General features: G+C 39.7%; 1 pseudogene; it reads right to left on the bottom strand.

Moving 5' to 3' along the window:
* Positions 1 to 8017: 8017 nt before the first annotated feature.
* On the bottom strand, positions 8018 to 24169 carry LOC107179278 (annotated as a pseudogene).
* Positions 24170 to 72089: the final 47920 nt, after the last annotated feature.

Raw genomic sequence — 72089 nt, forward strand, 5'->3', positions numbered from 1 at the left:
AGAGTCTCTTATGGTTTGCCTCCTTCTCTGTTTTCTCCACATCTTTGATTTGAGCTTCATTTCTACAAACCCAAATGCCTGTCACACGCTTCTACCTGTATATTACATTTGCACTTCAAACTCAGAAGTCCAGTATTAAATCTATCCCTACCCCACTTTCAACTCTGCTCACTTTTGAGTTTCATTTTTGTCTTTTTGTTTGTTAATGGCAGCAAAAATCAAACTAAGAAATTAGGGAGATAGCCTAAACTTCTAGATCAGTCCTCTAATTCATCTTTGCATTGACCATCTCCGTTCATATCCGACCTGTCAAATACTCATATCTATTCTAGTAAATATCTTTGAAATCTACCCCCAATGTTTCATTTCCCTAATAACCATGCCATTTTAGTCACTCGTCATCATGAGTGCAACAGGCTCAAAAATGGTCTTCAAGTACCCATATTCTTACAATCTATTCTCTACACTGCCATCAGTAATCTTTTTTTGAAATACAAATCTGATTTTACTCTCCTACATAACACTTATTGTCCAAAGTGATGATAAAGACTATTTCTGTCCCCTGAGAAGAAGTCCAAATTACTTAGCATATTGTCCAAAGCCTCTCCATGTCTTGCCTCAGCCTCATTCTCCGGCTTTGAGCTCCTTCCACTTTGTTCTCCAGCATCCTTAACACACAGAATGCAGGTGGTACTTTTCCTTTCTACCACCACTGTCCTTGGTCCACGCTGCCACCACATTTGTTGATAGTGCACATCATAAGATATTTATGCACCTCGGGGCACCGGGGTGGCTCAGTCGGTTAAGCCTCCGACTACGGCTCAGGTCACGATCTCGCGGTCTGTGAGTTCGAACCCCGCATCGGGCTCTGTGCGGACAGCTCGGAGCCTGGAGCCTGTTTTGGATTCTGTGTCTCCCTCTCTCTCTCCCCTCCCCTGCTCACCCTCTGTCTCTCTCTGTCTCTCAAAAATAAATAAACATTGAAAAAAGACGTTTATGCATCTGCACACCAGACTTCTCCATTAAACTAATAAGTCATAGGAGCTTAAGAACTGTGACTTTATTATCCAAATTTGCTACCTCAACACCCGACACATCGTAGGCATTGAAAAGCACTGAGTTCGTTATAACAGACACCGCTTTCCTACACCTGCCTTATTGGTTTGCTGAAGTTGTATAATCTCAGCTAATACTTTGAGGTCTCATATGTCTAAAATGACGTCCTTGTGCTTACCTGACAACATGCCTTTCCTAAAATCTATTATTAATTCTTTTGGGCAGCTTTTCCTTAATCATCATAAGATCACAAATGAGGATTAGAGAACGCTAGACACTATTTTGTGCCTTGTCATGCAGTGACTCTGGAAGCATCCTTTTCTCACATATTCTAATCATTACCCATTCTCCCTTTATATTATGGGATTATGAAGCAAGTATGAAGATTATCTTATATTCATTAAATAAAGGGATACTACAATGTATAATAAGTTTTAAAATCTCATTAAGATTATCATAAAGTGAATGTAATAATGAATTATTTTGATTTCTACTGGCACTTGGTTTGAATTCTTTTTCTTCCACTGATATGAGTGATTCATCTTTTAATTTTTACCTAGTTTATCTTAATTTCTTTGAAATTATAAATTAAGTGAGGAAAACACAAATTTGCTGAATTTTAGAAATACACAGAAGAAAATTTGAAATTTCTTCTTCTAAACTGTTCCCCAATCTTACTCTCCTCACTATAGGTAAACTTAAGCATTGCTAACTCTTCTTATTTTTGTAAATTTTTTAACGTTTATTTTTTATTTTTGGCAGAAAGAGAGAGAGAGAGAGCAGGGGAGGGGCAGAGAGAGAGGGACACACAGAATCCAAAGCAGGCTCCAGGCTCTGAGCTCTCAGCAGAGTGCCCGACAAGGGGCTCGAACCCACGAACTGCCGAGATCGTGACCTGAGTCCAAGTCGGATGCTTAACCGACTGAGCCACCCAGGCGCCCCACCTCTTTTTAATACCCCTAGCACGATTTTGTAGTTTCACCTTTTCTTTGTTCACCCCATGATTGATGAATAGATCAATTGGTTCAACAGTTATCTACTGAGTACCTAATTAGTGCCACGCACCAATCTGGGGACACAGGATGAATCAGAACAAATAAGGTCTTCATGGAGCTCATGGTGTAATGGGAGGGCAATGAGTACACAAGTTATCCATCATCTCTGGTTACATTAACACTCTGAAGAAAATAAACAAAAAGAGGAAATACTGACTGAAGGAAGCCGCGTTAGATAACGGTGTTAGTCTTGCTCCACTGAGACACCGACACCAAGATGAGTTGAGAAGTACCAGAGGTTTATTGGTTATTGGGCCAAATGCCTGTGATAGAAAATGTAAATCAAGTCCCCGAGAGGCTGAGAGACGCCCAATGGTAAGGACACAGAAGGTGGTAGATTGGACTACGGTGGGAACAGTGGTGTTGCAGAAGGACTTAAGGTCTTTCCTTTCATAATTATATTTATTAGCCTATACATCCTATGCTCTGATCTTTTTCCAATAAAAGTATGCATGATATAAAGCATTCCATGTCAGTTATATAAATCGATTGCTTTCTTTTTTAACCAGCACTTAATATGCTAAACCAGATTTGATTTACCTATTTTCCATTCTGGGACATATAAGTGAATATATCTTTTCCTTTTCCTCAATACTGCAATGAATTCTTGTGCCTCGCAGTGAAGAGTGAAAATATTATTCAGAATAGACTTAGAGGTAGAATTGCTGTGCAGGCTTTGTTTTTTTATTTAAATTTTTTTTAATGTTTATTTATTTTTGAGAGAGACGGGCGGGGGAGAGGGGCAGAGAGAGAGGAAGGCACAGAATCCGAAGCAGGCTCCAGGCTCTGAGCTGTCAGGACAGAGCCCGATGCGGGGCTCAAACTCGGGAACCCTGAGACCGTGACTTGAGCTGAGATCATGACTTGAGCTAAAGTTGGATGCTTAACTGACTGAGCCACTCAGGCGCCCCCCTGTGTAAGCTTTAAAATTAAATAGGCATTGGGCACCTGAGTGGCTCAGTCGGGACTCTTGATTTCAGCTCAGGTCATTGTCTCACAGTTCCTGACCTCGAACCCCAAGTCAGGCTCTACTCTGTCAGTGCCGAGCCTGCCTGGGATTCTCTCTCTCTTTCTCTCTCTCTCTCTCTCTCTCTCTCTCTCTCTGTCCCCCTGCCCAGCTTGTGTACATGCTCTCTCTCTCAAAATAAATAAATAAACTTAAAAAAAATTGAATAGTCATTGACAATTATTCTAAAAGACTGTACTAATAAGAGTGTACTCTTCTAATGAGGAGTGTATGAGATGGAACTTTGACTCATATTTTGCTAATACTGGATATTATCAATCTTTATTTTTTTTTTTCAAACTGAGGGGAAACAATTGTTTTTAGATGGGTGGTATTGAGGAAAGCAGAAACCAATTGTGTTGCATTTAAGGACCATCAGAGCACCTGCCCATCCTTTCTATTGGCCAGATTAGATAAGCAAATATTAGTGTATTCATTTCCTAGGACCGTCGTCACAAATGGCCACAGACTTGGTAGCTTAAAACAACAGAAATCAAAAATCAATTATCTCCCAGTTCTGGAAACCAGAAATCTAAAGTCATGGTGTCGGAAGAGCCATAGTCCCTCTGGCTCTAAGGGAGAATCCATTCCATGTCTCTTCTGGGATCTGGTGACCGTCAGCATTGCTTGGTATTTCTTGGCTTGTTGATTGCACGAGCCTAATTTCGGATTCCGTGTTCGCATTGCTTTTTTCTCTCTGCGTGTGTCGAAAGTCCCTCTACCCCTCTCTTATAAGGACACCTGTGACTGCACTTAGGGTCCATCCCAATAATCCAAGATAAACTTCTCTTCTCAAGACATTTAAATCAACCCGATATTTTCCCATGTAAGGTAATATTGAAAGGTTTTGGGGATTAGGATATTGGCGTATCTTTTGGAAGGCATACAATTCAGCTCACTGTAACTAATGAACTCACATTTCCTCTCCTGTTATGATCACTACATGAAAGGCAGTAGTAGAGGGAGTAGAATTCAGGATTGACCAGATTCCCTGATTGCTAATAAAGTCTGAGTACTGACTTTGGTCATTTCTATTTTCTTTTTTTTATTATTATTATTTATTTATTTGTTTGTTTATTTATTTATTTATTTATTTATTTTTTTTTTGAGAGAGAGAGAGAGAGAGAGAGAGACAGCACAAGCAAATGGGGTGGAGAGGCAGAGGGCGAGAGAGAGAGAATCTTTTTTTTCATGTTTATTTTTATTTCTGAGTGGAGGAAAGGGCAGCGAGAGAGGAGGGCAGAGGATTAGAAGCTGTCTCTGTGCTGACAGCAACGAGCCCAAAGCGGGGCTCGAACTCACCAACCAGCTCACCAACCGTGAGATCACGAGCTGAGCCGAAGTCGGACCCTGAACCGACTGAGCCACCCAGGCGCCCCTCTATTTTCTTTTATATAAAATATCTGTTTAAAGCCTCTGCCCCTTATTCTCCTGAGATGTTAGTCTGCTTTTCACTTTTGTTTATTGGCAAGTTCTATAATTTTTTTATACTGTTTGTTTTTTGAGTTGTATGAGTTCTTTATGTATTTTGGATATTAACCTTTTATCCGATATGTGATTTATAAATATTTCTTCCCATTCCTTAGGTGGCCTTTTCATTTTGTTGATAGTTTTCGTGACTGTGCAGAAGCTTTTTACTTTGCCAAGACTGATGTCAAAGACATTACCCACTATGTTTTCTCTTCTCTAGGAGGTTTATGGCTTTTGATCCTACGTTTTAGTCCTTAATCCATTTTGAGTTGATTTTTGTGTATGGTGTGAGATAGGGCTCCAGTTTCATTCTTTTGAATATGGCTGTCCAGTTTTCCCAACAATTATTGAAGTGGCTGTCCTTTCCCTATTATGTATTTTTGGCTCTGTTGCCATAAATTAACCGACCGTACATCCATGGGTTTGTTTCTGGGCCGTCTATTCTATTCCATTGATCTGATGGAATTAAAAGATAGCTGAACACATTCACCTAAAACATATGCTTTTGGGGCACCTGGGTGGTTCAGTCGGTGAAGCCTCCGACTTCGGCTCAGGTTACGATCTCACGGTTTGTGAGTTTGAGCCCCGCGTCGGGCTCTGTGCTGACAGCTCGGAGCCTGGAGCCTGCTTCGGATTCTGTGTCTCCCTCTCTCTCTGCCCCTCCCCCGTTCATGTTCTGTCTCTGTCTCTGTCTCCTTCTCTCTCTCTCTCTTTCTCAAAAATTCTTTCTCAAGATTGCTTTTGCTATTTGGGTTTTTTTTAATGTGTGTGTGGTTCCATACAAATTTTAAGATTTTTTTATTCTATGTCTGTGAAAATTGCCATTGGAATTTGGGTAGGGATTGCAACTGAATCTGTAGAATGCTTTGAGTAGTATGGACATTTTAACACTATGAATTCCTCCAATCCCTGAGCATGGAATATCTTTCCAATTTTTGTGGAAACCTCTTCAGTTTCTTTCATCAATTTCTTACAGTTTTCAGCATAAGATCCTTCACCTTCTTGGTGGTTTATTTTTCCTAGGTATCTTATTATTTTGGTGCAATTATAAGTGTGATTCTTAATTTTACTCTCTGATAGTTCATTATTAGTGTATAAAATGCAGCTGACTTTTGTATATTGATTTTGTATCCTGTGACTCAACTGAAGTTATTTGTTTATTCCAGCCGTGTTTTGGCGGAGTCTTTAATGTTTTCTATGTATAATATTATGCCATCTGCAAATAGAGACAGATTTAATTCTTCCATTCGTATTTGGGTGCCTTGTATTTCTGTTTTCTTACCAAATTGTTCTGACTAGGACTTCCAGCACTATATGAATGAAAGTGGTAAGAGTGGACATACTTACTTGTCCCTGATCTTAGAAGAAAAGCTTTCAGCTTTTCACCATTGAGTCTGATGTTAGCTGTGGGTTTGTCATACACGGGCTTTATTATGTTGAAGTACATTCCCTCCATATCCACTTTGTTGAGAGCTTTTATCGTGAATGGATGTTGAATTTTGTTGCATACATTTTCTGCATCTATTAAGACAGTCATATGATATTTATCCTTCATTTGATTAATGTAGTGTATCACATGATTTGCAGATGTCGAACCATCTTGCATTTCTGGAATAAATCCCATTTAATTATGGCGAATTATCCTTTTAATCTATTATTGAACTCAGTTTGCTAATATTTTGTTGAGGATTTTTGCATCCATGTTCTTTAGGTATATTGGCCTGTAGTTTCCTTTTCTTGTAGTGTCCTTGTCTGAGTTTTAATATCAGGGTAATGCTTGCCTCATAAGATGAATATAGAAGTGTTCCCTTATGCTTCATTAAGTATTCAATCATTAAAACTTTTTAAAGAAGTATGAAAATCGTCCCTTTTTTTATGCATAAAATGGAACTTAGGGCAATTTAATAGCTTACCTAAGATCAAACCCAAGCATGGGTCTCTTTATAGACTCTATTCTGTTCCACTGAATATTTTCATTTTAAATATTCTGTCCCTTAAAATATTATTTTCCAAATCACTGAAATTTAGGAACAAAGAAAATCTCTTAAATAATAAAAATAGACCATGCAAAGCATTTACTCCAATGGTAAAGGAAAACAGTGAGCTATATTTAAATACAAATATAATATAGCCAGGGGTGCCTTGGTGGCTCAGTCGGTTAAGCGTCCGACTTCAGCTCAGGTCATGATCTCATGGTCTGTGAGTTTGAGCCCCGCGTCGGGCCCTGCGCTGACAGCTCAGAGCTTGGAGCCTGTTTCAGATTCTGTGTCTCCCTCTCTCTCTGACCCTCCCCCATTCATGCTCTGTCTCTCTCTGTCTCAAAAATAAATAAACATTAAAAAAATTTAAAAAAACAAATATAATATAGACAATACATCTAGGGATGAAAGTAGGGTTTGGGTATGAGGCTTGAGGGAGGTACAGGATAGTACACTGTTAAGCACATAAGAAGCCGAACAGAAGACTCATAATGTTAATCGCATCTTTCTAATTAAGCTCATGTATAGCCCTGTAAATGTCCTATTAGGCACGCTTTCACATAGAGGAAAAAATAAAACAGCAAAAATTATTTCCTACATAGAACGTGTACAACGCAAAACCACCTGCACAAACAGACGTACACATTTAAACCCACACACCTAAACAAAGAAAATTGGGTTTTTTTCAGATGGTGTATTCAAATGAAAACAGCTCGTCAGGCCCAGTCATATATTATGATACCTCAAGCAATAATCAGGTAAACAGAAGTACATAATTCATGATAAAAGATAATGGTCACATCAATCTGATTTTAGTTAGGAGGGGGATGGCTTTGTTTTTGTCTGCTTTCATCTTTTTGGTGGGGGGACTGAAAAAAATGGATGTTGCAGTAGACATTTGAATGTCAGAATCCACAGCCATCCTGTATGATATAAGCAACACAGTATGAGACCATCTGGGCTTACTGCAAACTGGCTAGGCATGAGCAAGCCTCTGAAGCCTACTTCCAATGCACCCTGGTTGGCCTGTTTCAAAGTGCTTCGTTTGCCAATATTTTGGAGCAGGTGCAAAGCCATTCTGGAGTTTCCTGCTGAGGTTTATGCAAATGGCTGGCTTAACTGGACTGTGGGCTCAGATTTCCTACTGCCTGAGTACTGAGACCTAGGCATGATTTGGCATATATTTCCCCCTCGACTAAATTCATTCTCTTTCTACAGTTTCTTTCAGCTCCTTTGTCCAAACGATCCCCTGTTATTATCTAGTGCAGTGTTTCGCAAATGAAAGAAGTGGGAGTATGATCACAGTTAACAGTGGACGGTCGATTGAAAGACTGTACGGACCAAGGCGTAAGGAGTCACAGTTGTGTGAAAGAATTGTTTTGTGAGCGACTGTTTATTTTCCGTCATCGTTATTTCCATTTTGTTTGCCCTTGTGGGAGAGCCGCTTAAGACTACTCAGCGGTTGTTCGTACCCATTCAGTGGCCTGAACAGTGGAAGCTGCAGACCAGCCTTCGGCGGCAGGCCGAGGGCTCCAGTCTTCAGTCGGGATCTGCTGAATAAGCACAGAGGGCACCCGCACACCCTCAGACCCGTCTGTGACTTCAGGTTGGGTAGCGATGAATTCAGGAGTTGGAGCCATCCATTCACCCTGAAATTCTTCCTCGGTCACAGCCTTTTCAGCAGCAGCCTTCTCTTCCTTTTTCCGTCCCCTCAGGATCTTTCTAGAAGTCGAGATCAGGCATGACCTCCCCTGCGGGCTCACGGGAAACGGTGTCACGCACGCACAGAACTTCCCAGGCCAGCAGCCACCACGTCGGACGCACTGAACGAGCTCCCTTGCTGTTGCAATGGATGGCAATGGTGGAGTGTTGGTGGGCAGCTTACCATAAGATGCCTCTGTGGGAGCCTGGTGGTCAACCCCCAGACCAGCAACCTCCAGAGGTTTCGGCTCCCAGAAGGCTGCCTGGATCTGGTTTAGCGAAGGTTCCAGGAGCGAAGTTACCAGCAGTAGTAGAGGCTCCAATCGTAGCAGCAAACTTCAGCACACCTTGCTGGCCAGTATTCCTGGATGATAGGACACTGACATCAGCTGGGTTTTCAATGACAACAGTGGCTCGAGGTGCTGGCAGAAGCTTCTCCCAGGTTCTCTTCAGATTTATGATGCAGATACCATCACTTCTCTTTTGTAGATGTATTGTGCCAATTTGAAGTCAAGGTTGGCACCACCTGCATGGGTTGCTGCTGCAAGGAATTTGAGGACATCGTCCTCCTTCATTTGCAGGACGTCAAGGGCTCTGGCCATTGTGAAAGTTCCCCTTTAACTTACGACGGGAACGCAAAACAATGCCATACGGACCCCTCCCTGGGTAGCATGGAAAGGTAAAATGGTTTTTGATCCAAGAGTCACTTGGATGATTCTAGGTAGATCACTTGACCTCTCTGGGCTCTTCTGCCTACCTTGTGGATCTTGCATAAGAATCAACTGAGGCACCATATGAGAACCCACTAAGATACACAAAACATTCTGCCACTCTATTAGGTGAGCAGGAGAGAGAATGTGAGCAAGATTATTAGAAGGGGAAGTGTCCCCCACCTTGAGTTTCCCCTTCCTACCTCAGTTAACTTGTTTGGGTGATGAAATAAAGGATATGAAAATGGGCTTTTGGCAGACAGTGTTGGTTTCTTGCCCAGTCATTTCCTTCCACATCCCAGGCAAAAGAAGCAGAAAGTGTAAAGACTCTAAAGTAGAACACAGTGAATGGCAGTATAGATGGGTGAAGGGAGTAGATGAGGACAGAAGAATAGGGATGGGCCATACCATATAGGATCTTATGGGCTGTGCTTTAGCACAGCAGACACTGTAGGTTGCCTGCCCCAAATCCACCCTCACTTCCTTTCTTTATTGTCAATAGGGTTCCAACTTTTATACCCTGATGACATGACCTATTTCTCTCCCCAGCCCCAACAATTAAAGTTTCATTAGTCCAAGATAATCACAGTCATTGCCCCATGGCAAAAAAAAATTTGATAAAGTTGACCGATTCAAAATTAAGGATTTCTAGATCCTATATACAAAATCAAAAGATAGCTGAACACAGTCACCTAAAACATGTGCTTTTGGGGCACCTGGGTGGCTCAGTCGGTTAAGCGTCCGACTTCGGCTCAGGTCATGAGCTCACGGTTTGTGAGTTTGAGCCCTACGTCGGGCTCTGTGCTGACAGTTCAGAGCCTGGAGCCTGCTTCGGATTCTGTGTCTCCCTCTCTCTCTGCCCCTCCCCAACTGTGCTCTGTCTCTCTTTCAAAAATAAACATTAAAAAATTGAAATCTCAGTTATTGAATAACGGTTTTACTTTCTAATGTTTTTCAGAAAAGGATATCATGTGACAGAAATGGAGAGACACAGTCCTAGGAGTGTTACCCCTGCTACTCACTGCTATGACTTTTGCCTTGTAGCCTCCCTTCCCTAGGTCTGTTTCATCATATTGAACAGAAAGAGTTTGTACTAAAGCAGGAGTATCTTCCCCCAAACCTCTCCCTCCACCTTGGCCAAAGTTAATCCTAACACCAAGGATGAGGATAGGCACGTATATTTCTTTTTTTTTTTAATTTTTTTAATGTTTATTTATTTTTGAGACAGAGAGAGACAGAGCATGAATGGGGGAGGGTCAGAGAGAGAGGGAGACACAGAATCCGAAGCAGGCTCCGACCTTTCAGCATAGAGCCCGATGCTGGGCTCGAACTCACGAACCTCGAGATCATGACCGGAACCGAAGTCGGACGCTCAACCGACTGAGCCACCCAGGCGCCCCTAGGCATGTATATTTCTTAAAGATCCTCAGATAAGATTGATGTGCAGTGGGGTCCTGGAGCCATTACATAAGAGGATCCACGCTGAACAATATTCAACCTTCCAAAATGCTCTGAAATGTGTCATTCTATCTTTCCTGGTGTCCGTGTGTTATACAGCAGTTCACGGGTGGTGGAAGGAATGTGGGAAAATCTTCAAATGAAACCACAGCCTATTGTACAGTCCAGTCAGGAAGCTTAAAGATTTATTTGAGCAACAGTGTATTTAAAGATCAGCAAAATGCCTAAAGCACTCTCAGTCACTTGAACCCGCGAAATTGCTGCCTCTTTATTCCCCTCTTTTACTTGGCCTGTGTGTGCCGTGAAGGACAGATTAGCAATCAACCTCCATAAATTATACTATCTCCATTAAATGTGAGAACATGCCGGGGGCCCTGGGTGGCTCAGTCGGTTGAGCTGCCGACTCGGCTCAGGTCATGATCTCACTGTCTGTGAGTTCGAGCCCCACATCGAGCTGTGCTGACAGCTCAGAGCCTGGAGCCTGCTTCGGATTCTGTGTCTCCCTCTCTCTCTGCCCCTCCCCCACTCGTGCTCTGTCTCTCTTGCTCTCCAAAATAAACATAAAAATTTTTTTTTAATGTGAGAACGTGTCGTATAGGATATCTAAGGTTATATTTTTGTGTAGTTATCACGTTAATTACATTGTGACAGCGTACATAATTACACAACATTACCTTAATCATTTTGCAGACACTTCTTTTTCGGGACCAAATTAAGCAGTTTATTCAGGGGACACAAAGAATTACAAGAATCACATTTCAGAAGCGCGCAGTAGATCATAAGGTTGACAGCGATAACTTGGTCCCAAAGAAATAAGTAGAGTTGCAGAAACCCTGTTTGTTTTTTTCGAGTCAGAAAGCAATTCCAAAGAACTCCTAGACTGTGTTTGGTTATTATTCAAACTTCATAGGTAATGTAATTTAGCTTGGATAATGTCAATTACTGGGAATAATAGCGGTCTCCGTGTTGGCTCTATTTGTGAATTTCCTGTGCAGCATGAAGTAAATCACATTGTCAGTTCTCACCCTGATTCTTTTCCCAAAGCAAAAAACAAACAGCAGTATGTAAGGAGCATTTTACAGTAATTTGGTATTAGGTGATATTAGGATAGGAGAGAGATAAAGACTTCAGAATATTAAAAATAAACTTTATCCCTTGAATGACAACAGTTTGCAAAAAAAAAAAAAAAAGCTACAGCTATTTGATGGTACATATGATAAATTTATCAATTGTTTTTTATTTGTCAGCTAAGGTACAGGCATACCTCAGAATTATTGCGGGTTCAGTTCCAGACCACTGCAATCATACAAATATTGCAATAAAGCAAGTCAAATGACTTTTTTGTCTCCTAGTGCATATAAAAGTTATGTTTAAGCTATACTATAGTCTATTAAGTATGCAATAGCATTGAGTCTAAAAACCAATGCACATATGTTAATTTTAAAAATACTTTGTTGCTAAAAAATGCTAACCGTCATCTGAGCTTTAAGCAAGTCGTGATGACTGGTCACAGATCACCATAACAAATACAATACTAATGAAAAAATTTGAAATATTATGAGAATTACCGAAATGTGACAGAGACACAGCGAGCAAATGCTGTTGGAAAAATGATGCCGATAGACTTTATATGTGGGGTGGGGTTCCCACGATAATGTGGGGTTCCCACGAACCTTCAATATGTTGAAAACACAGTATCTGCAAAGCGCAGTAAAATGAGGTATGCCTGCATTTACAAAGTAGAAGCAGCCAACGGTCGAAGAAAATAGGACATATTGTTTCTAAAAGGAACAGGCTTCTTAGTCATACTTTGCCCAGAACTTATTCTTTTCTTTTTTATTTTAGAGAGAGAGCACACGCAATTGGGGGAAAGGGGCAGAGAGGGAGAGAGAGATGGGGGTTGAAAAGAGAAAATCGCAAGCCCGATGTGGGGCTCCATTCCACAACCCTGGAATCATGACCTCAGCTGAAATCAAGAGTTGGACGCTCACCCGATTGAGCCACTCAGATGCCCCTAGAAGTTATTATTTTCTAATAAAAAAAAATCATGGCGAGAAAATTGCGAGAGAAAAAAATTATTTATATAAGATAAAATTGTTATTTACAATACTTTGTGATCTGATGAGTAAAGGAGATCTTAAGGAAGTTCCTTAGGTTGCCAAGCAGAATGATGACTGTGAAAATGTAAGATAAGGGAAGCTGAGCAAAATCTAAATGGCTAGGCGTAACAAGAGGATAACAAATAAATTACTAATAAAACACGGTGTTAAATATGACTGTTCCCAAGGGCTCAGAGTTTCAGCAAAGGCTTGAAAGTTAAGAGAACAAGTAAATAGGGGCTAAGTTAGCCTCACATGCTCAAGTTAGATGGTACACCAAAACACGCTAAGATATGGTGAAATGGTTATATCACTAAAATCGGCCTGCCAACAGAAAGCACCCATTGCCAAGTTATATAAGGGAGGGCCAAATAACCATCGTTGAAAAAGACGGAGGGCACGTAAGGTTTGACTTAATAAGCCTGTGGTACAGAGCAGGGAGAGACATGGGGAAAGTAAACAGAGAGCTGCAGCTCCACCAGTGATGGGGCAAAGGTACACATTTACCATAAGACAGTTATGGGTCTTGTGGGAGTAAACAAAGCTGAGTCGTCTTGAAATGGATTCTGCTCAAGAGGATTGCCAGCTTGGTTGGTGACCCAAAAATAGATATTGCATCAGACGCTAGGGTCCGGACGAAACACAGTCATAAAGAACCAGGGAGGAAATGTATCGTCCATAACTTGAAACCATCATAAGAGCACCTCAGTGGAGCAATCCACCAAGAACCAACGAATGTGGCTCAACGCAAGAAAGAATTAACACTTGAAAGGTAGGCACATACAAGGGGTACCCACAGAGTACAAAGGCACTGGGTCATGTCATATAGGACTGACACTACCATCAGGAACAAATATGAGCTCTGGAATATGAACACTTAATGACCAAAAGGACATTAAATGAGATCTACTTTTTTTCTGCTTCAAGTTTTCTTATTGAGGCAAAATACACGTAACGAAATTAGCCATATACACCATGTAAGAAGAACATTTCAGTGACAGTTAGCAAATGCACAATGTTGTGCAACCATAACCACTAGATAGTGGTTCCAGAACATTTTCATCACCCCAAAAGGAAGCCCCTTACCCATTAAGTAGTCGTTCTCCACTTCCCAATCCCTCCCAATCCCTTGGCTACTACAAATCTCTTTTCTTTTTCTTTCTTTTTTTTTTTTTTTTAAGAATTTGCCTTTACTGGGTATTTCATATAAATGGGTTCCTATGCCGCCTTTGTGTCTAGCTTCTTTTACTCACACAGTATGTTCATGGTTCTTCTATGTTATAACATGTATCAGAATTTTATTCCTTATTCCTTTTATGATATTCTATTTTATGAACATACTATGTTTTATTCTTCCATTCATCAGTTGTTGGACATTTAGGTTGTTTCCACCTTTTACCTATTACAAATAGTGTAACTAACATTTTGTGCAAATATTAATTTGAGCATCTGCTCTCAATTCTACTGAGTATATACTTAGGAGTGTGTAATGGGCCATATGATAATTTTGTTAGATTTTTAAGGAACCACCAAACTTTTTCACAGTAACTATGCCATTTTGTATTTCTACCACCAATATATGATGGTCAATTGCTCTAGCTCCTCATCAATACTTGTTATTTTCTGTGGTTTTGATTATACCTATTCTAGTGGGTATGAAATGGTATATCACTGTGGTTTTGATTTGCATTTCCCTAATGACTAATAATGTTGAGCATTTTTTCATATGCTTGTTATCCATTGTATATCTTCTTTGGGGGAATATCTATTCATGTCCTTTGCTCGTTTTAAATTGCCTTTTTGTTGTCAAGTTGCTTATATATGTATTACTACTATATATGTAGTAATATATATACTTATACATTTACTATGTAAATGTAATATATATATATATACACACACACATACATTTACTCTCTTGAACGTGTCATTTGATGCATAAAAGGTTTAATTTTGATGTAGTCTAATTCATCTATTTTTTTTTTTCTTTTGTTGCTTGTCGTTTTGGAATCACATCTAAGGAAACATTGTCAAATCCAAGGTCAAGAAGATTTATCCCTGTTTTCTTGCCAGAAGTATACAGTTTTAATGCTCACATTTAGATATTTGATCCACGTTCAGTTAGTTCTGTATAAGATGTGAAGTAAGTTTTAAAAGTCTTTCGAATGTGTGTCCCTCTGGCTGTTCCAGCACTGTTTGTTGAAGGGACCATTCTTCCCCCCTTGAATGGTCTTGGCACCCTCATTGAAAGTCAATTGCTTATGGATGTATGGATTTATTTGGGGATTTTCAATTCTATTTCATTGGTCGATAGGTCTGTCCTTATGCCAGTACCACACTGGTTTAATTACTGTAGCTTTGTTGTGTATTTTGAAATCAGGACATGTGAGTCATCCAACTTTGTTCTTTTCAAGATTAATTTAGCTAGCTGGGGTCCCTTGTAATTCCATATGAATTTCAGGATCAGGCTATCTATTTCTGTAAAACATTATCTGCATTTCGTAGGGATTACAATGACTCTATAAGTTACTTGGGGAAGAATTGTCATCATAACAGCATTTAGTTTGCTAACCCATGAACATGGAATGTCTTCTCATTTATTTAGATCTTTAAATTTTTTCCAGCAATGTTTTATGGTTTTAAGTGAACATGTCTTTCACTTCCATGGTTAAATTTAATTTTAGGCATTTTAATCTTTTGGATTCTATTACCAATAGGATGATTTCTTAATTGTTTTCAGATTGCTTACTGCTACTGTATAAAAATGTAAGTGATTTTTGTATATCTTGGGTCCTGAAATTTTGTTGACTTCAATTATTGGTTCTAATAGTTTATTGTGGATTCTTTTTTAAATTTACTTATTCAAATTAAATTTGTTTAACATACAGTGTAGTACTGGTTTCAGGAATAGATTTTAGTGATTCATCACTTACATATAACACCCAGTGCTCATCCCAACAGGTGCCCTCCTTAAAACCCATCACCCACTTAGCCCATCCCCCTACCTATCTCCCCTCCGGCAACCCTCAGTTTGTTCTCTGTATTTAAGAGTTTCTTTGGGTTTCTTCCCTCTCTGATTCTTTAAGATTTTCTATACATAAGATAATGTCGTCTGCAAATAGAGATAGTTTTACTTCTTCCTTTCCATTTTGGGTGCCTTTTATTTGTTTTCGTTGTCTCATTCTTTAGTCTAGAACTTCAGTACAGTATTGAATAGAACTGATGAAAGTGACATTTTTGTTTTGTTCCTGATCTCAGGGGGAAGGCATTCCGTCTTTCACCATTGAGTATGATGTTAGACATGGGTTTTTTACATATACTGCCTTTATTACATTGAGAAAGTTTATTTTTATTCCTAGATTGCTGATCATTTTTATTGAGAGAGGGTGTTGGGCTTTGTCAAATGTTTTCTCTGAGTTAATCAAGATAATTATGTATTTTTTTCCCATCATTGTGTTAACGCAGTGTATTACATTTGATCAGTTTTCATATATTCAGCCACCTCTGCATTCCTGGCAGAAATTCCCCACTTGGTCATTAGGAATAATCTTTGGACTATGTTCTAGATTCAGTTTGCTGCTATTTTGTTGAGGATTTTTGCATCTACCTTCATAAAGAATGTGCTCTGTGGTTTTCTTATCATGTCTCTGCCTGGCTTTGTTATCAGAGTCACGGCGGCCTCAACATGTTATAAATTGTTGCCCCCTCTTCTATATTTTGGAAGACTTCGAGAACGATCAGTTCTTCTCTTTTTCCCGCAGCTTTATACACATCTAATTAACAAGTAAAAATGGTTTATATTTGAAGTGTGCAATGCGATGTTTTGATATATGTATATATTGTGAAATGATGACTACAACCAAGCTAATTAATATTTCCCTCATCTCACATAGTTATCTGTGTGTGTGTGTGTGTGTGTGGTGAGAATATGTAAAATCTATCCTCTTAGCAAAGTTCAAGTGTGCAATATAGTATTGTTAGTCATAGTCACGATGATGTGCACTAGATCTCCATCACCCTTCTGCTTCTCTAAATGTTTGGTAGAATCCTCCAGGGCCTCTCTCTGCTCTTGGACTTTCCCCGGTCGTGAGATTTTTTTTTTATTTCTCATATGAGCCCTTTACTTGTGATAGGTCTATTCAGATTTTTCTTTCTTCTTGATTGGTCTGGTAGTTTGTGTGTTGCTAGAAATGTGTCCATTTCATTTACGTGATCTCATTTTCTGGCATACCGTTGTTCACAGTATTCGCGTATAATCCTTTTTTTTAAATTTCAGTAAGTTTCGGTATTAATGCCCCCACATTCATTTCTGATTTTAGTAATTTGAGGCTTTTTCTTTTTTTTTCCTTAGTCTAACTAAAGTTTTGTCAACTTTGTTGCATTTTTCGAAGAACAAACATTTAATTGCATTAATCCTACTGCTTTTCTGCTTTCTATTTATTCTGTTTATCTCTGTTCCAGTGTTTAATATTTCCTAGGTGAAATATACTTCATTGAAAATGAGGGATATAATTCCAGCAGAGGGCAACAACGTTGCTAATTGAAGTTTCCAGACAGCCTGAAAATTGATTGGAAGAATTCTGGGATGGAAGGACCCACAGATGGAGGTGACCCAAAATTTACATACAAATTATCTTTATATACTCTGCCGACACTGTCTGCATAAGGTGAGACTCCAAGAAGTCCTTAGAAAAGTCCTTAGAAAAGTCCTTCTGGAAAGGTCTGAAGAACTGAGTAGATATTTTTGCATTTTCCAATAGTTGGAGAAACATAGTAATGAGTTCAAGTTTTGCTAAGTCAGGGGAGTTTGATGAACACCCAGGGTTTCCATTAGAAACTCAGAAGGTTTACACTTTAGAACTAAGTGCCATATCCCAGGACTACATACTGTGCCTAACAAATAAAGGCAAAACTAAAGTAGGCCTGCCCTAAAAAGCCTAAAACCAAGCATTCAGATGATAGCCATGATTCGCTAGTAATTTTACTGCCTCCTGGGACAAAATTTAATACTCTTTGGGGAAAAAGAACAGAATCTAGAGTCAATATAACAAATACGCTGCAATGCTCAGTAAATACGCAAAATATCTAGGCATGTCAAGAAGCAGGGAAATGTGACCCCCTAAACAAGAAATGGGCAATAAAATCAGATCCACAAATAACCCAGATGTTGAAATCTGCAGACAAGGACATTAAAATAGCTACTATAAACATGCTAATATATTTATAAGAAAATGTAAACATAGAGGACAGTAAGATGGTTGGGTGCCTGGGTGGCTCAGTCAGTCAAGCATCTGACGTGTGATTTCGGCTCAGGTCATGATCTCACGATTCGTGAGTTCAAGCCCTGCACCGGGCTCTGTGCTCACAGTGCAGAACCTGCTTGGGATTCTCTCTCTCTCTCCCTCTCTCTCTCTCTCTTTCTCTCTCTGCCCCTCCTGGGTGCTCTCTCTGTCTCTCAAAATAAATAAATAAATAAACTTTTAAAGAAGAAGAAGAAGGAGAAGAAGAAGAAGAAGAAGAAGAAGAAGGTGAATTGCAAAGTGATATGAAGTCTTCAAATAGAAGCAAATGAAATCTGAGAACTGAAAACCATAAACTCAGAAATAAAAAATTCATTAGATGTCGTTAATAGTAGATTTGACAATGCAGAAGAAAGGATCAGGGAAGTTGAGGGCAGTAAAATAAATGATTCCATCTGAAGCACTGAGAGAGGAAGAAAATGAATGGAGCCTCAATAATTTGTGGGCCAGTATTATATGGTCTATCGTACAATGAGGAAAAGAAAGAAGAGGGGGGAAAGGTGTTTGAAAAAAAATGACAGCTGAAAAACTCAATGAAAAGAAACATCACCCCCAAATCCAAAAAGCTGAGCAAATGCTAGGCAAAATAAACGCAAACCATGCTGCATTAAGCAAATCATAATGAAACTGCTGTGATATAAACATAAAGGAAAAATGTTTCCCAGCTAGGATGAAAAAAGACACTCTACGTAGGGAGGAACAGCGATAAGAAGAGTTTCTGACTTTTCTTTATTGACCACAGAGGACAAGAGACATCTTTAATGTGAAAAAAAAAAAAAAGTTAACCTGTGTCTTAATTTCCTATTGCCATTGTAACACATATCACAAATTTGGTGGCTAAGACAACATAAATTTGTTATCACCCAGCTCTGGAAGTCAAGAGCCTGAAATGGGTTTCAGTGGACTAAAAGGAAGGTGTCACCTATGCTGCACGGCTTCTGGAAGGTCTGAGACAGTGTTTATTCCCTTGCCTTTTCCAGCTCTTAAAAGCTTCCTGCATACGTTGTTTCAGGGTCCTTTTCTCTAACTTCAAAACCAGCAGTAGAAGCATCTTCCACTCTCTTTCTGACTCTGATCCTCCCACCCTCTTATAAAGTCTCTTATAATTACATTTGGCCCACCCAGATCATCCAGTATAATCTCCCAGCAAGGTCCTTAACTTAATCATATCTGAAAAGTCTTTTTTACTATGTCAGGTAATTATTCACAAGTTTCAAGCGCTAGGTTATAGACGTCCTTGGGAGGGCATTGTTTTGCCTATACCAAAAACTGAAACTCCAGTGAAAGATACTCTTTAAAGAAATAAATAAATAAAGATAAAGAGCCTAAAAGAAGGGACTGTAGCTGGGAATAAGGCAAATATGTGGGGAAATATACTAGTTTATTTTCTGTACTATTTGTACAAGAAAATAAAGACAAGGATACTTCCAGTAATGGCAGGATAAGCCGTCATATGAATCCCCGTGCAGATAGTAGCTATAACAACGGGACAGAAATTATTTTAAGGCGAACGATTTGAAAATACTGGGGAAAGACCACAAGCAGGTTGAAACTAGCTAAGGGTTTACTCTGGAATAACTGCTACTTAAAGAACTGCAGGTTTGTGTATTCTTTTCCTGCAAGTGCTTTCAACTCCCAAACCCTGGTAGCAGTCCGAAACCCTAGTAGTGGAAAAACTCAGCCCCTGGCTCAAGGTGGCAGATTATAGAACGGCCAGCAGCAGAGCAGGGAGAAATTTAAGGTGGAAACTTTGAAGGGGAGAGAGCTATAAAAAGGCTGGTTGGTGCCAGGGGCCCTGGGTGGCTCAGTCAGTTAAGCGTCCGACTTCGGCTCAGGCCATGATCTCACGGTTCGGTAGTTCAAACCCCGCGACGGGCTCTATGCCGACAGCTCAGAGCCTGGAGCCTGCTTCGGATTCTGTCTTCATCTCTCTCTGCCCCTCCCTCGCTGATGCGCGTGCAGGTTCTCTCTCTCTCTCTCTCTCTCTCTCAAATATAAAACATCAAAAAAAATTATTAAATAAAAAGGCTGATGGCCAAACTGTGAATACAATATTTGCCCAAATTTCTAGACCGGTCTTAAAACTAGGCATGTAGACATGTAGATAACCCAAGGGAATCTTTTGAAAAATCAAATAGAATCTAGAAGGCGGGAACTTACCTTGATACACAGAACTCTTCATGATCAGATTTGGGACTTTGCTGTGATTTTGACATAATACATTCTCCAACACACACACATGCACGCACACACACAGCTTAAATGATGTAAACTAGAGACCTTACTGGCTTGAGATGAGAACTCAAGCCTGGAATAACAAGGGAAAATTTAGGAAGAAAACTCTAGAAGCAAAGGAACATAGAGTGAGCAAAAGTCTTGGACTAAATCTGCCCAATTTTTAAATCTTGTTAAATGTTTATCTATTTTTGAGACAGAGGGCGTGTGAACAGGGGAGGAGCAGATAGACGGGGAGACCCAGAATCCGAGGCAGGTTCCAGGCTCTGAGCACAGAGGCCGACGTGGGGCTCGAACCCACAAACCGCGAGATCATGACCTGAGCCGAAGTCGGGCGCTTAACCGACTGAGCCACCCAGGCGCCCCGCTTCCAGCATCACTGGGAGAAAGACTGTGAATCTCGAGTCCATGCAAGTTCAGTGCTTGGTACAGTAAATGAGCAGTAATCTTCAGATGAACAGGTTCCCGTGTCACTGCAATGTGTAATCTACGATGGCCAGTTTTTAATAATAATAAAAAAAAATTACTTGACGTGCGAAGAAAGAGGAAGTGCGGCCCAAAGCCAGAAAATGAAGTAGTCAACAGATTAGCAGACAAAGCTCAGGGGCAGAGCAACATCATATATACCACGGTGGTCGTGGATACGTGACTCTGTTCATTGGCAAAATTCATACAACCATTCACCGCAAAGAGGACACTTCGTTGTACGCAGACCTAAAAAAGAAAAACGAAATCAACCAGAATGTCAGAGGGAAACCAGGAGGGAGCGCAGATTTGGACGAATGAGTCTACCTGTATTACAAACGTATAATATAACTTCACCGAGAAGAGTGGGAAAAAGGAGCTGACCTGAGTGTCTTTGTAACATAGTGTTTTGGCTGAATAGTGTAAATCTAAATTTAAAAAAAAAAAACTGTATATAAACCTTGTCCTTTAGTTGGTAAAGTTGTTTTCTCAGAGGGCATGGGTGGGCAATTATGGAACTAGATTTGAATCCGTAAGTAAAGAGATTGTAGACAGTGAAGGCTGAATTTCTCACTGTCAGCTGAAGAATCGACAAATAGCAAGCAGGAAAAGCTAGAGTGCGTATGGGGTGGCATATTAGAGCCAGAGATATCAGTGGAACCCATGTGTATTTTGTTATAGATAGAAATACATACATACATGCAGGGACTGAAAAGACCTTAGGAATACAGTGAAGCTGCAAGACTATGCCAAACACACATCTTAGTTTCTAAATACCATTTGCCAATAAAACCTCAACCACAGCAACCAAAGAACAGGTCTCCTTGGAGAAATGGCTGATTCAAGGGCTAAAGTAACAAAATTTCAACATGAGCCAGAAGCATCTCAGAGTTCCAGGGAGTAAGGAAGTGTTCAGAACACAAAGGATGGGGGCATGTCAAAAGAATACAGGAACCAAAGGGACACAGCTCTGAGGGAGCTCCTAAATAGAATGATTTGAGCAACAAAATGAATATTGAGAGTATCAGTTTATAACCCTTAGAGGCAACGAAACAAATGCACATGAAATCAGACTCCTATGAATAAATTATTGCATAAATAAAAAAAGAAGGTATAAATCATTTTTATAGAATAATTCCAAGTAATAAATGCAGAAGAAATGCAGGAAGTAGAAAATCACCATTAGGAAGGCATAGTAATAATTGCTGAAAGGAAGATCCACAGGGAAATGCTAAAACGAAGGGGTGAGATGTAAAAGGGAAACAGAATATTTACATAGCCTCCAACTGTCTCACTCAAGAATGCTTTTGCAAGCCATGGAATTTAGGGATCAGTAAACTACGGCCCACGGGCCAGCTTATTTTTACATAACTAAACTTTTATTAGAACACAGTCATGCCCTTTTGTTAAAGTATGGTCTATGGCTGCTTTCACAATACATGGCAGAGGTGAGCTGTTGAAGCGGGATCCGTATGGCTGACAGAGCCAAAAATACGGTAAAACCTTGGATTGCGAGTAACTTGTTCTGCGAGTGTTCCGCAAGACGAGCAAACATTTCTAAGAAATTTTAACGCGATGAACGATGTACGAGTAGGACATGAGGCCAGGGGTCACATGATCACAACTGAGCCAATGGTCCTTGAAATTTGTTTGGATTTGCAAGTGCTGTGGATTGCAAGCATGTTTCCAGAACGAATGATACTCCCAAACCAAGGTTTTACTGTATTTATTCTCTGACCTTTTACAGAAAACATCTGCTAAGCCCTGATAAAACAACTAAAAAAGTCTTACGTCCAGAATATATAAAGAATAATTCAGCTAAATAAGAAGAAATACAGCCATTAAAAACGGGCAAATTAGGGGCACCCGGGTGGCTCAGTCAGTTAAGCGTCCGACTTCAGCTCTGGTCATGATCTCGCGGTTGGTGAGTTCGAGCTCCTCATCAGGCTCTGTGCTGACAGCTCGGAGCCTGGAGCCTCCTTTGGATTCAGTGTCTCCCTCTCTCTCTGCCCTCCCTGCTCCTGTCCTGTCTCTCTCTCTCAAATAAATAAACATTTCAAACCAAATCTTTAAAAATTGGCAAATTATTTGAATAGGCATCTCAGTATCACTAAAAAAGATATACAAACTACTCTGTAAGTACATGGAAAGATACCCATAATCACTCAGGAAGTGCAAATTAACACCACAATTAGATATCGCTACAAACCCACTAAAACTTACCCTATAATAACAAAGACTGGAAGTACCAACTGTTGTCAATGATGTCAAGAAACTGGAACCTTAATACCTTGATAGTAAGAATGTAAAATGTACAGCCACTTTTGATAAGAATTTGGCAGTTACTTAAAAGTCACATACACTAACCATAGGACCCAGAAATTCCAGTAGATGTCTAACCAAATTCAATGGAAATCAAATCTTATGCAAATGTTCAAAGCAGATTTTCTTTTCTCTTGGTGGTTAAAAACTGGAACCTAACTACCGAGCAACTGACTAAAATAGATTACCTGAGGCCACATAGCTGATACGTGGGCGTGCTGAGTTTCGAACCTAGGAAGTTTCATTGTGGGATCCAAGCGCTTAACCGCTCTACTGTCTCTCACATCTGACAGTGATATCTGTGTTAAGGGTCTAAAGTTCTCTCCATTATAAAGAAGAGGAACAGCTACAGGGGTAAACATTAATCAGAAGGTACACTGAAACCCGAAAATCAAAGCACACCGAAGTGACGTGATCAGCTAGCATGATCATGTTATTTCACCATTCCAGGTATGAAGCAAAAGGAGCAGTTAAAACACAAAAAGGTTACTACTGAAGTCAATAACCAGGAGAACTTAGATCTCTCCTTTGGAAGAAACTAAGAGAAAGTACACTTCGAGAAGAAGGCCCAAAACCATTGTAGGATGTATTTAAAAATATAGGTCAGGGCCCAATTATCAGGACATTCAGCATGAGTTTAAGATGATTTACTTAGTAGTTTAGAGCATAACAATTAGTTCTCGTCTTTATATTCCAAATCCTCTTTAAAATTTTTTTAACATTTATTTATTTCTGAGAGAGAGAGAGAGAGAGAGAGAGGCCAAGCAGGGAAAGGGCAGAGAGAGAGGGAGACACAGAACCCGAAGCAGGCTCCAGGCTCTGAGCTGTCCACCCAGGCACCCCCCAAATCCTCTTTAAATAGGTAAAGTCTTTAATATTCAAAGAATACCGAAGGGATCTAGAAAGCAACATGGGTCAGAGAAAGAGGGAAAGTACATGGCAACTGCCTACTTTTTATAGATTTAGAAATTGCCCAAGTTGTTGATTAGAGCTGAAAAGATGCCTGTTGTCAGAAGGGAGGGGGCTACATCTGAAAAGCATTTGTCTTCCTTTCCATTTCTCTTCAAAGATTTGACTGGCCTTTCATTTTTCTGGCTCAGTAAACGACTCAAAAGGTCAGAGCGATTGCCATGCAAACTGAGAGACAGAACATACAGATTACAGAAAATTCACGATGATATGCTGCATGCTTGCAAAGTGTCTTCCTCCATCTGGGATAGCATTACTGACTTAAGACCGATGCCTCTGAACTTGGACTCACCTGCTTGCACTGCCCCACCTTGCTGAGTGGCTAAGGTTTTGGCTGACACCATCTATGCCAAGTCCCCGATACTAGCATCTTTTGAGAGCTATTTTTGGCTCTCTTCACTTTCCTCTGGCTTTTAATAAATTGAAAAGTAGTTTGGACCACTTTAAAACAATTCCGTTTTCACACTGTGATTTTAGACAACCTCATTTTTCTCTTGTCAAACAGAATGATGTTTCTTTTAGGCAATTTTATTTATGCCCCAACTTTCATTAATATCTTAACTTTACTTAGCCCTACTTAGCTGTTTGGTGTGAATAAATTTTTGGTTTTGATTGCCTGCTTAAAATAAATGATTGATCTTAGCAGTCCATCAGAAATCTAAGCTATTTGGTCAGGCATTGGAAGCTACAAAAGCCATTATCTTTTGGCGACAGGATACTTGATGGTGTTTCAATAAGTGATTTAGAGAGAGCAGCATTTCTGATTTCCATCAATCAATTTGTACAGTATATATACTCTATGCCTTTGAGAATACAGGAATAGGACAGAGCCAGCTGAATAGACATGACATAAACAATGATTCAATGTATTAAAATACTATCAAAAAAGCACCATTTTTTTTTATTAGCCACATGCCAACCATCCAAGTGGTTGGTTTAAAGAAAAACTTTTAGGGAAACCTGGTGAATTATTGATATGAAATATCTCTTCCAATATCAAGTCTCAGATGGGTTTTGAAGTGTGTCTGCAGAGTTGATTTTAGTCTGTTTCCATCGTTTATTGTTTATGCTGATTTTCATTCATGTAGCCTTTTCTTCTTTTGTATCTGATTATTCTTTATTTTTCCCTGGCCATTGTATTTGAACAATTGTTGGAAGAAACAGTCTTTCACCAGGAGGGATTTGCGTCTCCTTTTGCTGGGTGCCTATTGACAGTAGCAATTTGAGATCACCTCCATCGAATTTTAGAAGTAAGATGTCCTGCCTACCCATCAAGTGGGTGCTGGACTTTAAACCTTACCTCCCTACCCCTGAAAGGTATTTCAAAGTTCTACTCAGCCTTTCAGACTCTCAGTTGCCTCCTCTAGAATCACCCAATACCCTAATGATCAATTAGTAAGTATTTTAAGTTCTGTAGGCCATAAGGTCCCTGTTATACCCACTTAACATTGCTATCGTAGCATGAAAGTAACCACAGATAATATATAAATAAATGGGCGAGTCTACGTTCTAATAAAACTTTAAATACAAAAATAGGAGCTAGGCAAGAGATGGCCTGTTGGTCACAAATTACCAATCCCGCCATAAAAGTAAAATGGTTCTATATGTCCAACCACCTCCAAAATTTCCATACTATCCCAAATTTTAGCACAGTAATTTTATGCTATCTTGTTAGCTCCCAAATAGATCTGAGCAGATGATTTTTATATTTTAATCAGCTATCCTAGTTGTTTTAAGTGGGAGAATTAGTCCAAAGTACCTGCCCCACCATTACTTGAAATACAAGTACCCTTTATTGGATTTTTGGATCAGGAAAAGTCCATGAAAAGAAAAGTCATTAATTGTAAGAAAATTTATAACTTCTACCGGTTATAATTAACTATCTGTACTTTGTCAGAAGAAGTATGTTTTTATTAAAATCTCTAAGGGCTCAAAGCATCCCCATTAAGATCAGGAACAAGGCAAGGATGTTCCCTCTCACCAATCCTTTTCAACATCATACTAAAAGTACTGACTAATGCAACAAGACAAGAAAAAGAAATGCAAAAGGTATACAGATTGGGAAGGAAGACATAAAACCATCTTTATTCACAGAAGACATGATTGTCTATGTAGAAAATCTAAAAGATCAGCAATGACAAAAATCCTGAAACTAAAAAGTGATTATAGCAAGGATGCAGGATATACGAGATGAATATACAAAAGTCAAACACTTTCCTATGTACGAGCAATGAATATGTAGAATTTGAAATTAAAAATACAATATCATACATTAGCATCCCCAAAATGAAATACTTAAGTATATATCTAACAAAATATGTACAAGATCTATATGGGGAAAAAATTTTAAACTCTGATAAATTAAATCAAAGAATGAATAAATGGAGATTTACCCATGCTCGTAGATAGAAAAACTCAGTATCATCAAGATGTCAGTTCTTCCCAACCTGATTTATAGAGTAAACGCAATCACAGTCAAAATCTCAGCAAGTTATTTTGTGGATATAGACAAACTGGTTCTAAAGTTCGTATGGAGAGACAAAGACCCAGACCAGCCAACACAATATTGAAAAAGAACAAACTTGGGGGACTGACACTGCCCAACTTCAAAACCTATTACAAAGCTATAGTAAGCAAGACCATATGACATGGCTAAAAGAACAGACAAAAGATAAATGGAACAGAATCGAGAGTCCAGAAATATACCCAAATAAATCAATTAACCTTTGACAAAGAAGCAAAGACAATACAATGGAGGAAAAATAGTCTGTTCCACAAATGGTGCCGGAATAATTGGACATCCACATGCAAAAAAAAATCTAGACGTGACCTTACACACTTCACAGAAATTAACTTCGAATGGACACAGACCTAAATGTAAAATATAAAAGTATAAAATTCCAAGAAGATAACATAGGGGAAGACCTAGATGACCTTGGGCATGACAATGACTTTTTAGGTGCAACACCAAACGCATGATCCATGAAAGAAATAGTTGGTAAGTTGGACTTGATTAAAATTAAAAGCTTCTGCTGAGTGAGAGACAATGTCAAGAGAAAGACAAGCCAAGCCAGATGGGGATAAAATATTTGCAAAAGACCCCTGATAAAAAACTGTTATCCAAAAAATACAAGAACTCTTTTTTTTTTAACTTGTTTCTACATTTATTTATTTATTTATTTATTTTTGAGGGAGTGAGACACAGCACGAGCAGGGGAGGGGCAGAGAGAGAAGGACACACAGCATCTGAGGCAGGCTCCAGACTCTGAGCAAGTGTTCAGCACAGAGCCTGAGGAGGGGCTCAACCCCACGAACCGTGAGATCGTGACCTGAGCCGAAGTAGGACACTCAACCGACTGAGCCACCCAGGCACCCCCAAGAACTCTTAAAACTCAAAAACATTTAAAAATGTGCCAGACATTAATAGATACCTCACCAAAGAAAATATACAGGTGGAAAATAAGTACATGAAAAGATGCTCCACGTCATACATTATCAGGGAATTGCAATTTAAAACAATGATGTATCACTACGCACCTTTTAAAAATGGCCCCAATCTATTATTCTGACGACACCAAGTGCTGGTAAGGATGTGAAGCAACAGGAATTCTCATTTATTTCTTACGGAAATGCAAAATGGTACAGTCACTTTGGAAGACAGTTTGCTGAATTTTTGCGAAACTCATCATACTCTTTCCATACCGTCCAGCAACCATACTCCTTGGCATTTACCAAAAGGAGTTAAAGTTTAGGTCTATACAAAAACCTGCACACGGCTGTTGATAGCAGCTTTATTTATAATCCCCCAAACTGGAAGCAACCAAGATTCTCTTCTGTAAGTGAATGGTTAAATAAATTGTGGTACATTCGGAAAATCGGATATTATTCAGCATGAAAAAGGAATGAGCTCTCAAGCCATGAGAACATGTGGGGGAAAGTTAAACGCACATTACTAAGTGAAGAAGCCAATCTGAAAGGCTATGTGCTGTATGATTCCAACTGTATGACATTCTAAGAAGGCAGAACTATGAAGAGGGTAAAAAGATCTGTGGTTTCCAGGGGTTATTTGGGGTAGGGAGAATGAATAGGCAGAGCACAGAGGATTTCTGGGGCAGCGAAAACATCAGGTGTGATAGTATAACGATGGATACATTTCTCTAGACCCATGGATTATACAACACCTAGAGTGAATCCCAATGTAAACTACAGACTTTGGGCGATTATGATGTTTATCAGTTGTAACAAACGTACCTGTCTTGCGGCAGGTATTGATAATTGGGAGGGTATGCAAGCGTAGGGGCCGGAGGTATAGAGGAAATCTCTTCATCTTCCTCTTAATTTTGCCATGAACCTAAAAGGGTTCGAAAATGTCTTTGAAGGGGAGGGTTCCGGAAGATGGCGGCGTAGGAGGACGCGGGGCTCACAGCGCGTCCTGCCGATCACTTAGATTCCACCTACACCTGCCTAAAGAACCCAGAAAACCGCCAGAGGATTAGCAGAAGGGAGTCTCCGGAGTCAAGCGCAGACGAGAGGCCCACGGAAGAGGGTAGGAAGGGCGGCGAGGCGGTGCGCGCTCCACGGACTGGCGGGAGGGAGCCGGGGCGGAGGGGCGGCTCGCCGGCCAAGCAGAGCCCCCGAGTCTGGCTGGCAAAAGCGGAGGGGCCTGACGGACTGTGTTCCGACAGCAAGCGCGACTTAGCGTCTGGGAGGTCAGAAGTTAACAGCTCTGCTCGGAAAGCGGGAAGGCTGGAGGACAAAGGGAGGGAGAGCTGCTGAGCCCCCTGACGACAGAGCTCAGTTTGGTGGGGAACAAAGGCGCTCGCCAGCGCCATCTCCCCCGCCCATCCCCCAGCCAAAATACCAAAGGGAACCAGTTCCTGCCAGGGAACTTGCTCGCTCCGCGCAAACACCCAACTCTGTGCTTCTGCGGAGCCAAACCTCCGGCAGCGGATCTGACTCCCTCCCGCTGCCACAGGGCTCCTCCTGAAGTCGATCACCTAAGGAGAAGCGAGCTAAGCCTGCCCCTCCACCCCCCGTGCACCTTGCCTACCCACCCCAGCTAATACGCCAGATCCCCAGCAACACAAGCCTGGCAGTGTGCAAGTAGCCCAGACGGGACACGCCACCCCACAGTGAATCCCGCCCCTAGGAGAGGGGAAGAAAAGGCACACACCAGTCTGACTGTGGCCCCAGCAGTGGGCTGGGGGCAGACATCGGGTCGGACTGCGGCCCCGCCCACTAACTCCAGTTATACACCACAGCACAGGGGAAGTGCACTGCGGGTCCTCACCACGCAAGGGACTCTCCAAAATGACCAAACGGAAGAATTCCCCTCAGAAGAATCTCCAGGAAATAACAACAGCTAATGAACTGATCAAAAAGGATTTAAATAATATAACAGAAAGTGAATTTAGAATAATAGTCATAAAATTAATCGCTGGGCTTGAAAACAGTATACAGGACAGCAGAGAATCTCTTGCCACAAAGATCGAGGGACTAAGGAACAGTCACGAGGAGTTGAAAAACGCTTTAAACGAAATGCAAAACAAAATGGAAACCACGATGGCTCGGCTTGAAGAGGCAGAGGAGAGAATAGGTGAACTAGAAGATAAAGTTATGGAGAAAGAGGAAGCTGAAAGAAAGAGAGATAAAAAAATCCAGGAGTATGAGGGGAAAATTAGAGAACTAAGCGATACACTAAAAAAAAATAATCTACGCATAATTGGTATCCCAGAGGAGGAAGAGAGAGGGAAAGGTGCTGAAGGGGTACTTGAACAAATTATAGCTGAGAACTTCCCTGAACTGGGGAAGGAAAAAGGCATTGAAATCCAAGAGGCACAGAGAACTCCCTTCAGACGTAACTTGAATCGATCTTCTGCACGACATATCATAGTGAAACTGGCAAAATACAAGGATAAAGAGAGAATTCTGAAAGCAGCAAGGGATAAACGTGCCCTCACATATAAAGGGAGACCTATAAGACTCGTGACTGATCTCTCCTTTGAAACTTGGCAGGCCAGAAAGGCTTGGCACGATATCTACAGTGTGCTAAACAGAAAAAATATGCAGCCGAGAATCCTTTATCCAGCAAGTCTGTCATTTAGAATAGAAGGAGAGATAAAGGTCTTCCCAAACAAACAAAAACTGAAGGAATTTGTCACCACGAGACCAGCCCTACAAGAGATCCTAAGGGGGATCCTGTGAGACAAAGTACCAGAGACATCACTACAAGCATAAAACATACAGACATCACAATGACTCTAAACCCATATCTTTCTATAATAACACTGAATGTAAATGGATTAAATGCGCCAACTAAAAGACATAGGGTATCAGAATGGATAAAAAAACAAGACCCATCTATTTGCTGTCTACAAGAGACTCATTTTAGATCTGAGGACACCTTTAGATTGAGAGTGAGGGGATGGAGAACTATTTATCATGCTCCTGGAAGCCAAAAGAAAGCTGGAGTAGCCATACTTATATCAGACAAACTAGACTTTCAATTAAAGGCTGTAACAAGAGATGAAGAAGGGCATTATATAATAATCACAGGGTCTATCCACCAGGAAGAGCTAACTATTATAAATGTCTATGCGCCAAATACCCGAGCCCCCAGATATATAAAACAATTACTCATAAACATAAGCAACCTTATTGATAAGAATGTGGTCATTGCAGGGGACTTTAACACCCCACTTACAGAAATGGATAGATCATCTAGACACACAGTCAATAAAGAAACAAGGGCCCTGAATGATACATTGGATCAGATGGACTTGACAGATATATTTAGAACTCTGCATCCCAAAGCAACAGAATATACTTTCTTCTCGAGTGCACATGGAACATTCTCCAAGATAGATCATATACTGGGTCACAAAACAGCCCTTCATAAGTTTACAAGAATTGAAATTATACCATGCATACTTTCAGACCACAATGCTATGAAGCTTGAAATCAACCACAGGAAAAAGTCTGGAAAACCTCCAAAAGCATGGAGGTTAAAGAACACCCTACTAACGAATGAGTGGGTCAACCAGGCAATTAGAGAAGAAATTAAAACATATATGGAAACAAACGAAAATGAAAATACAACAATCCAAACGCTTTGGGATGCAGCGAAGGCAGTCCTGAGAGGAAAATACATTGCAATCCAGGCCTATCTCAAGAAACAAGAAAAATCCCAAATACAAAATCTAACAGCACACCTAAAGGAAATAGAAGCAGAACAGCAAAGGCAGCCTAAACCCAGCAGAAGAAGAGAAATAATAAAGATCAGAGCAGAAATAAACAATACAGAATCTAAAAAAACTGTAGAGCAGATCAACGAAACCAAGAGTTGGTTTTTTGAAAAAATAAACAAAATTGACAAACCTCTAGCCAGGCTTCTCAAAAAGAAAAGGGAGATGACCCAAATAGATAAAATCATGAATGAAAATGGAATGATTACAACCAATCCCTCAGAGATACAAACAATTATCAGGGAATACTATGAAAAATTATATGCCAGCAAATTGGACAACCTGGAAGAAATGGACAAATTTCTAAACACCCACACTCTTCCAAAACTCAAGCAGGAGGAAATAGAAAGCTTGAACAGACCCATAACCAGCGAAGAAATTGAATCGGTTATCAAAAATCTCCCAACAAATAAGAGTCCAGGACCAGATGGCTTCCCAGGGGAGTTCTACCAGACATTTAAAGCAGAGATAATACCTATCCTTCTCAAGCTATTCCAAGAAATAGAAAGGGAAGGAAAACTTCCAGACTCATTCTATGAAGCCAGTATTACTTTGATTCCTAAACCAGACAGAGACCCAGTAAAAAAAGAGAACTACAGGCCAATATCCCTGATGAATATGGATGCAAAAATTCTTAATAAGATACTAGCAAATCGAATTCAACAGCATATAAAAAGAATTATTCACCATGATCAAGTGGGATTCATTCCTGGGATGCAGGGCTGGTTCAACATTCGCAAATCGATCAACGTGATACATCACATTAACAAAAAAAAAGAGAAGAACCATATGATCCTGTCAATCGATGCAGAAAAGGCCTTTGACAAAATCCAGCACCCTTTCTTAATAAAAACCCTTGAGAAAGTCGGGATAGAAGGAACATACTTAAAGATCATAAAGGCCATTTATGAAAAGCCCACAGCTAACATCATCCTCAACGGGGAAAAACTGAGAGCTTTTTCCCTGAGATCAGGAACACGACAGGGATGCCCACTGTCACCGCTGTTGTTTAATATAGTGCTGGAAGTTCTAGCATCAGCAATCAGACAACAAAAGGAAATCAAAGGCATCAAAATTGGCAAAGACGAAGTCAAGCTTTCGCTTTTTGCAGATGACATGATATTATACATGGAAAATCCGATAGACTCCACCAAAAGTCTGCTAGAACTGATACATGAATTCAGCAAAGTTGCAGGATACAAAATCAACGTACAGAAATCAGTTGCATTCTTATACACGAACAATGAAGCAACAGAAAGACAAATGAAGAAACTGATCCCATTCACAATTGCACCAAGAAGCATAAAATACCTAGGAATAAATCTAACCAAAGATGTAAAAGATCTGTATGCTGAAAACTATAGAAAGCTTATGCAGGTAATTGAAGAAGATATAAAGAAATGGAAAGACATTCCCTGCTCATGGATTGGAAGAATAAATATTGTCAAAATGTCAATACTACCCAAAGCTATCTACACATTCAATGCAATCCCAATCAAAATTGCACCAGCATTCTTCTCGAAACTAGAACAAGCAATCCTAAAATTCATATGGAACCACAAAAGGCCCCGAATAGCCAAAGTAAGTTTGAAGAAGAAGACCAAAGCAGGAGGCATCACAATCCCAGACTTTAGCCTCTACTACAAAGCTGTCATCATCAAGACAGCATGGTATTGGCATAAAAACAGACACATAGACCAATGGAATAGAATAGAAACCCCAGAACTAGACCCACAAACGTATGGCCAACTCATCTTTGACAAAGCAGGAAAGAACATCCAATGGAAAAAAGACAGTCTCTTTAACAAATGGTGCTGGGAGAACTGGACAGCAACATGCAGAAGGTTGAAACTAGACCACTTTCTCACACCACTCACAAAAATAAACTCAAAATGGATAAAGGACCTGAATGTGAGACAGGAAACCATCAAAACCTTAGAGGAGAAAGCAGGAAAAGACCTCTCTGACCTCAGCCGTAGCAATCTCTTACTCGGCACATCCCCAAAGGCAAGGGAATTAAAAGCAAAAGTGAATTACTGGGACCTTATGAAGATAAAAAGCTTCTGCACAGCAAAGGAAACAACCAACAAAACTAAAAGGCAACCAACAGAATGGGAAAAGATATTTGCAAATGACATATCGGACAAAGGGCTTGTATCCAAAATCTATAAAGAGCTCACCAAACTCCACACCCGAAAAACAAATAACCCAGTGAAGAAATGGGCAGAAAACATGAATAGACACTTCTCTAAAGAAGACATCCGGATGGCCAACAGGCACATGAAAAGATGTTCAACGTCGCTCCTTATCAGGGAAATACAAATCAAAACCACACTCAGATATCACCTCACGCCAGTCAGAGTGGCCAAAATGAAGAAATCAGGAGACTATAGATGCTGGAGAGGATGTGGAGAAACAGGAACCCTCTTGCACTGTTGGTGGGAATGCAAATTGGTGCAGCCGCTCTGGAAAGCAGTGTGGAGGTTCCTCAGAAAATTAAAAATAGACCTACCCTATGACCCAGCAATAGCACTGCTAGGAATTTATCCAAGGGATACAGGAGTACCGATGCATAGGGGCACCTGTACCCCAATGTTTATAGCGGCACTCTCAACAATAGCCAAATTATGGAAAGAGCCTAAATGTCCATCAACTGATGAATGGATAAAGAAATTGTGGTTTATATACACAATGGAATACTACGTGGCAATGAGAAAAAATGAAATATGGCCTTTTGTAGCAACGTGGATGGAACTGGAGAGTGTGATGCTAAGTGAAATAAGCCATACAGAGAAAGACAGATGCCATATGGTTTCACTCTTATGTGGATCCTGAGAAACATAACAGAAACCCATGGGGGAGGGAAAAAAAAAAAAAAAGAGGTTAGAGTGGGAGAGAGCCAAAGCATAAGAGACTGTTAAAAACGGAGAACAAACTGAGGGTTGATGGGGGGTGGGAGGGAGGGCAGGGTGGGTGGTGGGTATTGAGGAGGGCACCTTTTGGGATGAGCACTGGGTGTTGTATGGAAACCAATTTGACAGTAAATTTCATATATTAAAAAAAAAAAAAAAAAAAAGAAAATGTCTTTGAAGAGATAAAACTAAATAAAAACAAAAAAAATTCTTTGGGAAAGAAACAACATTTAAGGGACTATCCCCCCCCCCCGCCCCGGGGTTAATTATCAAATGCCTAGAAGTTGTCTTTTATGTCCGTGTCTATGAAATTTTTTAATAGTCACTGAGCAATTTTATGTGCTTTCCATTTAATTAACCGCCAAAACTACAATCCTGAAATATTTTCATTTCAGTATCCAAAGCGAGACATGATGGGGATGATCCTGATCTCTGGGAAAGGCCTCCCAACGCATTTGTCTTCGCACTACCGAATTTGCCATATGTGAATGGCAATGCGTGTCATTCGGACTCCTGAAGGGCTGAACAGCTTTCTTAACGAGCTTAAATAGCTGGGGATTCAAGGTTCCTTTTAAATCTTTTTTTTTTTTAATGTTTATTTATTTTTGAGAGAGAGAGTGAGAGAGACAGAGCATGAGCAGGGGGAGGGGTAGAGAGAAGGGGACACAGAATCCAAAGCAGTCTCCAGGCTCCCAGCGGTCAGCACAGAGCCCGACACGGGGCTCGAACTCACGAACTGTGAGATCACGACCTGAACCCAAGTCAGACGCTTAGCCGACGGAGCCGCCCAGGCGCCCCGTGGGTTCCTTTTAAATCGTAATAATCACAGTGGCATGCTCCAATTAGCAATATAATTTCCTCAAAAACTTAATAGTCTTCTTATCCATTATAGTCCATTTCGTGTGCCAAAAACCTCAACAGCAGTTCTGTTCAAGACATATTTTCTAGAAAGATTTTATTTATTGGATCTAATGCTTCCCTGTTTCCATGTCAAATCAATGGCCAGTTATTTAAGCCAAGGGGTTCAGAATGAGAGCCTCTCTTTTAGATGTTTTTCTTTGAGTCATTACTTCCACTGTAAAAGATTTATTGACCATAACACTCTTAATTTGACCTTTGTTTGGAAACACCTATATCCATTTGTAGAGTTTAACAAGCGAGGAGTTTTATCCTCCATTGGCCTCTGCTTCGAGGGTCAGTTTTACTTAACCTGAGTTTTTCAAAGTCTCTCTTCATTTTATCCTTTACTGTTTATCCTCCAAGAAGCAGTTGCCTTTTCCAACACTGTATTGTTCCTGATCTCTAACTCTCTTTTCTTTTCTGAACTCATTTTTTCTTATGATCAAACGTTGCCAAAAGCAAGTAACTCCTGCTACTAACATTCTGCTTCCCAATCTCTTCTGAAGTTGCAAGTTCATTAGGTACATAAGCTACATTCCAAAATATAACAGAAGACCTATTGGGCAAATGTTTTGTCAATATATCCTCATCTTTTCAGCCTCAGGTGGTCGTTTCCTCTTCCAAACATTACTGGACTTCAAAGCTAATATCATTTATCACAGGGTTTTTTGTTTTGTTTTGTTTTGGTTTTTTTTTTTTTTTTTGGTTATGATGTTCTACTTCTGGTACCAACATTTGTGTCGGTCGGGAAAGGCTAGATTATGCTATAAAGAACGCACAACTCCTAACTCTCAGCGGCTTCAAAAGAACAAGGTGTATTTCTCATCTCACCACTTGCCCATTTCATGTTCACAGGCCTCTCTGCTTCATGTTATTTCCACTCAAGAGCACAAGGGTGATGGAGCCTCCACCATCATCAATGTTCACGTAGCTGCAGCAGGAAAAGGCAAAACGGAGAATTGTTCACTCTGTCTTCAATGCTTCCACCCAGAAATGACCCATCTCATGTGTACCCACGTTTCATTGGCCAAAGCAAATGACTGACTTTAGGAAAGTAGGGAAGTGTGGGCCCCAGAGGGCAGGAGAAGCAAACATATAGTGAGCATCACTAGTGTCTGCCATAGAGGAAAGGTCCTTAGAGATCTACTTGGATTTCATCATTTGATACTTGAAACATCTGAGACCCATAAAAGAGGAATTGCTTTTTCACATAGATAATACTGGCTTAAATCCTGGACTAGAACAGTCTCCTGAATCCTATTCCCATCTTTCAACTATGCGGTTTTATTTCAGCTGATTCTTATCAGTCTCTCATATGATGCTATAACTTTTAGGATGTTGTACTCCAGTTTTCATGTGCAACCAACATATGGAAATGACTTAAAATTAACCATGTAGCACATATAAGTTTACAAGTATATCCATCACTAACAAAATTGAATTATGTGACTCTATATCAATGGCATTAAATTAGAGTCATGTAACATAATAGTGGTTGAAAGATTATTTTTTATCAATAGCCAATGATAAACCCCAAATAAAAAAAAATCTTTGTAAAACAGAGCACACCTTATTACATTGAAGACTTTCTTATTTAGAAAAATATACAAAATATTCAATCAAATTAACCTTATGAAATTAAGAAGAACCAAAATATCTATATATTAACTGTATGCAATACATCCTAAAAGATTTTTTTTTTATTTATTTAAAGGCTTTTCTTCATATATCTTCAACCACTCCGAAGGGTATATTTCCATAGTAGCAAAGCAATATGGTATAACAGATTCAAGGAAATAGGACAATTTATAATGTTCACTTGGTCTAACCTAGGCTCTCAGACCTCCAAACTTTTAACCAATAGAGTCATATAGTCTATGTCCTCCATATATATTTTATGAGCTTTTCCTTTTGATTGTGTTATTTATTAACACACTGATAGAATGAAATATCTTGAAAATGATTTCAAGGTTACCAAGCAATGACCTTAAAAATATCGTTATAACAGGGGCGCCTGGGTGTCTCAGTCGGTTGAGCGTCCGACTTCAGCTCAGGTCATGGCCTCGCAGTTCGTGGGCTCAAGCCCCGCGTTGGGCTCTGTGCTAACAAACAGCTCACAGCCTGGAGCCTGCTTTAGATTCTGTGTGTGTCTCTCTCTCACCCTCCTCTGCTCGTGCTCTGCCTCTCTCTGTCTCTCAAGAATACATAAACGTTTAAAAAAATGTATTTTAAACAAAAAAATTATTATAACAAAATGGGAAATTCAAAATTTACTTAATATCGTACTAGACTTATCAGGCAAGAGGCATTATCTGTCCGCAAGTAGCCTATGGGAATGAGTTAAAATTAATGTATGGCACCTATACGTTTACAAGTATATTCATCACTAAGGAAATTGAGTTATGGGACTACATGCTTTTCTAAAGTAGCTGCCTTATACCTCCTACTGCTTAGGTGGTTTTATGCTGTGTGGCCTTTTCACATTTTACAGCAAATTGCAGAAATTCACACTGGGCAGGAGCCAAAGTGTAGCCAATCCATAGGCTTGCTAGCAACTTATGATTTATAATCTGGTTAAAAAACAAAAACGAAATATGACTTCATCTACTCAGTCACCAGTGAGGTATTTATGTGAAGTCATTGGGATAGAGAGTTTGCCTAATGGGGAGGGGCACGCTAAAGTTGAGAGTATATGCCAAAAAAGCCATCTTGAAGGCAAAATTTTGAGAAACAGTAAAAAAAGACCATCGAGAATACAGATGCCAGGCAAAGAATGGAGCAAACTGTCCAAGAAGAAGGGCCAAAGGGAAAGAAAAAAGGAGCGAGAGTGGAGGTCTCTGGTGTAACTACCTTGATTTCTTGACCGGTTTTCAGTTTTAGTCTCCATATGCCATAAGCTCTTTGTTTTGAAATCATTTGAATTTTTCTCTGGTCCTTACACTTCATTTACACTGAGCTAAGACACTATCTCATTTTTAAAAAGGTTAAAGATTGGGGCGCCTGGGTGGCTCAGTCGGTTAAGCGTCCGACTTCGGCTCAGGTCACGATCTCGCGGTCCGCGGGTTTGAGCCCCGCGTCGGGCTCTGGGCTGATGGCTCCGAGCCTGGAGCCTGCTTCCGATTCTGTGTTTCCCTCTCTCTCTGCCCCTCCCCCGTTCATGCTGTGTCTTTCTCTGTCTGAAAAATAAATAAACGTTAAAAAATAAATAAATAAATAAATAAAATAAAAAAATAAAAAGGTTGAAGATTGTTCGTTCCTAAGTGCAGAAGTGAAATAGAATACTAAAAGGATAAAAGAGAAAATACAACCTTGACTTTGAGAACAATATACTTTAAATTTACTTGTGGTATCTGTGTTATCACAGAAATGAATGTTCCCACTTAAACGCTGTTGTACTTTTACTCGCTCTAGTGTAGAGGCTTTAATTACTGTTAATGCCTTATGTTTCACTTTATTGACAGATTTCTACTTTCTGCATGCAACAAGGATTCTTTATACTTTAATAACATATTGCTTTTCTAGGATAATTACTGAGCATCGAGCTCATTGAAGCTTGTTTTATATTGCTAATGGCTTTTCTAAATGTAATTGCATTTCAAGTTGAAATGCCCATATGGACACATTATACTTGGTAATCATTTGAACTCACCTCTCAGCAGTGAAATAAAGCAGATTCTATCACACAGATTAACAGACATGTTACTAACATCTTTGTATCGTATTTACAATGGGTTATACTTAGAATCATCTGTAATCACAAAGCAGTTTGTTACTGTCACTGTCTTTTGTTGTAAGAGTTTTCCTGAGCGTAACATTCACAGTATAAAAGTCACCCATTCAACATGTACAATTCACTGGTTGTTAATGTATTCACAGAATTGTGGAACCAGCACCGCAATACATTTTAGAGTATTTTAATCACCCCAAAAGAAATCCCATACTTTGGTCAAAACTTTCCATTTCCGTATCCCTCCATGCCTACACAACAGCTCATCTCTGTCTCTATAGACTTGACTATTCTGGACATTTCAATTCATGGCCTTCTGAGATTGGCTTCTTTCACTTAGGATAGTTTTCAAGGGTCATCTACATATAACACGTATCATTACTTTATTCCTTGTTAAGGCTAAATCACATTCCTTAGTATGGATTTTACCATATTTTATTTATCCCTTTATTAGTTGACTGAAATTTGCCTTGTTTGGACCTTCTGCCACCAGAAGGTATTTAATTATTTAATCATATTTAATTATTCGAGAAATTTCCAGACGGTTTTCCACGGTAATCATACTTCTTTCCATTAGTACGAGCAGCTATAAGTGTTCCAGCTACTCCAAATCTCACCAACACTTGTAATTGTTAAGTGTTTTTGATTATAGTCATCATAGTGGGTGTGAAGTCGTGCCTCATTTTGGTGTTGATTTGCATTACCCTGATGATTAATGGTGATGAGCAACTGTTTCTACCCTGATTGGCTATGTATATCTTTAGAGGAAAGTCTATTCATATTCCTTCCCATTTTCAAGTTGGGTTAGTTGTCTTCTTACTGTTGAGTCCTGAGAGTTCTTTATGTGTTCTAGATGCAAGCCCCTTATCAGATCTGTGATTTGCAAATATTTTCTCCCATTCTAGGAGTTGTCTTTTCACTTTCTTGGTGGTCCACTGAAGTACAAAAGACTCTAATTTTGATGAAATAAAGTTTATCTATTTTTTCTTTCTGGTTGCTATGTTTGCTGTTTTTTTATTTTTATTTTTAATTCCAACATATTTAACATACAGTTTTATGTTAGTTTCAGGTGTACAATATAGCTATTCAACAAGTCTATACATTACTCAGCACCCATCATGATACGTATACTCTTAATCGCCTTCACCTAGTTCACCCATCCCCCACAACCACCTCCCCTCTGGTAACCATCAGTTTGTTCGCTATGGTTGAGTCTGGGTATTTGTTTGTTTGTATCTTTGTACATTTGTTTTGTTTCTTAAATTTCACATATGAATGAAATATTATGGGACTTGTCCTTCTCTGACTGACTTATTTCACTTGGCATTATACCCTCTAGATCCATCCATGTTGTTGCAAATGGCAAAATTTCATGGCTGAGGAATATGCCAGTGTGTGTGTGTGTGTGTCTGTGTCTGTGTGTGTGTGTGTGTGTGTGTGTGTGTGTGTATTCTTTATCCATTCATCTATTGATGGACACCTGGGCTGCTTCCATGATTTGGCCATTGTAAATAATGCTAGAGTAAACATAGAGGTGCATGTATCCCTTTGCATTATTGTTTTCATATCTTTTGGGGTAAATGCCCAGTCGTGCAAATACTAGATCATATGGTACTCCTATTTTTAACTTTTTGAGGAACCTCCATACTGTTTTCCACAGTGACTGTGTCAGTTTGCATTCCCACTGACAGTGCACAAGGGTTCCTTTTTCTCCACATCCTCACCAACATTTGTTTCTTCTGTTTCTGATTTTAGCCATTCTGACAGGTGTGAGGTGATATATCACTTGGGTTTTGATTTGCATTTTCCTGTTGGATGATGTTGAATATCTTTTCATGTGCCTTTTGGCCATCTGGATGTTTTCTTTGGAGACATGTCTGTTCATGTCTTCTATTTTTTAATTGGATTATTTGTTTTTGGGGTGTTGAGTTGTATTTATAGATTCTTTATGTATTTTGGATGCTAGCCTTCTATTGGAAATGTAATTTACAAATATCTTCTCCCGTTCACCGGGCTTTTAGTTTTGTTGATTGTTTCCTTCACTGCACAGAAGACTTTTATTTTGATGTAGTCCTTGTAGTTTATTTTTGCTTTTGTTTCCCTTGCCTCAGGAGACATATTTAGAAAACCGTTGCTGTGTCTGATGTCCAAGAAATCACTGCCTATGCTCTCTATTAGGATTTTTATCGTTTTGCATCTCACATTTAGGTCTTTAATCCATTTTGAGTTTTTGTGTATGGTGTAAGAAAGCGGTCTAGTTTCATTCTTTTGCACATGGCTACCCAGTTTTCTCAACACCATTTGTAGAAGAGACTGTCTTTTCCCATCGCATATTCTTTCCGCCTTTGTTGCAGATTAATTGACCATGTAATTATGGGGTTTTTTTCCTGAGATTTCTATTTTGTTCTATTGCTCTCTGTGCCTATCTTTGTGCCACTACCATACCATTTTGTTACTATGGCTTTGTAGTGTATCTTGAAATCTAGGATCTGGATACTTCCAGTTTTGTTCTTCTTGTTCAAGATTGTTTTGGTGATTTGGGGTCTTTTGTGGTTTCATACAAATTTTAAGACTATTTGTACTAGTGCTGTGAAAAATGCTGCTGATATTTCTGCTGTCTTTTAAAGCAAATGTCTAGTTAGTCTAAACGGTGAAACTATTTCCCCCCCATGGCTATAGACACAATTTTAACATTTGTTTCTCTAATCCCTACGTAACGGAATCAATTCACTTATATTTCCTCTTTTTTTGGATACCACCTTTTTTTAACTTAGAATAAAATTTCAAGTAACTGGTAAGTTTATTTTCTTACCGGTATGGAAGGGTTCAAGTGACATTTGTTTTTTTTACTCTAGCAACGTTTGCTTTATGATTACGCAAACCCAGCTTATATTTGAATTATTGTAAGGTTTAATAATTTGGAGGGGTTCTGGCAATCCATGGTTGTTGTAGGAAATTCTTCTCGTCGTTTTTGTCTACCTTTGATCTGGTTCATAAATCCGAATGCTTTACAGAAACAAATGACCACGTGAGATGTCAATCTAAGTGTGAAGCCATGAATATGCACCAGCAAGTTACCCCACCGTGGGGAGCACAGTTGAGTGATAGCCCCAGCTGCTGCTCATGTGGATTCACCACCCTGTTAGTGCCAAGACCACACTTTCCCGGGACTGTTCATGGCCACTGACTGAACATGGCAATGACACTATTTCTGGCCCATTCCTGTGGGGCATGGGATTCTGCTAATGGGCAGTTTGGTTTGTGGACACAACTCCACTGTTCTCTCAGATTTTTCCTACCAAGCCCTACTTTAGTCCCCTCTTCCTTAGGAAGCGTCAGAGTCTGAAGCCTCTCTCTGCCTACCTGTTTCACAGGCTGTAACCTTGCTCTGCCTTCTCCTGCCTCCTCCCTATTTATCCTTCACAGAATCCCTTAATTTTATTTTATATTTAATTGCATCTTGGAGTGTGCTCCTCAGAGGGCTTCAGCTAACACAATAATGTTACCTCACTTCCTCTAAATGATAAAAATGAATATAAATCTTGGCCGTGACCTGGATAAACTTCATGGGATTTGGGGGGAGGGGGTGGGTCAAAGGGATTATTTGAACCACCAGTGAAGATTTACATGAAATCAGTCTCCAGGAGAGAGACCGTAAGGCACACTTTCACACACATGCACAGGGGTCACAGCGCTTAAGGGAAAGAAAATACAGGAGGAGAGGAATCTGTGAGTTTAGAGGAAATAAAAACATGCTCTATGACATAATAACGGAAGTTGAATCTATAGCCACTGAGGAGATGTCAGCTATCACTAGCCATTTTGAATATAAGAAAAGTGCAAAGGGCCTACTACGATGGCACTTGCGGGAAATTGAATGTCTTGTTACTTTGCAAAAATAATTTCCTGCCCCTCAGGGATCCACACAAACAGTATTTAGATGGATGGCTCCTCGCTGTGAGAAGGGGATGAAAATGCTTCACCTGATCTAAAATGAAAGAAGGACGCTCTCGTTGATTTTCTATTTAAGAAAACATTAACACAGGATTCTGGTTGAGGGGACAAACTCTGAAGTCATATGTGAACTCAAGATGCGGCTCAGACACTCAAAAGATGTGACAGAGACCTAGCTTTATCATTATACAGTGAGGGTAATACTACCTACTTTATAAAGATACAGGGAAGAGAATATGGGATGATCCATGCCATGTGAAGGATGCATGCTAGGTCCTCAAACAATAGTAAATCGGAAAGAAAGGAAAAGATGACATTGATGAAAAATGGCTATTCGAAAGCAAGTAGTGAAGGATAAGGTAAACTAGTAGAATTCCTAGCTGGTTTCCAAGGCATGCCCCAATATGCACGCAGAGCCCCTCAGAAAAGACTTGAGAAGCTTAGTGGTTCCAGGCATTTAAGGAAATTTCTGCCGATTAGCTATTAAACTAACTGAAAAGAGATTTCAGAGTCCACACAAGAAAAAAGATACAGAACCTATAGACAGTGCAGAAAAGTCACTAAACAAACTACAACAACCAGCAGCAGAAACAAACCCTGGGAAGGAGAGAGAATCAGATTTCCAGGTTTGTCATGGTATATAAAATATATAGTGTACATTTTACAAATATATATACATAGTACATATACTATAAACATACGGTATATATAAAATATATAATTATATATAAAATTATATGCAAAACAATCATATAAGATAAATAGAAAACAAATAGCAAAACAGCAGAAGTAAATATAACCTTATTAGTAATAACATTAAATTTTTTTTAAATTTATTTTTATTTATTTTGAGAGAGACAAAGAGAGCAAGCAGGGTAGGGGCAGAGAGAGAGAGGGAGACAGAATACCAAGCAGCCTCCATGACCTGTCAGCACAGAGCCCGATGTGGGTCTCGAACTCACAAACTGTGAAATCATGACCTGAGCTGAAATCAAGAGTCAGATGCTTAACCAACTGAGCCACCCAGGTGCCCCAATAACGTTAAATTTAAATGGAATAAAACTCCAACTAGAAGGAGGAGATGTTCGAACTGGATAAAAATAAATGATCTAACTATATGCCGTCTACATATAGTAGACATATAGCGTCTACTCACTTTGGTTTCAAGGACCTAAATAGGTTGAAAGTAAAGAAATGGTAACTGATAGGCCATGAAACCAGTAACCAAAAGACTTTAAGACAAAAATTGTCATTAGAGAAAAAGAAGCACATTTTATAATGATTAAAAAAGTCAATTCATCAGGAAGATATGACAATTATAATGTTTAACAACAGAGCCCCAAAATACATGAAGCAAAACGGACAGAATTAAAGGAAGAATAGACAATTCAAGAATTATAGTTGGAGTCTTCACCTCCCACTTTCCATAACAGATAGAACAACCACAGGTCATAAAAACTCCACTTGCATTAATGGATACAACAACTAGACAGAAGATCAGCTAGGAAGGAAATAGCAGACTTTAACAACCCTATAAACCAAGTAGTCCTAACAGACAGCCATTGAACACTTCTCTGGTGCACAGGGAACATTCTCTAGGACAGACCGTATGCTAGGCCATAAAACAAGTCTCAATTAAGAGTACTGAAATCATACAAATATTGTTGTCTGACCAGGGACCTAAAGTTAGAAATGATTTCCAGAAGTAAATTTGAGAAATTCACAAATATATGGAAATTAAAGCATAGTTAAATAAACAATGAGTCAAAGAAGAAATAAAAAGAGAAGTTAAAAGTATTTTAAGATAAATAAAAACATAACATGCTGCAATTTATATGCAATGCAATTAAAGTTATACTCAGAGGGAAATTTATATCTGTACATGCTTATGTTTTAAATAAGAAAGATCTCAAGTCAGTAACCTAAGCTCACGCCTTAAGAAACGAGAAAAAGAAAAAGAAATCAACCAACCCAAAGCAAGCAAAAAGACGTAAATGGTAAAAATTTTTGCATAAATAAATGAGATAGAATATAGTAAACAAAAGAGAAAATTCAGTAAAACTAAAAGTTGGCTTTTTGCAAAAATCAACAAAACAGATAACCCTTAGCTAGACTGACCAAGAAAAAAATAGGGAAAACTCAAATTACCAAAATGAGGAATGAAAAATGGTACAATATTACCAACCTTAAAAAATAAAGGGGATTATTGCAGAACACTATGGATGACTGTATGTCAAAAAACTTAGATAACCTAGATGAAATGGATATATTCATAGAAGGACACAAGCTTCTGAAACTAACTTAAGAAGAAATAGGAAATCTGAATATACTTATTTCAAGTAAAATGATTTAATTAGTAATCAATGAACTTATGAAGAAAAGTCCAGGACCACGTGTTTTCACTAGCGAATTTTATCTAAAGTTTAAAAAAGAGTTAACACCAATCCATCTCAAACTCTACTGAAGTATGGAAGAAAAGAGAACACTTCCCAACTCATTCTATGAGACTGATGTTACCTGATAACAACACCCAAAAGAACATCACATGAAAATAAAACTACGCACCGGGGTGCTTGGGTAGCTCACTCGATTAAGTGACTGACTTTGGCTCTGGTTCTCATGGTCTCATGGTTCATGGGCTCGAGCTCCGCATCAGGTTCTGTGCTGACGGTTCAGAGCCTGCTTCAGATTCTGTGTCTCCCTCACTCTCTGCCTCTCCCCCGCTCATGCTCTGTTTCTCACTGTCTCAAAAATAAGTGAACATTAAAAAGAAACTACAGGGGCTCCTGGGTGACTCAGTCGGTTGACCGTCCGACTTCAGCTCAGGTCACGATCTCGCGGTCCGTGAGTTCGAGCCCCGCGTCAGGCTCTGGGCTCATGACTCAGAGCCTGGAGCCTGCTTCCGATTCTGTGTCTCCCTCTCTCTCTGCCTCTCCCCCATTCATGCTCTGTCTCTCTCTGTCTCAAAAATAAATAAATGTTAAAAAAAATTTTTTTTAATTTAAAAAAAAAGAAACTTCAGACCATGCAGCCACTCTGGAAAACAGTGTGGAGGTTCCTCAAAAAATTAAAAATAGATGTACCCTATGACCCAGGAATAGCACTGCTAACAATTTACCCAAGGGATACAGGAGTGACGATATATAGGGGCACATGTACCCCAATGTCTATAGCAGCACTTTCAACAGTAGCCAAATTATGGAAAGAGCCTAAATGTCCATCAACTGATGCATGGATAAAGAAATTGTGGTTTATATACACGATGGAATACTACCTGGCAATGAGAAAGAATGAAATCTGGCCTTTTGTAGCAACGTGGATGGAATTGGAGAGGTATGCTAAGTGAAATAAGTCATACAGAGGAAGACAGATACCATATGTTTTCACTCTTATGTGGATCCTGAAAAACTTAACAGAAGAGCATGGGGGAAGGGAAGGAAAAAAAAAATTAGAGAGGGAGGGAGCCAAACCATAAGAGACTCTTAAAAACTGAGACTAGGGGTGCCTGGGTGGCTCAGTCGGTTGAGCGTCCGACTTCAGCTCAGCTCATGATCTCCCGGTTTGTGAGTTTGAGCCCTGTGTCAGGCTCTGTGTTGACAGCTCGGAGCCTGGAACCTGCTTCGGACTCTGTGTCTCCTTCTCTCTCTGCCCCTTCCCCACTCATGCTCTGTCTCTCTCTGTCTCTCAAAAATGAATAAACGTTAAAAAAAATTTAAAGATAAATAAATAAATAAAATCTGAGAACAAACTGAAGGTTGATGGGGGGGTGGGGGCAAGAGGAAAGTGGGTGACGGGCGTTGAGGAGGGCACCTGTTGGGATGAGCACTGGGTGTTGTATGGAAACCAATAAATTTCATATTAAAAAAAAAAGAAAAGAAAAAAACGGCTCCTAGGAATAACCTTAACCTGATAAAGGGCATCTATGAATAACACACAGCTAACATTACACGTAATGGTGAAAGGTAAAATGCTTTCTCCCTACGATTTAGGTAGAAGATGAGGATGTTCACTCCCACATCCACTATTCATGTTCATGGATTGGAAGACTGAATATTGTTAAGAACTAAGTACCCCCCAAATTGATCTACAGATTCAATGCAATCATCAAAATCCCTGACAGCCTTTTAGGAGACATTGATGAAATTCTTCTGAAATTTATATGAAAATTTAAGAGGCTTCAGATAGCCAAGACTATCTTGAACAAAAAATAACAAAGAACTCACACTACCCGATGTCAAAACTTACTGTGAAGCTACACTAATCAACACTATCTGGTACCGGCATGAGAACAGACTTATAGTTCAGTAGAATAGAATGAGAGTCCAGAAATAAACCAACACATTTATGGCAATCGACTTGGGCAGGGGTGCTAAGGCAATTCCATGGGGAAAAGAACAGTCGTTTTTTCTTTTCTCAACAAATATTGCTGGAACAACTGGATGGCCCTATGCAATCAAATGAAGGTGGACCCCTACCTCACACAGTATATAAAAATTAACTCAAAGACCTATGTGTAAGAGCTAAAACTATAAAACTATTGCTAGTAATCCTAGGGCGAGACCTTCCCGTCTTGGACTTAGCTATGGTTTCCTAGATAAGACACCAAAAGCACAAGTGACAAAAGGAAAAAAAAATTGGTAAGCAAGGCTTTACCAAAATTATGCTAAGTGAAATAAGTCGATCAGAGAAAGACAAATCCCGTATGATTTCACTCACATGTGGAATTGAAGAACAAAACAGATAAACATATGGTAAGGGGGGTAAAAGAGAAGAGAGGGAAACAAACCACAAGAGACTCTTAATGATAGAGAACAAACTGAGGGCTGACAGAGGGAGGTGGGTGTGAGATAGGCTAGATAGGTGATGGCTCGTAAGGAGGGCACTTGTTATGATGAGCACTGGGTGTTGTATGTAAGTGATAAGTCACTGAAATCTACTCTTGAAACTAATATTTCACTGTATGTTAACTAAAATTTAAATTAGAAAAAAAGATGCTATCAAGACAGGAAAAAGAGAACCCACAAAAGGGGAGAGAATGGTTGCGATATATAGAGAATACATAAAGAACTCTCGTAACTCAACAAAAAAGGTCAAACAACCCAATGAAAAACTAGGCAAATAACTTGAACATCTATTTCTCCAAAGAATGTATACAAATGACCATCAAATACATGAAAAGTTGCTCAATATTATTAATCTTGAAAGAAATATAAAGCAAACCCACATCCACCGGAATGGCTATAATGGAAAAATTGGATAACAAGCGATGTCAAGGATGTGGAAAAATTGGAGTCCTCATACATTGCTGGTGGGAAGGTAAGACGATGCACTTTGGAAAACAGTTTGCAGTTCCTCAGAAAGTTGGAGTTGTCATATGACCCAATAATTTCAGCTTTTGCCATAGACCCATAAAATATGAAAACCTGGATCCATGAAACCCTTATATATGAATGTTCATGGCACCGTTATCTATAATATTCAAAAAGTGGAAAGAGCCCAGATGCCAATCAACTAATGAATGGATAAATAGAATGTGGTATATCCCTAAATGGAATCCTATTCAGCCACAAAAAGAAATGAAGGATGATGTCTGCTATGACATGGCTGAGCCTTTAAAGAATTTATGCTAAAATGAACGAAGCCAGACATGAAAAGCTACATGTTTTATGATTCCATTTATGAATTTCCATAATTGGCAAATTAATAGAGACCACAAACTGATTAGTAATTACGGGGGGGGTGTGTTTAGAGGAGGGGAAGGACTCTAATAGGTACAGGGCTTCCTTTTGGGATGATGAAAATGTTCTGAGATAGATGGTGTTGATGGTTGCACAAACTTTGTGAATATACTAAAAACCACTGAATTGTACACTTTAAAAATGTTAAGACAGTGAATTTTATATTCTGTGTATTTTATCATAATAAAAAAGAAAATGAAGTCTGAACAGAATGTCAATACACACATATCAATTTTATTTCTGTGTCGCTCCAGAAGCAAATAAAAATTAAAGTTAAGGGGCACCCGGGTAGCTCAGTCGGTTAAGCGTCTGACTTCAACTCAGGTCATGATCTCGCAGTTCATGAGTTCAAGCTCTGCATTGGGCTCTGTGCTGACAGGTCAGAGCCTGGAGCCTGCTTCGGATTCTGTGTCTCCCTCTCAATCTGCTCCTCCCCCACTCGTGTTATGTCTCTGTCTCTCTCTCAAAAATAAATAAACACTTTAAAAAGTTAAAGTTAAAAAGATAAAATCCACAATGTCAAAATCAAGAAATAAGTCTACATGGGAATCTACAAACGTTATAGAAAGACATTAAAGAAACCTTAAATAAATAAAGGAAATACACCATATCCATATATTAGAATGCTCAAGATTATAAACTTACATTTCTCCAAAATTTAATCCACACATCCAGGGCAATCAATATCAGAATCCTGGTTTTCTTTGTGTTTGTGGGAACTGAAAGTTTGATTCTAAAATTTCTATGCACAGTGTTACATTTTTTCAGGGTCATCAAATAGACTAGTGGAACAGACCAAAGCTCAGATTCAGACCCACATATATAGACACAAGTAAGTTATAACACAGCTGCCATAGCTCAGGAGTGGGGCAAGAATAATCTCTTTTTTTAAGTTTTTATTTATTTATTTGAGAGAGAGAGATAGAGCATTAGTGGGGGTGGGACAGAGAGAGAAGGAGAGAAAGAATCCCAAACAGGCTCCACACTGTTAACTCAGAGCCCTACTCAGGGCTTGCACTCACAACCTGTGAGATTATGACTTGAGCTGAAACCAAGACTCAGAGGCTTAACCAAATGAGCCACCCAGGCACCCCCAAAATAATCTTTTAAACCAATGCTGCTGGGAAAGCTGCTATCCAAATGAAAATAAAATGAAATCGGGTCTCTATTTCACATTATACCGAAAAAACACACACACACACACACAACCCTACAGTTAGATTTTAGAATTTAATGTGATAGAAAAAAAGTAAAGATCTATAAAGTAACAAAGAAGAATATCTTTATGACCTTGAGATAGGGAACAACGTCTTGAACACAGAGTTCACCAGCTGTAAAATAAATGATTGATAAATCTTGCCTCAATATAACTAAGAATTTTTTGGATCAAAATACATCATTAATAGGAGTGAAAATGCAAGTCATTGAATGAAAGAAGATATTTGCAGACAAATGAATAAAGGGATTCATATCCGGAACATATAAAGAACTCCTACAAATCAAAAAGAAAACGACAGGTACACCAAAACAAAACAAAACAAAACAAAACAGAAAAGGACTTGAACAGGTACTAGTCGAACACAAAACCAATTAGCCATTAAGCATTTGAAAAAGTTCTCAACCTGACCACTCTTTAAGGAAATACAAACACAATGAATATACAAACACACCTACATGCCCATACAAGCACGTGCTTTGGTTTGGTTACTTACTATTCATATCTTGTCAACTTGACTTGTCAAATATTAAAGTAAATGTTGGGCTATGTTGTCGGCAGAATTCCTGTTTCCATGTAGAGAATTTTCACAATAGACAGCAGGAAATCGTGACATGATCTTATAGCTGTTGACGTTGTTTTCAAGGGAGCGAAGGTCAATAAGACCTCAACAGACAGGCCAATAAGAATAATGGAGCCGTTTGGTGAGTTTGGTACATTGGCATTCCTCTAGACTGAAGGACAGGAGGAGAGTAAGAACTGGCATTACGTCTTTCCCTTTGAATCTAAGGTGGCATTGGGACTGTGGAGAAACTGAGGGCTTTTGGAAACAGCAAAGAATCAGCATTTTAAACCTTGAAACTGTAATCATTAATGTGACATGATGGTAGAGGTGACTGGATTAGGATTTTTGCTCGGCTTTAGGGGTTGTTATTCGGGGCATGAGGGATACTCCTGCCTTCTACATCTCCAGTCTACCGTGACCCTCTCTGAAGTTCAATGACTAAGTAAAAACTGAACGTCACCTTGGTATTTCATCTTTCGGGCAGCGCTACACTGGACGGGGAAGAAAGGAGAAGTAGCCGAGTAAGCAAAGGACACGGAACAATATCACTGCCCGCAACACCTTGATGGCTGCTTAGCTCAGTGGACTAGAACACGACAATCACAAGGTCAGTTTATAAACGGACTGAATGCTCTGTGCAAAACATGTACTAAAGGTTTTGGAAATATGAAGCTGATTCAAATATAGAGTTACCAGTCGAAAAGGCTGGAAATGCCCGAACAGAACAACATGATGGGAACTCTTGAATGCAAGGCTGAAAAGGCTGTACTTCATTCTAAGAAGCCAATGTTTTTCAACTTTGAATGAGTATCAAAATCCCTTAGGGAGCCTGGCAAATACACAATTTCCCTGGCCTTGGAAATTACATTTATTTCATGCTGTCCAGGTTATTTTTATTTAAGCCAGATTTGAAGAACACCGTCACAGGCATATGGGAGCCATTGAATGTTGTAAATCATGGGAATGGAGGAATCATGTTTGCTTAAGAGATTCAACTCTGGCAAGTATGTATATGTAACATGGAATAAATAACATGTATGTGTAACATAGAAACCGACTAGAAGTGGACCTAACTCTTCTGTGGACTCTTTTGTTTTCTTCTAAACTCTGCGTACAGAATGCCACCCTCCTCTCTGGAACTAACTTGAGAATCAGTGTTTTGATGACCAGGGACAGTGGATGAAAAACTTATGAATTATCAGCTCAAACCAATTCTGATTCCTGGAAAACAATTTCTAAATGTCAGTTTGGAAAAGTAAATTTAATATACAAGAAAAGCCCCATGATATGTTTTCATATTAATGTCAAATATTTCCAGGGGCGCCTGGATGGCTTAGTCGGTTAAGCATCTGACTCTTGATTTCGGCTGAAGTCATAATCTCATGGTTTGTCAGATCGAGCCCTGTGCTGGGCTCCATGATTAGGCATGGAGCCTGCTTAAGATTCTCTCTCTCTCTCTCTCTCTCTCTCTCTCTCCCTCCCTCTCCCTCTCCCTTTCCCCCTCCCTCGCTGTCTCTCTCCCTCTCTCAAAAAAAAAAAAAAAAGACTGAGACATGACAAAAGATTTAACAACACATTAAACAATATCTACTCAAAAGCAAAGTAAAATAGGGACGCGTTGGTGGCTCAGTCGGTTATGCAGCTGACTTTGGCCCAGGTCATGATCTCAAGGTTCATGGGCTCAAGCCCCACATCGGGCTCTGTGCTGACAGCTCAGAGCCTGGAGCCTGCTTAGGATTCCGTGTCTCCCTCTTTCTCTGCCCCTCCCCCACTCATGCTCTGTCTCTCTCAAAATTAAATAAACATTAAAAATTAAAAAAAAAAGAAAGCAAATTAAAACAATTCACAGGGAATGTACAGTGAACTGGGTAGGAATGAAGGTCCTCTGAAGCCAATTGTCTGCACTAATATCCCAGCTTTTCTACTTACTATTTCTTGGACGAGTCATGTAACCTCTCCGTGCCTCAGTGTCTTCGTCCATAAAATGGGAACTGAAGCGGAATCTATCTCAAGAGGTTGCCATGAGCTCTAAGTGAATCAGCGCGTGGGTAGTGCTGAGAACATCACCGCGCACATAGTAGGCTCTTTTAAAGATCTCCAATAAAGCGGTGCCTGCATGGCTCAGTTGGTTAAGTGTCCAACTCTTGATTTCACCTTTGAGATTTGGGTCATGATCTCATGGCTCGGGAGTTTGAGCCCCGCCTTAGGCTCTGTGCTGACAGCATGGAGCCCGCTTGGGACGCTCTCCCTCCCTCTCTCTCTCTGCCCCTCCCCGGCTTGTGCTCTTTCAAAATAAATAAGCTTGAAAAAATGTTTTAAGTCTTCAGGAAACCTTTAGTTGACTAATGATTTCTGTTCAGTTAAGCTCTGTGACAAACACCAGAATAACATCTCTGGTTTTCATAAATTACTATCTGATAGGAAATGATAGGGAGGGAGTAAAGCCTCATAATCTGGTGTCCACAGACCTCTGTGTGAATCTTGGCCCTACTTACTGTTGTGCGGCTTTGTTTTCACATCTGTAAAATGGGGATAGTAATATTACCTAGCTGATAGATTATCATATAATAAAGTGAGATCATCTGCTACATAATGGGTTGATAATACAAGCCTTCAAAGGTAGCATTTATTAACATTTGATCATTAGTAGTAGTAACTAATGGTATAGAGACCTGAGACTTCTAACCAAAGTGGTCAGGAGATGATTATGATAGAGCCCGATTTTCTCTTCTATAATAATCCATAAGAAATGAAAAATGTAAGTAATTGGATACTTTAGAAAGGTTTTCAAAATTCACGGAGCAGAGGAATTCTGTAGAGCAGTGGTTCTCAAAGTGTGGTCCCTGGAACAAGCACATCAGCATCATTTGAGACCGTGATCAAAATACAAATTCTAGGACCCTGTCCCAGACCTAGTAAATCAGAAAATCTTAGAGTGGGATCCACTGATCTGTGTTGTAAGAAGGTCTTTAGGTATTTAATTTCTTCTTTTCTCTCTTAATTGAGATGGAATTGACATACAACGTTATATTAGTTTCAAATGTATGACATAATGATTTCATATTTGTATATATAACTGCAAAAAGATCACCACAGTTAAGTCTAGTTAATATCCATCACTACACACGGTTAAACTTTTTTTTTCTTTTTTTTCTTTTATTTTAATTTAATTTTTTTTTTAAATTTACATCCAAATTAGTTAGCATAGAGTGCAACAACGATTTCAGGAGTAGATGCCTTAGGGCCCCTTCCCCATTTAGCCCATCCCCCCTCCCACAACCCCTCCCGTAACCCTCAGTTTGTTCTCCGTATTTATGAGTCTCTTCTGTTTTGTCTCCCTCTCTGTTTTTATATTATTTTTGTTTCCCTTCCCTTATGTTCATCTGTTTTGTCTGTGTCAAGCCTGACACGGGGCTTGAACCCATGAAACTGTGAGATCATGACCTGAGCCGAAATCAAGAGTTGTACACTTGGCCAACTGAGCTGCCCAGGTGCCCCAGGTAGGCTCTTAATAAACATCAGCCATTGTTACTGTATGTAACACAGAAGTACAGAAAATACTTGGAGAATACACACGATATGAGGTCAAGTGGTATTACCAGAAATTCTTTCTAGAAGTTTTTAAATGGAATTTGAAGGAGATTGGGGGATGAAAGAGCATCTTCCAAGGACCACTGAAAGATTGTGGTATATTGAAACTAGTATACTATACTGTGGCATATTGAAGGCATTGGAAGATACTCGTTCCATTGTTAGTATTGTCCCTTATTAATTGTATTAGTTGTATCATTTAACTTTCCTAAATTTCAGTTTCTTAACCTGTAAAATGGTGAAAAGAGGATCTTTCCCACCTACGCAGAGTATAAATAGGAAAAATCAATATTTCTATGCCAAGGGAGGTGATATGTATGATGGTTTGAAAACTGTTACGTGATATACAAATTAAGTTTTCACTATAAATGCTGAATATATGATGCTCTAACACTTTGTAGTAGCATACAGTCCAATAATAGTAGGAGAGACTGTGACCTAGTAGAAAACTTACGGGCTTTGGAGCGAAATACCTGACCTTCAAATTCCACTTCTGCTGATTGGGTAAAACATGTCATCTAAAATGGGAATAGTAAGGGACACCTGGGTGGCTCTGTCAGTTGAGCACCTGACTCCTGATTTCAGCTCAGGTCATAATCCCAGGGTCGTGGTGTAGAGCCCTGCATCAGGCTCTGTGCTCAGCGTGGAGCCTGCTTAAGAGTTTCTGTCTCTCTCTCTGGCCCTCTCCCCTGCTCACTCTCTCCCAAATAAAATAAAACAAAACCGAATTAAATTAAATTAAATTAAATTAAATTATATTATATTATATTATATTAAATTATTAAGTTAAATTAAATTAAAATCAAATGGGATAACAAAATATACTTTCTAGTGCTACCATGAAGATTAAATGAGATAGTATATGCAAATACATGACAGACGCTAGCATTATCTAGCATACAGTTAGCACTGAAAATTTAAAAATATTAAAATTAGGAAGGTAGTTTAATAACATATATGTCATCTAGGGGCGCCTGGGTGGCTCAGTCGGTTGGGCGGCCGACTACAGCTCAGGTCATGATCTCGCGGTCTGGGGGTTCGAGCTCCGCGTCGGGCTCTGTCCTGAGCGCTCCGAGCCTGGAGCCTGCTTCCGATTCTGTGTCTCCCTCTCTCTCTGCCCCTTCCCTGCTTGCTTGCTTGCTCTCTCTCTCTCTCTCTCAAAAAATTATAAACAATAAAAAAATTTTTTTTAAGTTAAAAAAAAAAGATATACGTCGTCTAGTTCACCCTCACTTATTCGTTCATTATAACACATATCCGGCTCTCACTTTATGCCGAGCACTGTGGTCAGTACAGCTCGCAATTCCTGTGCTAGGAGCTTCGACTGATGGTGGACCCAATTTACAGTCTCTCTCTCCCTCTATCTGTTCTGTTCAGTGTTATATCCCTAACACCTACAATAGTGCCTGGAACATAGTCTTCAAGAAATATCTGATTGAATGGAAAAGGGACTTGCAACGTAAATAAGGAGAACGGAATTTTTGTAAGGGGTGAGCAATTCTTCTCAGCACACCTGAAATCGTATCACATAAACCGAGTTTTTCTCCTCCTGCATCCGCTATTTCTGAAGACCGCCCTCAGAGAAAGGTAGCCAAATTTCGCTATAGCCCTTCCATCAGATCCCAACTCCTTGTCTCAATTGGACTTTCTGTTGCTTTGCCCTGGGAGCCACCAGGGTAACCTCTACTCTTCACTCGCTCTCGTGAGGAATCATGGGAGCCTCCGAGGGCCTTCCTTCCATGACTCTAAAAGCCAGGGCAAACTGGAATGGAAGTTGCCACTCACCGCCTTTTTCTGCCCCAGCTCATTACACCGTGGTCTCTTCACATGCTGTGGGCATGAGCTACCTTAGCTGGGTCTCTTGTCTTAAGAAATCTCTAGGCCAGAAATGGACACCATTTAAAAAAATTTTTTAATGTTTATTTATTTTTGAGAGGGAGAGAGGCAGAGCACAAGCGGGGGAGGGGCAGAGAGAGAGGGGGACACAGAATCCGAAGCAGGCTCCAGGCTCTGAGCTGTCAGCACAGAGCCCAACACGGGGCTCGAACCCACCAACCGTGAGATCATGACCTGAGCCCAAGTCAGTCGCTCAACCGACTGAGCCACCCAGGTGACCCCCCCGTTTTTAATGTTTATTTATTTACTTTGAGAGAGAAAGAACCAAGTGGGGAAGGGGCAGAGAGACAGGGAGAGAGAGAATCCCAAGCAGGCTCCACACTATCAGTGCAGAGCCCAACTCAGGGCTCGAACTCACAACTGTGAGATCACGACCTGAGCTGAAACCAAGAGTCAGACACTTAATTGACTGAGCCACCCAGGCGCCCAGTGAAATGGACACCATTTCTATGTTCCGGGGGGACCCCAAACTTCAAGAGTGATTTCAAGAAATCTGTCTCCTTGCGTGTTTCTAATGCTGCTCTCATCGCCTCAAACATCTAAGCCAAGGAACGTGATGCTAGTGTTTCCTTTTTGAAAAATATTTCCAGTCTTCAGATAGCCTTTTGGAATTCCTCCTTTACCTGGCATAGAAAGAGAAGACCAAGGAAAAGAGTATTCTCTCACTAACCAGCACCCTACACAGCCCCCAACAAATTTTTCCCATATCTAATCCTCTCCTGTAGATTGGGAAGGAGGATAGAAACAGTTTGACAGCCTGTTCCCAAATTGGTGGCCAAAGAGGGTATTTTCTTTAAACTATGAGGGTTGTGGGGCACCTGGAATAGCCACGGGGTGCCTGGTGGCTCAGTCAGCTAAGCATCTGACTTCAGCTCAGGTCATATCTCAAGGGTTCGTGAATTTGAGCCCCGCGTCTGTCTCTGTGCTGACAGCTCAGAGCCTGGGGCCTGCTTCAGATTCTATGTCTCTGTCTCTGCCCCTCCCCTGCTCACACTCTGTCTCTCCTCTCTTAAAAACCAACATTAAAAAAAAAAAAAAACTATCAGGGTTGTTAGCAACTTTTGTTTCAGCTGAGTGATTTTTAGCACCAATAGTTACAGGAAAGATCAGCCAATAGAACAAACAGCAATCAACATCTTTGTGTGTGTGCGCGTGTGTGTGTCTCATACTATCTATAGCTATATCTGCATCTATATTTATATCTATCATCCATCATTCATCTTTCTATCTACCTATCCATCTACGTGTCCGTGTACTGATTTATTTATTTATCTGTGGTTCTGTGGGATAAAAGTTCCATGAGGGAAAAAGCCATGCTTGCTTTGTTTACTGGTCTAAGCCCCAAATCTGGAACAGTTCGTGGCACATGGTAGGCACTCAATAAATATTATCAACTATATCAAGACATCAAACATGTAAAGGAGTTATGCAGATTCTTTGAGCCACTGAGTTTGCTGAATAATCATACCTGTCAAAATATAGAGACACTGAAACTGCTGATGTCAATATCGCAGTGGCGTTATCTCAGGTGTCAGGGAAATATACCAAACAACGATGCACTTGAGTGTGAGTGCGTGTATGCTGTTTTCGTGCCTGTGTTCGTGTATGTCTGAGTTCGTATCCTAAATATTTCAAATTCTATGATAATTTTCAATGAATTGTTATTCTAATGGGACTTTAAAATACTGGTAGAAAAAATGGTAAGAAGGGGTCCAGAATCAATCAGATTATAATTGCTAGGTTTTCCTTTGTGTGCATTTTGCTGATTTCAATATTGTCTGCTAGAATTTTTAAAGATCAAATGAATCAAAGTCTATGAAAAGGCATGTTAGTAATTAAAGACCAGAAGAAAAACATGAATAGAGCTTCTTTTGTTGAGAATTGCGTTATTCATGTATTCACCATCTTATGAAAAAGCAAAATGAATAAACCTTATCTAACAACTTTCTTTTCATTAGTGAACTTTATGTTTCTTAAACTGTATGTCAGTGACTAAGCATAAAACTATTCTAATGATGTATATTCAATAGAGTTTACCATATACATTCTATAGAAATGCATATGAAAATTCACAGAGTTCCCAAGAGTGCAGTGAAAAGCATCGAACTTATAATACTAAGTAATAGCAAAAGGAAATTCAAATCAATTATAACAGAAATTAAATAGGTAAATGAATCAGGTCTCGGCATAATCAGGAAGTATGCCACACAACTGGAAATTGTCTTTAAGATCATTTTCCACTTGAACCCTATTGATGTTTTCTGCCTAAATGTATAAAACACTAACAGTGAAAAAAAAAATCAGAAGAAAATCAGTTAAAACCCTAAACTTCGTTCTCTGCGTTGTGGTGGTTTTCCTCAGTGGCCACAGAAAAATGTTACTATGCCTTGAATTGTCCATGAAGCAAGTTGATTTCCTCAGGGGAAATGGAAGTAATGTATTGATGTATTGACTCAAAGGAAGTGTCTTTAATTCCTGTGACATTCGGTTGTTAACCTGCTTCATAGTTTCAGTCACGCCATCCAACAGTACATAGTTATTTTCCCAGTTAGAAGTGCTTCTGCTCCTTATCTTCATCTTTTATGTAAAACAGTAAAAGGAAAAGAAATTAACCATGATAACTCAGTATTTGCAATTCTAATTCATGAGATAAATTATCTCTGCCTCTCCCCATAAGCTTTTTCTACATAGTGTCATGATATTTTAAAGGATTTCATAGCATTGTGTTTTATTTTTTGGAGCAAATATCACACTGCAGTTTTCTGCTTATTTGTTCGACACCTGCTTCCTTATTAGGACTGTAAGAACTTAAAATCACGCTTAGTTTTTAATCACCCCAGGATCCAGCATAGTGCTTGGCACATACTAAGTACTCAGGAAATATTTATTAAAATGAATGATGTCTGAGGCGCCTGGGTGGCTCAGTCGGTTAAGCCTCTGACTCTTGGTTCCACTCAGGTCATGATCTCATGGTCTGTGAGTTCGAGCCCCACATCAGACTCTGCGCAGTGAGGAGCCTGATGGGATTCTCTCTTTCTGCCCCTCCCTGCTCCTGCTCTCTCTCTCTCAAAATAAATAAATAAATTTAAAAAATGAGTGATGTCTTTGTCTTCAAATGTCATAAGCATTACTTTTCTCCAGTTTTACTGAGATATAATTGGCACTGTGTAAGTTTAATGTGTATGGCATAATGCTTTGATTTACATATATTGCGCAATGATTTCCACAATAAGTTTCCCTAACATACACTGTTAAGGAACCATACATATAGACGTTATGTATTCTTTAAAGCACATTTTTTTTTAAAAGAAAAACAGATATGAGACTTTGATAACAGTTCCTAGAGTGGAATACAGTCTTATTTCCTATCATGACCAAATGACACTCATTATATAGTTGGCATTGGATTTTATACTAACTACATTATGCCATGTAATACATAAACGTGCAAAACTTCTATTCTCTATCTTAGGGGTAGCCTAATTAGAGGTCAATATGTGAGATTTGATCACTTGGTACCTCAAATATCATAAGTGAAATCTACATGAAAGGATTTCATAACTAAGCACAAAGGATATTTCTAAATTTTTTTTTTAATTTTTGTTTTTACATTCATTTATTTTTGAGAAACAGAGTGAGACAAAGCGTGAGCGGGGGAGGGGCAGAGAGAGAGGGAGACACAGAATCCGAAGCAGGCTCCAGGCTCTGAGCTGTCAGCACAGAGCCCGACGCGGGGCTTGAACCCATGAACTGTGAGATCATGACCTGAGCTGAAGTCGGACACTCAACCGACTGAGCCACCCAGGCGCCCCCACAAAGGATATTATAAATGTTTTGCAACTGGTAAAATGCACAGTGTTCAAAGTCGGTCATTATATGTAGATTTGTACGAGTCGCATTGCCCTCCCGTGAACTACATATGTGAATCAAACAAACAAGGCAAGGTGGGATCATTTGTGCAGTGCTGGAGGTCTAGAGACCCATTATTCTTGCATCCTATAGGCAGAATATCATCGTGTCTGCCTTCAGGTGAATCTTTCACATAAGGTAGCACTTGGAAAGCCTAGGGCTGTGGCGCATACAGTAAATTTGCAGGGTAGGAGGTATAAAGGCCCAACCTAACTATAAGTGTGGGACACTACCAATATTTACAAAAAGAAGCTGTCATATGCTGAATGCAAAACTGGCTTGGGTCAATACACGTCAACTCTTAAATCCCCGCTTGTAAAAATTTTCCATAGGAGGGGCACCTGGGTGGTTCAGTCAGTTAAGCATCCAACGTCAGCTAAAGTCATGATCTCACAGTTTGTGAGTTCGAGCCCCGCATCGAGCTCTGTGCTGATAGCTCAGAGCCTGGAGGCTGCTTCGGATTCCGTGTCTCCCTCTCTCTCTCTCTGTCCCTCCCCTGCTCATGCTCTCTCAAAAATAAATAAACGTTAAAATTTTTCCATAGGAACCAATTTATAGTATTGGATACATGCCAACCCTATAATCTTTAAAAAAGAGTAATAATAGTATGGTTCGAAATGAGAATATAAATAATAAAAGTAATATGTCGTAAACTATTTTTCACTATTTTTATACATCCGTTTTCTCACCCGAGGGTGCAACCCTGTGAGAATAATACAAGCTTTTGTTATCCCCATCGTATGGTGGAATTAAGTGACATGACATTAGTTTAGCAGCTAAAATTCAGACCTGCCTCCTGGCTCAGCACAGTGCTTTTTTTGCTCGTTTGTTTTTATCTGCTGAAAAGTTTTGCACGCTACTTTCGCAAGCAGCCTGGAATCGTAAGATCGTCTCAGTAGTTTCTGAGATAAACATTTCATTCTCCTAGAAGTCAGGAGAGTTGAGAAAGGTCAAAACGTATGTTCTGGAAAAAGCTTCAATGAGAACTCCAAACTGCTGGGGGTTTGCTCTGAAACTAAACAATACTCGTTTCCCATTTTGCTTCTTATTTTAAGGGCTTTGTTTGATCTTCCAAGATTCTCGTCAAAAAATCCTTTATAGTAAGTGGAAATACTAAAGCAGATAAGTACTGAAGTAGAAAATGAAAAGGCATTGGGAGTGTGCTAGATTTGGAGTTTGTGTATAATACAGTTTAAAACATCGCTGGGCTCTTTTAATAAAGTATGGCCTTTGAATTACTGGCCATTATAAAAGAGCATTCATTCTAAGACATTCCCATAAGCTCAGCTGATTTTATAGCAACTTCATAGTAACATGCATTTCATTAAGAATTAACCAGGTCCATTTCTCTGAACATTCCTCATAAATACCCCAGTGCATTTCCAGAAGAATCTTTCCACTGGTTTCACCCAAAGCTAGGATAATGTGTTCATTTTTCTAATGAATCAAGAAGTCATGTCGGTTTTGAATCTATTTGCTTATATCACTTAATTGCAGCATTTCATTCTATATCTCTTTTTATCTTAACTGTATTCTTGCAGGTGCATTGTTACTTTCTAAAATTCTTAGAGAACCGGAGTGCCTGGGTGGCTCAGTCGGTGAAGCTGCTGACTCTTAGCTTTGGCCCAGGTCATGATCTCACAGTTCAGTTCGTGAGTTTGAGCCCCACACTGGGCTCTGCGCTCACGGTGCCTCCCTCTCCCTCTGCCCCTCCCCCACTCGCGCTGTCTCTGTCTCTCTCAAAATAAATAAACTTAAACATAAAAAATAAACTTCTTAGAGAACAGAATTTACTCAACTGAAACACACCAATAAGATAGTTTTGTTTTGGTTTTTTTCCAACGTCATTCCCTTGGGTTAAAAGCTACAAGGCTCAATTCCAGTTAACTGTGAGAGGTGAAATCCAGCAGAAGAGCTCTCTTGTTTGATTCCATTGTTTTCAAAATTGGAGCGAGGGCAAGAAAGAAAGAAAGCGTAGACTGTTAATGTCGGATCAATTGGGGCCAGAAGCCTGAAGCACTCTGTCAAAATTGCCAAGACTGCTTCTGTAAGAAACCCTCCGATTGGTAAAAAGTGATCAATAAGGTGGAATTGTAGGGAATGGGAAAATGAGACACAAAGAATGAAAAGCGGTCGGGGGCCAAAGAAACCTCTTGCTGTGGACTCAACACCATTTGCTGCATCTTGAGAATAGAAAAGCCAAAACCTCTTTTTTCATTTAGCCTCAAGGGAAAGAGAAAGCAGGAGAGCCTGGAGGCTGCGAGCTAGAATAAAGAATCCCCTGAAAACATGCTGTCTTGTACCCCCAGACTGAAGATTTCTGTTCCGAAGGAACTTACTGCCATCCCATTCATTTTTTTTTTTTTTTTTCTTTATGGAATGCCCGCTCCGCGCCAAGCTTCGGAGTTTCGGGTAGGTGCACGATGAAATTGGAGTGAAACAAACTAAACAGTAACGGGACTGCAACCCTTGAGGAAAGACAAGGTAGGCAGACAGGCAAAAGTTTTAATAAACCCTGGTAAGTATTTTAATTAAGGAAGGTACCTTATTAATCACAACTAGCCTTCATCAAAGGCTGGCAATCTTCACATGCATTAATAACGCATTGAACCCTGCTCACAGCATGATCAAGTAGGTGTTGATATTGTACGCATTTCACAAATGAGGGAAGGACTCCAGGGAGGTTAAGTCACTGGTCTAAGGTCTCACGGACCTTGCAAGACACGAAACCCAGAGTCATACCCCACAAAATCTAGCTCCACATCTCATGGCATTCATTTCTCCAAGGTCCTCTTAATACGTAAAACCACTGGCCGACAAGGGAAAAGACTTCAAAAGTGAGGTGACCTTTGATCACAGCGGGAAGAGAAAACGTGGGCTTATGCTAGGTGGAGAGAAGGGGGAAGGCGATGAGAGGCTAAGAGAATAGCACACGCAGGGAAAGGAAAATGCATAGTGGGGTCAGGCTAGTGTGAGGAATCTGTCCTACACAAAATCGCTCTTGAAGGCAGATTGCAGAAGGAAGTTGTGTGATTGATTTATCAAGAGAGTGGGGCCTGGGTGTGGGGAGCCTTCGCCAAGAGGAGGCAGGATAACAGTGGAGAGCCACTAATAATCACAGCCTAAGGGACAGAAAGTGGTTATTATCACAGCAGAAACAAAATCGGAGCGGCCAAAGAGGACTCTGGTTTTACCTTTTATTTGTTTGAATCTTTACATTCAAAGGTACTTACAGTCATATGCGTGTATTTAAGAATCAATTAAAATTTAAAAAAAAAAGGAAAGCTGAAATTTGGGGAAGCAGTGATTATAAATTGGCCCCAAGGAAGTCTCGTTTTACCATGAATATCACTTTTGTGTAATGAGTTGCTAAATAATCTATCTATCCTGGTTTTTAAAACAAATATCTTTAAAGAAAAGTAAATCAGCAGACATCATATGTTTTCACTCCTATGTGGAACTTGAGAAACTTAACAGAAGACCAGGGGGGAAGGGAAGGAAAAATAAGTTGCAAACAGAGAGGGAGGCAAACCATAAGAGATTCTTAAATACAGAGAACAAACTGAGGGTTGATGGGGGGTGGGGAGGGGGGGAAATGGGTGATGGGCGATGAGGAGGGCACTTGTTGGGATGAGCACTGGGTGTTGTATGTAAGTGATGGATCATGGGAATCTAGCCCTAAAACCAAGAGCACACTATATACACTGTATGTTAGCCAATTTGGCAACAAATTGTATTTTTAAAAAAGCAAGAAAAGTAAAAGAAAGATGACTAGATATGAATTATATTTCTAAGTGGTTTTTTTCTGGAATAGACTAACATTTGAGCGTATGCAATCAAACACACAACTCCACCTTTTGCTTGAAAGTTGACACCCAAAGTGGAGGCAAAGCACCTGAATGGAAATAATAAGACACTAAAGGGTAACTGAAAATGTAAAACAATGGCATATGCCAGAATGACATTGGATCAGAACCTTGGTTGTTGGATCCATTTAGCTAAAGACAGTTTCTGGGAAGCCACACACCTTTTCAACCCAGTTCTCTTTGTCTTACTCCCAAGATCAATTTTTGGCCAAATATTAAGTAAGCAAAATTGATGTTTTCCCATTGCTCCAAGCCTTCCCCCCCCACACCATCATCCTTGTCCTTTTCTTTTTTTTTTTTTCCTCCTCCCTTTCAGTGCATCCTTGGATTGCCTTCCCAGCTAATCAAGCTTTCAATTCATCCATTCATTCAGCAAATGATTACGATAAGCCAGACGGAAAGTTAGATCCTGGCAATAGACAAGTAAGTAACATGTTCTCTTTTGTCAAACAGTTGTAAACTATTGGTGTTTCCAGATGCAAAAGTAGATCATCTCACGAGAGAAATTTGTCAGAAATATAGATTTGGAAGTCACAGGTGAGTCCATGATGTGAAAACACGAGAGTAGGTGAAATCAGAACCCATCTAACCAAAACCGTTCTTGGCAAGAGTATGTAATTTAAGTATTTGCTTGCTCCTTGTTTCCTATCAAAATCTGGAGCTCTGTTTTCTTCTTCTTTTTTTTTTATTTGAGAAAGAGTACGAGTGGGGGATAAGGAGCAGAGGGAAAGACAGGGAGAATCTTAAGCAGGTTCCATGTTCAGCACGGAGCCCTACATGGCACTCTATCCCTCGACCCTGAGATCATGACCTGAGCCGAAATCAAGAGGTGGACGCTTCACCAGCTCAGCCACCAGGCGCCCTAGGGAGCTTCTTTCTGTTCTTAAGAGGATACATTCTCCTGCAGGACCATTTAAGAAGCAGATCAAACTCAAGATGATTTTACGTGTTGAGATCCTTATTTGGTGGGATATCCTAATACCTGCAGATTCTCCTTCTTCTCACCGTCGTCACTTGTTTTGCAAAAAGGAGCTGCTCTGACCCCTGACCACGATCAGAGTAAGTCACAGGTTCTTTCTGATACCTCTTCTTCACCCACAAGGGGTGGCCTCTATAGGGAAGCATATTTGGACAAGAACTGACATCTCAGCCAGGAGGTGTCATGCCAAGTCTTGTCTGGCTCCATTAGGCTCTCTGTTTTGGAATTTGCAGTTTGTAACCAGAGAGACTAGATCAGGGAGCATCGGGCATTGAGTTGGTAATGTATGTAAACTGGAGACTGAAATGACATTGACAGTATTTAAGTAGAGCAGAGAAAGCATGATTGGAAGAGAGAGACAGAGAGAAGCCAAGAGATCCTGTGACCTAACAAAGTGGGAATGCAAGAGAAGCTGCCTTGTTTCTTGACTGTTTTGGAATTCCTCATGCTCTTTCCCCATTAAGTATGGTTGTTCCTGACAGAATAACACAGACTTGAATCTGCTTTCTATTTGAGAAGCGCTTCCTCTGTCTTTGGCCGGTAAAGCAGGAGGTCTGTAGATCCAGGGAAAATAAATGATTTAAGCAAGCGGCAGTGGTTTTGAAAACGAGCTCACGTTCTCTTCCATGCATCCCCTTGTTGTCAGTGCTGTATGGGACTGTAGCAAGACAAGGGGAAGGGCTATGGGGAAAAGGATCAAGGAGATGGTTTTAGACTGCTTCTCATTCAAGCCCTTAGCTAGAAGCCAAAAGGGAACTTTGAGCTCACATGTAGTCCAGGCTGATGAGGAGTATACCAGACAGAGCTTTGGAGACAAAGCCATGGGTAGAAGTAAAGTATATTTGCCTAAATTACCCACACTGTCCTGCAAATGCCCCAAAAGGGGTGTGGCCTGATGCTATAGTCACTTTGAGATTTGAGATCCCAGCCCAGTCTCTTTCCATCAGAGATTACTTTCCCTGTGGATAGACAGTCCTGTTCCACCTCGCCTTAATTTGACTATACGTGGAGTATTACACACTTAAGCACAAACTAGATTGTCCCAGAAAGAGTTACCAGGATATTAAAGGAGATAGTCATCCTAATTGAGAGAAGAGGTAGGAAGGATACAAAGCTACTATCTTCAACGCATGGAATCACATGATAACTACCAGTAGCAAATTGGTCTAGAGAGATAGAGAGATGGAGAGATGGATAGATATAAATATAGATAGATAGATAGATCTATAGATATAGATATAAAGATAGATACAGATATATATACATATAGAAAGAGAAAGACATATTATATTTTGTATTTATATCTAGGGCAAAGGAGAACTTTCTTCTCAAAATGTATTAAACAGATTTTTTTTCATTTTATCTTTTATTTTTTAAATTTTACATTCAAGTTAGTTAGCATATAGTGCAACAGTGATTTCAGGAGTAGATTCCTTAGTGCCCCTCACCCATTTAGCGCATCCCCCCTCCCACATCCCCTCCAGTAACCCTCAGTTTGTTCTCCATATTTAGGAGTCTCTCCTGTTTTGTCCCCTCCCCCCCGTTTTTGTATTAGTTTTGTTTCCCTTCCCTTATGTTCATCTGTTTTGTCTCTTAAAGTCCTCATATGAGTGAAGTCATATGATTTTTGTCTTTCTCTGACTAATTTCACTTAGCATAATACCCTCCGGTTCCATCCACATAGTTGCAAATGGCAAGATTTCATTCTTTTTGATTGCCGAGTAATACTCCATTGTGTGTGTGTGTGTGTGTGTGTGTGTATGTATATATGTGTATATATATATATACATATGTATATATATGTATATATATGTATATATATGTATATATGTATATACATGTATACACACACACACATATATATATCTTCTTTATCCATTCATCCATCAATAGACATTGGGCTCTTTCCATACTTTGGATATTGTTGATAGTGCTGCTATAAACATGAGGGTGCATGTGTCCCTTTGAAACAGCACACCTCTATCCCGTAGATAAATGCCTAGTGGTGCAATTGCTGGGCCGCAGGGTAGTTCTCTTTTTAGTTTTTTGAGGAACCTCCATCCTGTTTTCCAGAGTGGCTGCACCAGCTTGCATTCCCATAAACAGATATTTTAAACTCATTCCAATCAGACCACCTTTAACCAAAAAAGTGGAGTTATCCAATGGGATTAGGCCAGTCGCAGAAGCTACACGGGTGCTAAACCATTGGGGATATTTGGAAGGCAACCAGATTTTCCACGACAAACTATCTTTTTGTCTATCCAGCATGAATACCTACTCCCTTTTTATAAGCTTTTCTTAAAATGTGCAGTATGTACACTCACCTCTCCTATCCAGAGAAAACGATTCAATATTTCATCCAGTTATTAAAGCCGAACCAAATACAGTATCTCAGGGTTATGTATTGTCCTTGCTATCAAGTCCAGAGGTAGCTGCCTCAGAGTGTGGTGACATATCCGAAAAATGACAATGTATCCATCCCCAGTGAATGCAGTATACAGTGGTGGAAAAGATTGGGGCAACTAATAAAAATTCCCACTCAGAGAAGAGAATACTTAGTAAACAATATATTGATTCATAGTGTATCTCACATGCCATTGGCTAGGATTACTGAAGGACCACTAGTCTCGCAAATTGAATTCATCAGACAATATTGAGCTTGTAATTTAGAAGGATTTCTTTTGTTCTTCATGCCCTGTTTCAGCTCTATGGGCGCATCTTCTTTGTCCTTTGTCCTCCACAGGAACATATTCAATGGTCATTGAGAAGAATTCACATTTGGGGGGGGGGCTGAAGGGGATTGTACAGCCTGCTGTTGCCTGTGTTTGAGGAATGAGGGGTTGATGGGTGGGTAATCAAAGTCAAAGATTTTCCGGTCTTTTAAATGTGAGATTTATTTCTCTCTCTTAGAAACAGGGCTTTGTGCTCTGCTCACCACCCCCCCCCAATCAACCTATAATCTTAGGTTTAATGGACTTTGTTTCCATCTTATTTTCCTACTTCTTTTTAAAAAAATTTTTAACATTTATTTATTATTGAGACACAGAGACAGACAGAGCATGAGCAGGGGAGGAGCAGAGAGAGGGGGAGACACAGAATCGGAAGCAGGCTCCAGGCTTTGAGCTGTCGGCACAGAGCCCGACTCGGGGCTCGAACTCACGCACCACCGTGATATCATGACCTGAGCCGAAGTCTGTCGCTTAACCGACTGAGCCACCCAGGCACCCCATCAGCTTCTTACTTCTTAAACATACTGAGACCTTTTTGCTAGGAAAGCTTCTCTTAGAATGTGATGGAGTTTATGTTATTATTTTTACGTATGTATTAAGAAGCTATTATTTATTGTGGCACTTGGGTGGCTCAGTTGGTTAAGCATCTGACTCTCGATTTTGGCTCAGGTCATGATCTCACGGTTCTGCATCGGGTTCTGCACTATATCAGTGCAGAGAGAGCTTGCTTGGAATTCTCTCTCCCTCTCTCTCTACCCCTACCCCACTCATACTCTCTCTGTCAGAATAAATAAACTTCAAAAAAATTAAAGAACTTGTTATTTATTAATGATTTTCTAGGATAAACAACTTAATGGAAGACATAGGAGTTGAACACGAACAAAGGCATGTAAAGACAAAAACGAACATCGTGTGTTTGAGGGGACAATGAGGAGAGTCTAACTGGAGTTGAGGATGTGTATTAGGGATATAGAAAAGAGGAAACTAACATTTCTTGAGTGCCTATTATGTAGCAGACAGGAGCGAGGCACTTTTCTGGTATTATTTCCCGAGCTTAATCCATAATCCGTATGTAAGAATTGTCTATTGTACCGTAAAATAGATCTAGAATCTGATCCCTTTCTCCAGTTCCGCCTGATTTTAGCCACTTTCACCACCCCCTCAATTACTGCAATAACTTCCTGACTGGTCTGCTTGCTGACAATATTCAACTTAACCCAAAAGAGAAAAGAAAGAGAAAAGAGGAAAGAAAAACAAAGGAAAGGCAGAGATTGTCAGTAGGATTAAAGAATCCCGACGTAACGATACTCCGTTTACAAGAGAGGCACTTTCAATATAATGTCACAGGTAGTTGAAAGGAAATAGGCGAAAAAGCATATGCCAAAATACATTAGTGTCGATGGAGGGTAAACTACCAAGGAGGTCGTGGTTGACGGAATCATATAGTCTTTTCCCCAGGCAACCTCCTTCACTGACATTACCCCAAAGCGCAGGACTGGCACTGACCGATCTCTGTCTCCCTTTTCCCCTCCGTCTCGACTTCCTCTTTCTCTCTCCCTTTTTTCCCTTCTCTTATTTTCTAATTTTTCCTTCGTTTTTTTTTAAAGTTTATTTATTTATTTTGAGAGAGACGGAGACAGCATGGGTGGGGGAGGGGCAGAGAGAGGGGGAAAGAGAGAGACACCCAAGCAGGTTCCATGCTGGCAGCACACAGACCGACTCGGAGCTTGAACTCACGACACCGTGAGATCACGACCTGAGCCAAAACCAAGAATCAGATGCTTAACTGACTAAGCCACCCAGGCGCCCCTAATTCTTCCTCTCCTTAATTAGCCACAGAGTAGAATTGCCTACAGGGCTGAAAATTCACCTGGGGGACAACCTATAAGCTATACGTGAAAGCTTTCCAAAAATCCTAGTGTCTCCTCAGGACACAGGCAACACCGTTAAATCACTGGCTTCTTGGCTCTGCAAATCTTCCAGGAAGGACCTTCACTTTATTTGGTAAAATAGTTATTACGTGGAAACTTAAAAGGATGTTCAATATAAACAGCATAAGAAATCTGAAGAGACTACACTAACACCAGATATAACAGATTTCAAGAAAAAAAGGAGTAATAGAAGGAAAGGAAATATTATAATCATAGAAGATCAAGTTATCAAGGAGATATAACAATCGTAAACGTGTATATGCCTGGGGCTCCTGGGTGGCTCAGTCGTTTGAGTGTCCAACTTCATTTCAGGTCATGATCTCGTGGTTCATGAGTTTGAGCCCTGCTTCGGGCTCTCTGCAGTCAGGACAGAGCCTACTTCAGATCCCCTGCCCCCCCTTTCCCTGCCCCTTCCCCACTTGTGCTCTCTCTCTCTCTCTCTCACACACACACAAATGAAAAAAATGAAAGAAATAAAAATAAATAAATATGTCTATGCCTCATAACAAATAAAACCATGTTAAGCTACATTTGACAGACTTAAAATGATAAATAAGTAAGTATGAAATCATATTTGGAGATGCAACATTCTTTCTCAGCAATAGATAGAACCATTAGACAAAAACTCAGTGAACACATAGATGATATGCATTATTTTATCAACCACCTTGACTAAATTGATATGTATAGATAACTATGCCCAACAATTGCAGAATATACATTATTTTCGAGGGCAGGGGCGTGTGTTACATTCAACGAAACGGAACATATTCTGGGCCGTAAAACAAGCCCTCATAAATTTAAAAAATTTGAAATCACCTGAGTATGTTCTGACCACAAAGGAATTATCTTTCGGATAACAAAGGATAGCAATAGGATATCTTGGGGAAACCTTGCATGTTAGAAAATTAACCAATACACTTCTAAGATACCCGCAAGTCAGAGAAGAAATCGCAGGAGAAAACAGAGGAAATATTTCGTACTGAATAATTGTTAAAACATTAAAGGGCAGAGGTTGTGGGATATAACTAAAGCGGTGCATAATTATAGAGGAATACGTAGGCTTCAATACTTACATTAGAAAGAAAGAATGATTCTCAAAGCAATGACCTAAAGCAGGGGTCCGCAAATTATAGCCTTCATGCCTTATCTGGACCACCACCTATTTTTGTAAATGAAGTTTTATTGGGACATAGTCATGCCCATAAGTTGTCTATGGCTACTTTTGCCCTACAATGGCAGAGTCCAGGAGTTGCAACAGAGATCGTATGGCCTGCAAAGCGTAGAGTATTTACTGTGTCTCTTTTCGGAAAAAGTTTGCTGATCCCTGGCCTAAAGTCCCACCTTGATAAACTAGATGAAAACCAAAAGAGCGAAAGAAACCCAAAGTAAGTAGAAGGAAGGAAATAAAAACAAGGGCATGTTACCACAAAATAGAAATCAGAGAAACAGAATACCTAGCCCAAAGCGTGGTTTAAGATCTGAGTTAGCAAAACTGGGAGATTAATCTTGACAAGGTACAGAGGGCTACCACCCAAACATACTTCCTGGAAAAAATTTTCTGAAAATTACCCCTAAGGTTGATAAAGAACATCTACAGAAAATGTAATTGGCTTATATCATACTTAGTGATACAATTATGAATGCTTTCTTCTGAGGATTAGGAACAAGGCATTGTCCTGGAGATACAGGCCATTACACTAGAGAAAAAAAAAATTCACTGGAAAGCAAGAAAACTGTCTCTATTGTCCTATAGATCATCTTATGCCACAGTAAAAACGAATAAGTGAATTTAGCAAGGAAGAAGGATATAGGTCAATAAGCAAATGTCAAATTAAATGTGAAAACTTAAGGTCACTTAAAGTCATAACAAAGTAAGGATCAATTGAAAAAATTATATATAAGCTCTCTATGCTGAAAAAGGCAAAATATTAATAACAGAACTTAGAGGAGATGATAATAAGTTGAATTATATAACTTTTTAAAAATATAATTTATTGTCAGGTTGGCTCACATACAGCGTATACACTGTGCTCTTGGTTTCGGGGGTAGATTCCCGTGATTCATTGCTTACGTACACCACCCAGTGCTCATCCCAACAAGTGCCCTCCTCAATGCCCATCACCCATTTTCCTCTCTCCCCCAGCCCCTCCCATCACCCCTCAGTTTGTTCTCCGTATTTAAGAGTCTCTTATGGGTGTTTATGGATCAAAGTCTCAATATTGATGAGATATGAATACTTCCCATATTATCCATACATTCTGCACAATCTTAAATCCTAATTCTGGAAAGAACTTTTGTAGAAATTGATAAACTAGGCTCTATACAGAAATCCAAAGAACGAAGGACATCAAAATAAATTGTGAAAAATAAAATACCAATTAAACTTGTAATAACCAAAGGACATTTATGCAGAAGGGCTTTTAATTATTTCTGTGGCTGATCTGTTTGGCACAAAAATACTCCACCCACAGTGTATGAAATTAAACCCTCAGTAACTTTGCCTTCTCCTCTGTCTCCCCTTTTATCCTAAAAAGCCAACTACATCAACCACTGTAGTTATTTTTTTTTTTTTAAGAAAAATATTGCTTCTCAATGACGCCCAAGGTAGGGCAGAATGACAGGAGTGGGCGTTTACAGGAGAGGAGGCAAGACACTGAATATGGCATCGAAATGGACAGAAAGACATAAAACACTATTGAGAACATTAAAGATAAATATTGCCTATTCCAAAATTTTATTGAAGGCTAATCCCTGGCATTGGGAAAGGAGAAATTTTGACCCAAACAGTGAATCTTCCTGAAAATCCTCTTTAGAGATCTACCTAAAATCCCTAGTCATTAAGCAACTACTTAAAAAGAAAGCAGAGTTGGGCTGAAAGCTAGACTTCCTCAGTTTCCTTTTCTCCATTTCACCTGAATCGTTTCAAATACCAAGTGAACTGGGAAAATATTTATAGGAAACCAAATTGAAAGCTCTCCTAGGATTCTTTTCTATTTCGAACTGTGGCCCTGAGAAACAATTCATTTTGTATGACCACATTTTTTAGTTTTTGACATTTCCACAATGACTGGGTCATTTTCTCTAGATCAGTATTATGCTTTAGA

This window comes from Panthera tigris, chromosome X (assembly GCF_018350195.1).
Source record: "Panthera tigris isolate Pti1 chromosome X, P.tigris_Pti1_mat1.1, whole genome shotgun sequence".
NCBI lineage: Eukaryota > Metazoa > Chordata > Mammalia > Carnivora > Felidae > Panthera > Panthera tigris.